Source organism: Danio aesculapii, chromosome 7 (genome assembly GCF_903798145.1).
Source record: "Danio aesculapii chromosome 7, fDanAes4.1, whole genome shotgun sequence".
In the NCBI taxonomy this organism is placed as follows: domain Eukaryota; kingdom Metazoa; phylum Chordata; class Actinopteri; order Cypriniformes; family Danionidae; genus Danio; species Danio aesculapii.
In genome coordinates, this window is record NC_079441.1 from 59,782,359 (window position 1) to 59,854,447 (window position 72,089).

The window sequence follows — 72,089 nt, forward strand, 5'->3', positions numbered from 1 at the left end:
ACCAACAAAAGCAAAAAATCAGAGGCAAATCGGTGCTTTTTCATGCAAGCGACAATCACACATTCCTAATTGCCAATAACACAATGAAAAACACTTGTGAAATATTTGGCATGCTAAATATCTAGACATAAGCTGCAGTCACACTGTACTTTTTGCCCCATAGACTTCCATTCATATGCACACAAATGCGTCAGACTGGAAACGCAAGCTCGTGCCACAAATTTCGCAGTTCGCTGTATTGCAAAGTTCAACCTAAGTGAACTCTGACCTTTGAAATTGCATCATGTGATTGTATGAGAACCATGCAAAATCAAAACATGACCTCTCTGGACAGAAATTTAAGTGACCAATCACTCGCTTTTTTAATGTCTAATCATCTTGCTTAATCCCACCCCTTTTCGCAGCGCCATACGACAGAATTTTGCATGCTCAAACTCTAGTGCAGGACTGTTTAACCCTGTTCCTGGAGATCTACCTTCCTGCAATGTTCAGCTCCAACCCTGATCAAACACACCTGAACCAATTAAACAGGACCTGAAAAGCACTTAATAATTCCATGCAGGTGTGTTTGATATGAGTTGCAACTGAAATCTGCAGGAAGGTACAGTTGATTTCCAGGAACAGGGTTGAGCACCCCTGCTCTAGTGTGACCGTGGCATTATTACAGGTTCAAACTCATGCTGTCTGAATGAGTACTGACTGAACAAAAAACACATCAGCGATGGCCCTCAGCCAATAATAGAGCAGAAAACAGGTCAGGGGAGAGTTTGGGGAGGAGTTATAGACCACAATATCAGAATAAATAAGTTTTACATTAACATTAAACAGATATGAAGAAACAATTGCTTGATCAGCCACAGCAGCAGCACATTGCAGAATTATTTTTGTACCTCCATGTATTTTGTTATTATTTTAAAAACAGATTATTTCAAATATTTATTGCATTTGTTGCACCATTTCTAGTCAAGCACGTGATCCTGAGTGATCTTATTACTTTCAATTCAATTCAATTTTCCTTTATTTGTGTTTATTTTGTTAATGTAGATTGTGTCAAAGCAGCTTCACATAAAAGGTCATAGTAAATTGGAACAGTGTAGTTCAGTTTTTAGTGTTTAAATTCAGTTCAGTTTAGCTCAGTTCAGTGTGATTTAAAAATCACTACTGAGAGTCCAAACACTGAAGAGCAAATCCAACGATGCGCAGCTCTACAGATCCCGAACCATGCAAGCCAGTGGCGACAGCAGAGAGAGAAAAAAACTGTGAAGAAAAAAAACCTTGAGAAAAACCAGACTCAGTTGGGCACAACCATTTTAATTTCTCCGCTGGCCAAACGTCTTGTGTAGAGCTGCAGTCTCAGTGGCGGAGGCTGGAAGCTGGCCTCAGCGAAGACTCGTCTGTCCCTGGAGCGTCACAAGAATCAGTCTCATGTTCTCCACTCCTCAATGACCACCATAGTAGCTGCTCAGGATACGGCCTGGTCCAGGATATGGAAACCTTGGGATTATCTCGTCGTTGGTCTTGGATCGAATCAGGGCCTGGGGAAGAGTATCCCCAGGTGGAAATGGAGAATAAAGAGAATAATTAGCACAGCTGCTGTTCATAGTGTATATAAACAAGATGCAGAAACCTGTGTGGAAACCCGCTAAGTGGTGCACTGAGTGTATGCTTTACTAAACAGATATGTCTTTAATCTAGTTTTGAATTGGGAGAGTGTGTCTGAGCCTTGGACGTTATCAGGAAGGCTATTCCAGAGTTATAAATGAGAATGAGGAGCTATAAATGAGAAGGCTCGACCTCCTTTACTTGACTTAGCTATTCTAGGTACTTCTCATGTGTATTTGTGAGATAGAGTTGTCTGCAATTGCTTAGTGTAGTCCAGGGGTTCCCAAACTTTTCAACCTGTGACCCCCAAAATAACAATGCCAGTGACTCACAACCCTCAATATCAATGACCACCCCCCCCCCCCCCTCCCCCCTTATGGTCCCACGAACCTCCGAAGGGTCCTGACCCCCACTTGGAAAACCACTGGTGTCGTTTTGTTTGCAGATTACACAGACCTGATCATCATAAGCTTTACTCTGCTTATATTGGCCACAATCATCAGAGACAAAAACACGGGTACAATCTGTAGTCTTTGATCCCTAGTTTGACAGGTTCAGTTAATTGAAGAACCAAAACCTGATGATGCAATTAACATGACAATTTTAAATCACCTCAGGGTAAGTGTTGAAGTGAGTCAGGTGCATGGTATAGCAAGGAGAGCATAGTATATTATAGAGGGAAATAAGTGTTTGTATGACAGGCTGTTGTATCATGGCAGCTAAAAGAAACTGGCCTGGAGATAACACAACTTTCAGGTACAATGCCATTTAAAACATGTGGGTAAAATGCATTGGGATTTGCTTAAATATGGTTTTTATTTTATTTTTTTTGCTTCTATTGACTTATTTAATTTTGACTGATGACGTTAAACTCCTGACAAGTCTTCTTGTGTTTTTGACATGTCTTGATTGTCACACAGTCTGACATTATAACAACTGAATTCTTACAGTGTGAAATGGGGATAATGTTTGTATAGTCTGACAAGCTGCAGTTGTAAAGGACTATTACTAATCGCACAGTGTGAGCCTGGCTTTAGTCATTACTTTAATTGAGCTGCACTAGAAATGATAAAAATGAGCTGACTCCCACTGTAGTATTAAATAACAATAGATGCAACTGTATGTCTATGCAGATTACAAACAATAAAGATAACTCAAAGACAACAAGATGCTGTCCAATGCTAAGTCCTTGAGAGGGATGAACTTTCAAATCATGTTATGAAGAGTTTAGTCTTTTGTTTACTTCCTTTTATCACACATTTGTTTACAAACAATGTACAATTTGATCCAGGATTTTCAGAAAGATGCAAATTAATAGAAGCTCAGTAAGATCCGTTGTATAAATGGGTTTTTATTTACAGCGGTTCGAACTGTAGTGCAGCCGAATGACTAAAATGTTCTCAGTATGAGTTATGTGTTGTATTGTATTGCAATATGGACCAATTAGGTGTTGAAATTAAATCTATAGTAATTCACAAATACTTGAAAATGAAATGATTTAATAAATCTCTGGTTACAACAGAGTTATTTACAAAATAACTATAAAATGATATAAACCATATGATATAAATTGTACCCAGCTTAAATGTAATCAATGTTACCTGAGAGAGAGACATCTGATCTTATCAGTATCTGCCTTTGGAATCTGTATAGACCTTTTTGGTAAAAAAATACATGTTTTGCCATATAAACAAATGTATATGATAATTTGCCTTTCTACACCTTAATTGTCACAACTTCACTCTCTCTACTAATGAGATGCATTGAATCGCAAGGGTTAACAAAAAAACACATATTTATTTACAAACTGAACACTAACAACTGGAACATGGAACACAGGAATCACATCATAGTTGACAATATAGAATGACGTTTAAGACCAGACAAAAAAACTAAACAAACACTGGGGTATGTATTCAAGGGACATAATGACTCATAACACGCAGGGGAGGAACACAGGTGAAACTCATGAAACTAGTGGCGGGAAAACAGAACAAAGGAGCACATGATCATAACAAAAGCACATGGAAGCACAAGGAATAACATATGAGGAAATTACATGACACAGGAGGAACAGAACGTGACATTACCCCCTCCCTTTGAAGGCGTGTCCTTGCCTGGAGTTGAGGAGGGAGGGAGGAAGCAGGAAGGACGCTAGAGCAGGAGACAATGACTGTTTCTCAATATGCGTTCTTCAGCGGTCTTGTGTCCTCATGTAACTTCATCATCAGCTGCCAAAGTTCAGTTCCAATACTCAAGACCGCAAAAACAGAGGACGCGTGAAACTTCCCGGATGTGTTCTTGATATCAAGGACGCACCGAAGAAGACTTGAGCACCGATCTTGCTCTAGAAGTCCCAGAAGTCATTGCAACTGGATGTGGGAAGTGCTGCATATTATATAGATTTATTATTAAAGTTATTAAAGCGTGAAGGTCACGTGACCATCAGGAAGAACGCAGCATCTCATTTCTCAGAGGACGTGTTCTCTGTTCTCGTGGTCTCTCGAGTTTGTTCTTCCGAGGACAACTGGCAAGACTGGTCTCCACAAGAACGCAAGTCCGTTTTCTGTGTTATTGGGAATTGAGAAACAGCCAGTGGACCCAGGACACAGCCAGGAGGATGGCCCAGGGCAGAGTCGAGGGAGGGAGGAGCCATGGAGGAGTAGTGGGTGCAGACTCTAGGGGGCTGACTGAGGGAAATGCTGCTGATGGAGGTGGAGCCCAAAGAGACTGAAAGCCGCATAGCAAGGGTGACAATCGCTCGCTCCCTCTATCTTCACCAAGACTCCCACATTTGGCGATGTTGCCGGCTCTCGCACCTGGTCAGATGAAAAGTTGAGCTTCTCCTGCTTGGTGGTATTCCGCTCTGTCACTCATGCACCGCGGGGGGCCAAAACAGACTATAAAAATAAAAGAGGGGAAAATAACACGCCACGCCCAACTGTTTAAATCTGGTCTTCTGTCACGACTTCACCCTCTCTACTAAAGAGACACACTGGAATCACAGGAGTTAACAAGACAACATGCATTTATTTACGAACTGAACACTCACAACTGGAACATGGAACACAGGAATCACATAAATGTTGGCAACATAGAATGACAATTAAGGACAGACAAGGAACTAAACAAACATTGGGGTATTTACACAAGGGACATAATGACTCTGATAACATACAGGGGAGGAACACAGGTCAAACTCATGAAACTAACTAGTGGCGGGAAAACAACAAAGGAGCACATGATCATAACAAAAGCGCATCGAACATGCAAGCTCAAGGAATAACACATGCACATGGGGAAGTCACATGACACAACAAATCCATCCGTTGTGACTACAGAGTAATGGCTTTAACTCTCCTGAGAAGGCTTTCCGCAAAGTTTAGGAGTATGTTTATGGGAATTGTTGCCCATTTTTCTAGAAGCAGATTAGTGAGGACAGGCATTGACTGTTGGATGAGAAGGTCTGGCTTGCAGTCTCTGCTCCAATGAAATCACAAAGGTGTGTTTTATTTGGATGATATCAGTTCCTCCACACCAAACTTTTTCATGTGTATCCTTATGAAACCTGCTTTGTGCACTGGTGTGCAGTCATGTTTATACAAGAAGGGGACATACCTAAAAAGCTGGTAGCATGAAATTGTCCAAAATCTCTTGAAATTCTGACAAACTAAGTGTCCATTCATAATCTGAAGGCTACATGAATTTTGGAGGTATGTTGCATTAAGTGGTAGCTTGCACGACCTGAGCCCAAGATGCTCGCACAAAGATGAAGACAGAAAATGAGTGCTCGACCCAAGAAAACTCGAGCCAAGCTCAACATACAAGACATGACAGGACTAGTGTCTGGACTCTGCCACCAAAACAAGAATTAACAAATCTGAAGTGGCAGAATCCTGACAGTTTGTACCTAATGTTTCTGCAGAAGTCAATAGGTACAATAGGTAATTCATTCTGTGAATTAGGTGTTTACTTTTGAGTCTTCAATCTGCCACACATATTTAAATGGAACTTTTGAAGTTGTTCTGTTGATGTAAAATCATATCACTATTATAAGCAGACCTTTAAGAACACTAGAACATAATAACAAAACAGTAGTTCATGAAACATTTAACACAATGCCGACACAGCAGACCTTTCACATTTTTTCTGAGCTGTGCACATACAGTAGTATGACAAGAAACAGAAGAAATAAGATGCTACTAAAAGTCCCCTCCTCCACTTTTAGTAATAGCACAGTTAAAATCTCTTAATCGCTTCAGTGAACTGCTTACATCCATGCACATCTCATGTTCCATTCACATAAAGGAGTTGCTCATTATAATTGCCCTTCGAGGACATGAGATTGTTGACAGAGGTCATCAAAGGTCTGACACACACACACACACATATGCTCCCTCACATTTTTGAACACATGCACTATCAGCAGTTACTCCCAAATTAGCTCGGCCTGTGATCTTTCTTATTTTACAAATAAAAAATGTGAAACCTTAACTCAAATCGCAACCTTAAGTAGTATAATGTTAAAAAGATCTCCATTCAACCTTTTTCCACTTCTACTTACTCTTCTTTGTTTTAATACATATCTTTGCCATGTTATGTCATGCATTCTCTTTGTTTCCCATTTTGTTATTCCACTGTGTCCACATTTTTTAGAATGTTGTTTTAGAGAAAAAAAAAAAACGATCTCAGTCTCATAGCCAAAGCTCATCTGTCCAATAACACATTTATTTTTCTGGACTGTCAACCTTTAAATCAATGAAGGGTCACTAAACATGCAATCTCTGGATGTAAATGTTATATTCACATAATATCACAGGAGAAAAAAAAGTATGATAGTTTTACTGAAATATCAGCAATATTGCAACTGTGATGCCGATTTTATGATTGATCTCATTGTCATAAACTGTAAATCATTTTTCCTATTCAATTTAATTCAATTCAACAGTAAACACTTTAAAGCATTTTTCTATTTGATGTGTCATGATCACCAGCGATCCAGCCTGTGAACTTCAAATCCGCCATTATATGGACAACAAGATTCACTCACGCACTGCACACACACACCGGTTCCTAATCCTGGCTGATTGCTAACTCACACAGCTGAAGAAAGACTGATTAGTTGGACTATTTATACAGCACACTAACACACAGACTTTGCTGAGTCTTGTTATACTGAACAGTGAACATTACAATGGGTTTTTCTTGCCTTACCTTGCTTTGTTTTGTTTGTTTTACGTTGTCTGTTGCCTGCCTTTTACCATCTGCCTGTTTATTGACCACGACTCTGGATTGCCCGTATACATCTGTTTGCGCCTGTGTTGACTGTTGCTTGCCTGACCAATATCTACATAATAAACCCTGCATTTGGATCCGGACTTCCTTGTGAGCGTCCCGCTTCACATTACAGGATGTTAAATGAATTTGTGATGAATTGTGCAGGTGAATATAGAACTTTTTCTTATGAAGAGAATACAGATCAAACCATGATAAACCAGTTCTCTGAAATGGCTCAAAGGTGCAAATGTATTTCATGACCCTTCAGTTAGAAAATACATATAGGCAGGGAGCAAGACAATAATTTCAAATTCTGACAATGTATGAAAACTCTGGTTTCATTTTATGAATCCGGATCAAAAACAGAGAGGAGGAGGAAGAGTAGTAAGGATGACTGGTGGAGCAGTGGAAAACAGCAGAGGCTAAGGACATAGTGGCGTATCAAAAGAAATGAGGTCCACTATAGTAGATAATGTTATCAATCATGGCCTTACAATGGCAGATGTTCTGATGTAGATAAGATGAGCATGACAGACTGGCATGTGAAGATGTGAAGACAGGCTTGCCAGACTTTTTTCTTTAGCATTTTCACCTTTGTGCCTATTGCCACATGCTGTTATGTAGTGCATGAGAAAACAAAGAAAGTGTGGATCAGAGTGCAGCCTTTAGTCAATTAATTACACAAATAAAAAAAAAGCAAAACAATTAACAACAGATATCCCGGAAGCAACAAAAATCAGACAAACACTTGTAGACCTATTTACACTTAGGATTTTCTATATATCATACAAGATGTATATATTTCCTAAAACTAACTGGATTGTAGATTTATCAGACCCCAGTACACATTCCCGATCACATTCTCCCCAAAACCCTTCTGCACAGAACTGATGTATAGCTTTCACCATGCAACAAACATTCAAGTGGCATTTCTTGATGCAGCAGCACACAATTATTCTAAGTGGTAGAGTTTTTCTGAAGCACTGCTGAGCTCATTTGGCTTTATTTAACAGCACAGCATGATCGTTCTTCGTACAGTGCCATCTGAGGACTCAAAGGTTAATTTCCTCTGGATTTGCTCAATCTTTTCACAATAATATGTGGTAGTTGGTGAAAGACCTAAACGGGTTGAAATGTTGTACTGAGCCCTCATGTGTTAACAGTTTACCTGCTTATTGAGGACTGCTTCAAAACAATTGTAGCAGCCATCAAAATAAACTATCTTGTCTCACATAAAATGTTCCCCAATATATATGTATGTATATATATATATATAAATATATATACCTGTATATAAATCTAAATCCGATGAGAGTGGTGCGGTGGTGCAGTGGGTAGCGATGTCACCTCACAGCAAGAAGGTTGCTGGTTCGAGCCTTGGCTGGGTCAGTTGGCATTTCTGTGTGGAGTTTGCATGTTCTCCCCATTGAAGTAACTCATGGGCATATCACAATGAACAGCACGAGTTGAATCTGAAATCTCAGAAACTGGGCGCCAAATTGTCTGTCATTGAACTGGCTTGAGGGATTATACCATCAAGATAACAGAGCACCGATTGACTTGAATAGCTGCATCAATACTTTGGCTGCAGATGTTCTGGTACCCTTCAGCTAACTAGTAAATGATTAATAAACTTAAACAATGGGGCTTTACAGGATTTTCAGCGGGAACGGCCTCACGAGATTTTTGAATGACTCCTCTACATGGTCATGTGTTTGCCTTGGGCACATCCTGCCAGATGTACAATTTCATAGAGACAAAGAGAAAATAATGCATACAAATGAAAGACAATCTCTTAAAATGTCAAAACTAAGGCAGATGTATCTTTGAATAATATGCCATGGTTTTCCTCATATGCTATGTTTAGTCCAACCAACCAGGTTAATTAATGTGTTGTTTTAACCCTTATAGCAGATTAAAATTATCTGTATGTGTCTGAAATGTATGATGTCTGGTATTGAACGAAAGCTAGTGACATTTGCAATACATTGGTGTAAATGAAAAACTAGTAGCACAAACAGTATTCGTCTTGTAACCTGTGATGTGATATAGTCACAAACTTACCACTTGAATACCACTTGAATTCTTGAAGTCTCTTGCTGATCTGGTGCAGATTGATCTTAAGCAGTTAAAGATAAGCCATATCTCTGCTTTTGTGGTTTCTCAGGTGTTATTCTAAGATCTTGTAAGAAGTATTAGAATTAGTTTGGGACGGTTGTTCAACTCATCTTACATCCTCTGAACTGCCTCTGTGTGAATGTGTGTGTGTTCGCGTTTGTTTGCTTATTACGTAGTTAGTTTCATGTATCATAGTGTAGCTCAATAAATTTTTGTTCTCATTTTGTAAGAACTGTGTTCTTGTTTATGTGCTTCTAAGTCATTGCCTCGAGCTGTAGATCTTGTTACCTTGCTAAAAGTTAACCCAATACTGTGTTTTGTTATTATCGTTGGCCATGTAAATAATATTAACAAGAAGGGAAGATACGATGTCTTCTATTTGCAGGACAAATGGTAGATAGACTGAATCAGATTAAAAGATTCACACTTTGACTCAATTGAGTCGAATCAATGATTTGAATCTTTAAGATCCGGTTCATTGAAATAATCTAATAAATCCCTGATCTATCTTAAAACTTAGGTTGATCCCCTACACCGTGTTCACGTGGGTCTCCTCCGGGTGCTCCGGTTTCCCCCACAGTCCAAAGACATACACTGTAGGTGAATTGGGTAAGCTAAATTGTCCGTAGTGTATGTGTGTGTGAATGACAGTGTGTGGGTGTTTCCCAGTGATGGGTTGCAGCTGGAAGGGCATCCACTGCGTAAAACATATGCTGGCTAAGTTCGCGGTGCATACCGCTATAGTGACCCCTGATTAATAAGGGGACTAAGCTGAAAAGAAAATGAATGAATGATAATCAGGGGACATTTTAAGTGAGACAATATAGTCTATATATTAAGTTTATGTTTTCATGGCAATAAGTCTTACACACTACAAACAAAAAACATGTATCAAAGCTACAAAGCAGAGGGTTAATCAGGCACCTGAGGAAAATGCAGTTATCTGCATGTATTTATGCAATCTGTTTTAATGACTGGCTGTAATAGGATGTACATTATAAATGAAACGATCAGTGTTCTGTCAGTTTGTGCCATTTTACAGTGGATCAATTGCCAGTGTTAGTCTGCTTTCAAATAATCGTGAACCTCTTTGACATGTTGAGATTAGAATTAGACTGAAACTGTGTCGGGAGCTAGCAGAGTACTACTGAATAGTTGTAAAAGAATCAAAGAGAAAATATACTAGAGTTGTTTATTATGTTTCAGAGGTTATTACTACCTAATGTTAAGACACCTTGTTGTTGCTTAGTGCATCAAGACCGTGATATTAGAGGATACCATATAGAAAACTATTATAAAGAAAATGCAGTAGAAACAATGGAAACTATATCTAAAGGAGTTTTGAATCTTTGTTAATTATTAAAAATCTAAATGTATGCTGTCTAACATAAGTTGGGCTTATAAAATGTGAAACCTCCTATTTCAGTTAATGTAAAAAATCCAACTTTATTGTGTGTGGAAGTTGTGAGCATAAAGTAGGGGAGTGGGCGTGACGTTGTAGATCAGAAGAAAAGAGGAGAGAGAGACACCCTGACCTACCCCACTGAATCTGAGGTAAAACATGAGGAAATGCTATATTTATTATATTTAAGGAGTGCTTACTTTAAAATGTAGAAACACACCTGCTTTAAAGGACATATGCTTTAAAGGAAGATATATGGATTCGCATTAGTTATTGATTTAAAAATGAACATGGTACCATTTCAAAATAAGTGTTCATTACTTAATGAACATTAATGTTAGTTTATGCTTTCACTAACATGAACTGTGGGTGAACAGTACTTCTACAGCATTTATTAGGCATTGTTCAACACCTTTAGTGAGACCAGTAGGGGGCACTCAACCTGAGATCTGTGTGGGTCCTAACGTCCCACCATATTGGTAGGGACTCTATACTGCCCAGTGAGCACCGTCTTACAAATTAAATGTTAAACCGAGGTCCTGACTCTCTGTGGTCATTAAAAATCCCAGGATGTCCTTCGAAAGAGAGTAGGGGTGTCCATCATAGCCTCCTCACCATCCCCATATCATAATTGGCATTATCAGTCTGTCTCCTTTCCACCAGTCAGACGGTGTGTGGTGTGCTGTCTGGCACAATATGGCTGTAGTTGCGTCATTCACTGGTGGTGATCAGGAAATTCCCCCCCAAAATGTATAAAGCGCTTTGAGTGTCCAGAAAAGCCCAATATAAATGTAAGGAATTATTATTATTATTAATTAATTATTGTGTATTAATGTACTAAGTTACTAAATCAAAATAATTGTTAGTATTATCATGCGAGTTATGTCACCTTACATAACAGTTGATTTAAAATGGTTTATAGTTTACATCAAAATTAACAGATCATGCCTTTTTTCAAATAACTACTTGCAGTGACCGATGTACACTAGCTAGGCATTACAGTACACATATTATATTACGGCTTATTATGGGATAGGATATAATGGAATGCGCAATTCCTTTTAATTGAAAGATATGAAATCCCCAACCACAGTCTCATACAAGCATAAAAGGTTTAGAGATAAGTTACTTATAAAATTTGGGTTAATTTTTAAGCAATTTCTAATAGTATCAATGCCAATAATGAGGTAATACAGTTTAATCTACATCCACTGTCTACTAATATGTGATCTACATGCCATCTCAGAATGAACACATATAATCCAGTCTTTAAACCCTCTTTTATCTTTATGAAAGCTGTGCCTCATTGTGTCATTGAAAGCTCTGTATAATACAAATACATCGTCCTCCCCGCCTCCTTTGCTCACTTTTTATTAAGTGCAGTATTCCACGAGGACCAATATTTTAAAGGCAGCTCAAGTAAGGGGCCATAAATAATACAACATTAATCATGAAAGGCCCTGTTCGACTTGTCAAATTTATCACCTATCTTAATACCACTGTGTTTTAAGAGCAGTTTTCACACCGTTATACCACCTCGGGAGGTTTAACGTCAGCTTCAGTTGGTGTGGTACTGGAGCATTTTCACAGAGGCCTTTCAAATAAACTGCAAATAAACAGTTTTATGCATCCTAAAATACACTTTTAACTTGTACTGAAGTTTTAATAGGGTGAAGAGAAGAAAAAAAACCAACAACATTTCCACATTTCTTTCAGAACAATCTGGAATAGTTTATTCTGTTTAATAAAAGGATACATTTTGGTCACACTTTATTCTGATAGTCTGTTTGTAGGGTTAGTGAAAGTTGACATGTACTTACAAAGTTTCTTATAGTCAGTTAAATGTCTGTTGAAGGAGCCGTATATCAACAGATATTAAGCAGACAGTCTACTAATACTCAAATGGACCATCAAAATAAAGTGTTACCTACATTTCTATGTTTTCTATGTTACAAACAGTGAGTTTCATTTATCAATAATTATAGTATTTTAACTTTGTTAATATAAATTAATTTGTTAATTTGTACAAAAATATCTGTATGTAAGCTTAATGAAAAAGACCCATTGTCTCTGCATGACAATCAAGTGCCAATATCCTTTTTATTACAGTATATTATATGGTCAATAATTGGGTTTCAGGCACAAGCAGGTTGGTGCAATATTCATGATATTTATGTAGCTGTTTATGTTGCCTACTGTACATCACAAACAGTAAATGTACTGTTATCTTTATTCACTTTAAATCTAAAGATTTGAAGAGACACTGTTGTTTCCTTTCAGTCAGTCACTATGAGTTGCAGATGGTGTTGAATCCTTATTTTCCCCACTGTATATAAAAAAGGGTCAATTAAAAAGTGAGAGGAATCTGCATGTGCATTCCCTCAAATATTGATATATCAGCACCCCATGCCAATCACTCTGCAGATTTTCACTTCAGAGCAAGCCTGGTCTGCAGTGCATAAAGATAAGTACATCTGAAGAAACACAGTTCTTGCCTGTCTGAAACAGTTCATCAGGTACTGGGCCTTTGTAACTTCAGGGGCCCTACCCACCTTGTGTATTTCACAAATAGGGTGGATTGGTACTGCATGGAGCCAATTGTCTGTCCATGAGATGACTCAGCTGATTTTAGAGCAATTTGGAGAAGTGCAGATTGACCTGTTTGCTTCTTTTGAGTTCATCCATTGCCAGTTGCTTTATTCCCTGTCTGATGCCCCCCTTGGCACAGATGCACTGGCCCACAGTATGCTTTCTCCCAGTCAGATTTCTCACGCCGACACTGTTCAAGGTAGGGGAGGATGAGAAGCAGGTCTTGCTGGTTTTGCCACACTGGCCTTCCTAGGTATGGTTCCCTGAACTCACACTCCTTGCAACAACCCCAACCTGGTGGATTTCCCAGAGGCAATGCCTACGTTTTCAGTGACAGGGCACCATCTGACACCCATGTTCAGATTTACAGAACCTCCACAAATGGCTCTTAGACAGGGTGTAGAAGACTTACGGGACCCACCGCCAGAGGTAATGGACATTATCATACAGGTTAGAGCTCCCTCTGTGAGATGAGCCTAAACATTGTAGTGCAGTTTGTTTGGTTAATGGTATTCCTTTTTTTAAGAACCCACTGAACTTGCACAATAAGCAATAAAAAAAATCTGCAGTTGGGCTGTCACTCTCCACACTGAAGGTTTACGTCATTGCCATCTCCACTCACCACGATGCAGTGGATGGCAGTACATTAAGGAAGCATAGCCTAATCATTTTCCTGACCAGTGTCAGGTGGTTAAATCACACCTTTTTGAAATCACCCTGTTTTCCTGGTGGGTCCACAGAGAGATCCATTTGAACTACTTAAGATGAACTCAAATTTCTGACTCTAAAGACAAGACTCCTTGTTGCATTGGCTTCATTCAGTAGGATTGAGGACCTGCAGGCATTTTCAATAAACGAGTTTTGCCTTGAAATCTGGCCGGGAAACTCGTTATCCTGAGCTCCAGCATCTGCCCAAGGTTACTACTACTCCATTTCAAGAACAGGTAGTAAGCTTACAAGTCTCAACCCTTTCACTGTTGTATCCTGTTTGTTCACTGTGCATTCACGTGGACCACACAGAATATCAGAAGCTTTAAACAGCTCTTCACTTTACTCACCATTCATTCAGAGGCACAAAATAGTGCACTGCACTCCCAATGAAATGGACAGGAAATACATGTTAAATGATATTCAAACATATACTAGTAACATTTAAGACTGAATAAAGTACATAATCAGTGTCATAGTAGTGTATGCTGTTGTTCCAGCCACAAATTTGCACATATAGAAACAAACAAATTTAAAATAGAAAATGCATGTCGCTATCAAAGATAGTTGGGACAAATGCTATTTTTAAAATTGAAAATGGTTGCATCATATGTAGTTTGGACATTGTGTAAGTTTCCGAACTGGGGAACCCTACAGAGTTTATTCAACACTCAAGTCAGTTGGGTTCTTGGAATATTGCATTGTGCTCTTGGTAGCCCCATATGTGTAGTCTTCCACATTGAGTTTCCCCCTGTGTAAACATGTGTTTTCTACCATGTTTCTCATTAGGTCAAGCCCATATGCGCACTGCCACAGCATCTCCCCTTTGGGAAACATGTGGTCTCCACAACAGTCTTTCCCTTTGGGACTAGAACCCTTTTAATTGTACTAATATTCAAAAACCCAGGCTCATTCTGTTTATGATTTGAGAGATCAAAAATACACCCCAGGAGCTACGTTTTTTTGCAGAGGCAGTGGTGTATGCTTTTTCAGATCTCAAATTTCTCTCATGAGTGCCATTCACGCCTGCTGTTCTCACATAAATCCACCAGAGGCCGCTGTCGACTGACTGACTGATTGATCGATCCCCCATGTCACACAGAGGTGTTGTTTTTGGGTAAAATGTTCGAAACAAGAAAAAAAATGATGGCTCAGCCAATGTAGCACTATGGTGCAAAGGTGCGCTAATTTACAGTGCAAATGTGTCCAATCCAAAAATCCCCAGAAATGAAGTAGACAAAATATATATACAAAAATAAACAAACAACATAACTAATACAAATAAAGACAATAAAATAACAAAATAAATATCCAAAGTGAAGGGACTCACTGGTGATTAGAACCAGTTCGAATCAGGCTTGGAAACTGAGCACCAAATTGTTATTGAACTAGCTTAAGGGCTTATACCATCACGATAACAGAGCGGCAATTGACTTGAATATCTACACCAATACTTTGGTCGCAGATGTTCGGATACCATTCAGCCAACTTAATAAATGATTTAATAACCTAACAATGAGGCTTTAAAGAATTTTAAGCGGGAACCTCACAAGACTTTTGAATGACTCCCGGGTCATGCGTTAGCCAAATGGGACATCCTGCCAGATGTACAATTTTGTAGAGACAAAGACATCTCATGAAATTAATGAAAACGAATGAAAGACAATCCCTTAAAATGTTAGGACTAAGGCAGATGTATCTTTGAATAATCAGCCATAGTTTTCCTCATACGCTGTGTTTATTCCAACCAACCAGGTTAATCAATGTGTTGTTTCAACCCTTATAGCTGATTAAAATTATCTGTATGTGTCTGAAATGTATGATGTCTAGTATTGAATGATAGCTAGTGACATTTGCAATACATTGGTGTAAATGAAAAACTAGAAGTAGAAACAGTATTCGTCTTGTAATATTTGATGAAAGATAGTTACAAACTTACAAGAGATTTGACCACGTGAAATCAACATGCTGTCTGTTAATGATTGACCCTTACTATGATGGTACGGGGCATGGCCCCGCCCTTCATGGCAACTGCTCATTGGAAGACAGTTGCATGGGGATAGACCAAACTATGTCATTTAAAAACACCCTGCAACAAAATAGCGTTGCCTTTTGCATTAGCTGGCTTGCGCTCGCTGTTGCTCTCTGCCCCCTTTCACCGCACCGCCACGCGATTGGGTCACCATGAACTTTCCATACAAACTTCTTAAGTGTCGGGACCACTGAAACCGCACGAACTTCCGCAAACTGACTCTCAGCAGTCTGTCACCTCGGTAACCCAGGACGACAGCCAGTCACGAGTGAGTGAACCTAAAGACGTCATCGAAGCGAGTCACCAACCAATCAGGACCACCGTGCTTCCCCAAGGTTAGCTGGCTGTAACGGTGAGTCTAAGACAGTATTTGAATTCATATGCAGAAGTTTATTTAAGGGTTTAGGCAGAGACATCAATGATTAAACTGGCTGAAAGTAGGCAACATGTAATCAGTCTAATACAATAACAAACACAGGGTTAATTCCAGGAGACATAGTAATAATTCAGGCAGAGGATCAGTGCAACAATAATCAGTCCAAAACAGATCAAGATCCAGAAGACATAGTGAGAAGGCAGGCAAAAGTTCAAGGCAACAATAAGCAGTCCAAAATAGAACAAGAGGGCAAAGACAGATAACGTACTTGATCAAAGCAGGCAAGGTCATACACAGGCAGGCAGTCATGAAAGTCTTGGTAAGACAGGTAAAGACAGGTAAGACAGGTAAACTGGCAATACTTTGCAAGGAAGCATGGCCTGAGCTCTTGCTGAAATACAGCACAAACAGGACGTGACTGCAGAATGGGGCTGCGGAGGGCCTGGAACATGGGGCTGTGGAGGGTCTGGAGCATGGAGCTGAGGTATGTCTGGAGGCTTTGGTTCAGTAGGCATAGACGTGTCATATACCCACAGTGGGTCAGTAGGCCTAGGTTCAGGAAGTACTGGCAGTTCATTAAAGCCCAGTGGGTCAGGAGGTTTAGGTTCAGGAGGCACTTGCCATGTATTCAACCCCAGTTGGTCAGAAGGCTTAGGTTCAAGATGCACTGGCAGTTCATTCAACCCCAGTGGGTCAGGAGGCTTGGGTTTAGGAGATACTGGTAGTTCATTCAATTCCAGGGGGTCAGGAGGCTTGGATTCAATTCAATCCCCAATTTTTCAGTCAAACATAACATTTCTATTTCTTCCATCAATAAATGAGGGTTACCTAAAGTAATTTCAGCCTCTCCAACTAACCCCTGATTGTCATGCAACTCACCAAATTCCCTTGCTATATAAAGATCTCCAGATAAATCAAGTGACCAGCAGGAGCGCTCATCCTGAAGTCTGTGTGAGACCTACTAAAAAGCACATAACAATAAGTGCACTCTATTGTAAAATTCATGTGTATTTGAATGGACAACAGTGGAAAACCTACTTAAAGAGGTGCTCTGGGTTTAGCTTCAATTAAAATGTGGCATAGTTTGTGACAATTTGAAAGTGGCTTGGACTCTGGTGCACACTTAACAGGGCATAAAGCAAACTGACCATGCATTATAGTTGAAAAAATATAATTAGTTCAGCAAAACACATACAATATATAGGGGAGGCCAGTTTGATGATTAACCTGGAAATAGGAGAAAGTCAGCATACATCACAATCACACATAGTGAGTGAGATCAGAGCAGCAAACAAACATCTTGCAATCATATTTCTCCTCAAAGAGTCTATTTGCAAGCAGCTGAAATGGCACCAAATTATTTCAGTACAAACCCCTCTTCTGAATCACCCTTGAAGTAATTGCACACTACGATACATATTTTTTGCACCACAGGGATAAATTAGACGAGTATAACATACTACTACAAATGTTTTTATGACAATAATTAAATAAAAGTTAAAATACAATAATACATATTCTGAATGTAATATGTATTCAGAAATGCAATTCAGTGTATTTTTTTACAGTACTGTATTTTTTTTCATACTTTGACCCTGTGTGTGTGAAGGAGATGTGTTGGAATTGGAATGTCCTTGTGTTCATTTTAGAACTTTAGAATGATCTGTAAGGGATTCATAAGTATACAGTTGCAATACATTTTTTTTTGGTCTCCATGAGGCAAATGTCTCATAAATTACACAGAATTTAATATTTTAAAACGTAAAAGTTTAAAATGTTTTCTGTGAAGGTTGGGTATAGGGGCAAGGGGACATAATATAAAGTCTGTAGAGTATAACAAATGATTATCTCTATGAGAAGTTGAGACAAAAAATGAAAACACAACATTAGTAATTGACATGACGATGTCTACGATAGTCTACAGAACAAACCATCTTTATACAATAACTTGCCTAATTTCCCTAACCTGCCTAGTTAACCTAATTAAGCCTTTAAATGTCACTTTAAGCTAGAAGTGTCTAGTAAAATATTATTTACTGTCATCATGGCAAAGATAAAATATATCAGTTATTAGAAATGAGTTATTAAAACTATTATGTTCAGAAATGGGTTAAAAATCTTCTCTCCGTTAAACAGAAATTGTGAAAAAAAATAAAGAGGGGGTTAATAATTCAGAGGCGCTAATATTTCTGAATTCAACTATATATATCACTTAAAATAATTTCAGGAAACAACTATATAGTAGCTTCAGATATTCACCAGTGCTAATTAAGCAATTGCTTAATGTTAAACATTTGATTTGAGTGCCAGAAAAGTGTTATATAAAGTAAAGAGTTATTATGACTGTGCTTGATAGTACAGCGTTAACAGATTGCATCTTGCAGGAGGTGTCAAACAGCTGTTTGCGCTAATAATAATAGGTACATCTGCTGGGGTGATTAAAAACAGTGTGATTGTCAGACGGAGCCACAGCATGGAAGAATCTCAACTAGGTGATAATGACCAGGTGCAGGTTTTGTAGAAGAAGACAGTATTGCTTGTCTACTCTTATCTCAGCCCGGTGCACCGTTCAGACTTCCCATTTTGTCCACTACTCCATTGTAGCTTTGGACGATATAGTTTGATTGAGCTGTCCTCCTACAATGGGGAATCAAATGAGAGCGGACAAGATAAAGAGTCAGGTCATGCACTCCATCCTCCCCTTTAAAAAAGGCATGAGGGCCTGTCACCTTTCAGTGTTGTTAGCATTCAAAGAACCATCGTTCAGACAGACATATTAGAGGGCAGGGAGTGCTTTCCTTCAATGCACCATTTATATCACTGGGATGCTGGAAGCAGATAACAATTACCCCCAGAAAAGAGCCATTTGCACTTAGCTGACACTTTACTAACTGCATCAAAATTGGGAGGAAAAGTTAACTTTTAATGTTTCATGTTTTTTTTTTTCCTCTCATTTCTGAGTCAAATAATTATCATGGTACCTGATCTTACTTGCATGATTATTCATGAGGTAATTATGATTATGAATTGTAAGCATTTCCCCAGCCCTGCCACGTCTGTCTGCACTTGTTAACACCTGGTTTATTCGCTCTGAACATCAAAAACAAATCACACTCCATGAACATTATTCCCCTCTTGGTCTCGTCACAGCTAAACAAGCTCTCAAAACAATGCAAAAGAACAAAAGATGTACAGATGAGAGTTAATTAGGTTTGACTGCATAATAATGATGGCATTATTATCAGCTTTGTTGTTGTTATTATTATTATTAGTAGTAGTAGTATCTGTTGTTAATAATAATAATTATAATAATAATCTAGCACATATCAACATTCCCTGGAGAAACTTTATATTAGGCTACAATTACACAAATCTGATGTAGTCAAAAATGGAGAAAAAAAAATCAGCTGCATTTCATAAATATTTTCATTAATTTTCATTAAAAAATAAAAATTTTACATTTTTTACACTTTTACACCTCTATGAAAATGGACAAAACTGCATATTGCATATGCCATAAAAAGAATAAGAAGGTATGTTAGTATACAGTACCTGTAAGAAAGTGACTGCATGCCTTTGCTGGCTCTGCACTGGTGTGCATGCAGAATTTGCCATGTGTGAATGACACATCGCAATCCTTTTGGTTGTAATGTGAAAAACATCCACACTGTTGACAAAGCTAGGAACCACTTGAGCAACAACACTATTACATACGCACCTTATATATATATATATATATATATATATATATATATATATATATATATATATATATATATATATATATATATATATATATATATATATATATATATATATTCAGTCAAGAGCAGAGTAATGTCGTTATGTTTTGTGGTTTGATTAATATTAAGAATCAATACAGCAGGAATAAGTTTTTTATTTTATTTGATTTTTTACTTTAAAGAGCACCTATGGTAAAAAAAATCTACTTTTCAAGCTGTTTGGACAGACATTTGTGTAGGTATGGTGTATAGACCATCATATTGGGATAATATAAGCACACCCAGTGCATTTTTTTTTCAATTTAACAACATAAAAAACGGTGGACCAATTGGAGCGGTTTGGTGCGGTCCCCCTGCCCACCAATATTGATTGACAGGACGTCATCATATCCTCAGTTTGTTGATTCACGTCCGCCATTTTTAGCATGAGTCGAAGTGATATCACTAAAGAAACACCCTTGCCCACTTTTTAGATGCAAGGCTCATTGGGCTCAACACAAGATCAATATTCTCCACATTATCGCTCTAATCGGAATTATTGGTTGTATCTTTAGGTAGGTTTGCAAACATGTGTACTTCTCATTGAGTCTACCTTATACTTCAGCCGTTTGCATATCTCGCGATCACAGAAGCTCCCTGTGATCTTAACTAGGTGCTGCTGTACCTGACGCAGCGCCATGCATTTTAGAATTCTAAACATAAGTTTCTATCAGGGTACACACAACGGCGCTTCAAGTCGGCGGCACTTCATGTTTCTGCCGCGCCACAGAGAGTGTTTGGTGTGCTGTGTCGCGGCTTCGAGCGACGCATCCTGTGCCTCAGTCAAAGTTAATTCAGTGTGCATGGTTATTAGTTTCTGTGTACAAGCTTGGTACTTGAAACTAGCACACAGTTGGCTGTAAAACTGTACAAAGACACATATGATTTTGTACTCTCTGCTTGGTCTGTGTCGACTGGTCGTATATGTACGACTGATTTGCTGATCCTCTCACTCCTGCTCCTTCTCTCAGTCTGCCTGTCTGACTCTGTTGCATACACAGAGCGGGTGAGCTCATAGCTCCACCCCCTTGTTATGTTGGGCGGGAAGTCGAAACTAATCTACATGTGAAGCAACACACCCCTAAATCAGCGAGCTGTGGACATGCCCCCAACATGACACTTTTTAACACATTATATTAAAAAAATCTGAATTGTGTTTTGAACTGAACCTTAACTGGCACACTCAGAACCATAATATTAATATTAAATCATAAAAAAGAGGTAAACTATGTGCCCTTTAAGAAACAGCACAGATGCAGCACAATGAGAAAATTACAAACCCATTTCCTTGAATGTTTTCATTTTAAGGCAAAACCGATTGAATGTTTGTCAAGTCAGAAAGGTGGTCATGAGTTTTACCGTTATTTGCACATCAAGTTTCATTCTGCTTTTCAGAATAGGAATTCTCAGATCTCCTACATGATTCTCACGTGCACTCATGCTCTGACATGCAACGTACGTAACTTTCATTTTCACATTTACTTTAGTGCTCACTGATAAGAAATTTACATGAGGGGACCCATGTTTCAGCGCATGGACATTCTAAAATACACAGAGACAGTAATTAAAGGAAGGGAGAAAATCCAGAATATGGCAGCATCTCTACTATCTTCATAATAAGTGAATAATAACACAATAATTTCAGCTAAACAGATAAAAATGGACCATTTAGAAAAAAGAATTGCTAGGGATATCTTTCCATCCCACGCTTTCTGTCTCCTTATTTTCTTTGCTCTTTCCATAACACTGATTAATTTAGGATGTTCTTTTTAATCTGTTTACATGTACACAGCAATTCTGACAGCCCTTAACAAAGATGTTTCTTTTAAAGCAGCTCCCCACATTTAAAAGAAGAGGGCATTGTAAGCAAAAATAGAGTAAACAGAAACCCACCCAACTCCCACAAAATGCAACACAGAATGAGGGAGATCACTTATTTTACTAGCCCACCTTCTATCTGCACACCTGCGGTCTAACATCCTCCTCGGTTCTCATAACAGCCCATCCCTGCATTAATTTGTTCTCCTCAATTTATGAAAACTTAATTGCTATGTTGTAAAATCACTCTGAAACCTAATGATTGTTTCTTTTTCCTCTGGGCATCGTCAGTGGGGGCAATTATGGCTTCATGCCTGAAGCAGCATCAGTATACCGCCCATTAGTAAGGCAATAATGTCTAATACTGTACTTTTGAACTCAACCAAATAGCTTATCAGTGGTAATGAGACAGCTTGGATACATCTATTGTGATAGGAAATGCATTAGGCCCTATGGAGTTTGTTCAAAAGAAATGCTATACTTTAAAAGCCGTTTCAGAGGTGAGTTTGAATTTGTTTGCTGCTAAAGGTGCAATGCTGTGATGTGGCAAATAAATAAATAAATAAATCTGTTAAAAGGCAACACGGTGACATGGTGTCTTTTGTTTTTTAACATCAGACGTTTTTGGCAGGTGTCACCTGATCAAAGCTATGACTGAGTGTCATGGAACAATGTGCCATGTTTCAGTGAGTTAAGAAAGGAGAATGCATTATTTTATCTTGGCAGAACTCAAGACAATGACGTATTGTGTAATTGTGTAAGGTACACAATTCATATCCTATTGAAAGGCACATAAATGCTTCGTTATTCCATAAAAGTGGCCAACCTGTGGCTCTCAGGTGTGCCATATTGTGAGCCGATAAAGCATTTATGTTACAACAAAACCCTCCCATTGGCAAGTTCATTTTCAGCTTCGGGATTGTAGCCAAACATCTACCCAAGGTCACTTTGCTCTAAGCTATCATCTGCCCGAAGCAGCAGGCAGTTCAACAGACATCAGTTATTAGACCCTGGTCTGCACTAACCACAGGCAAAAGCGGAGGCAATAGTGGTCTCTGCCCTGCATCTCACCCCTGCAAACTGACTATCACTCACCATTGCTTTTTCTGGGTCAAACTCTTCATCCTACATGAAGTCATCCAAATCATGTCTGAAAACCACTGACAAATCAGGGACACGTGTGATGGAAGAAGATTGCATGACAGTTTTGGATGAAACCGGCTATTCAAAAGCTTTACCTAGTGACAGGCTAGACACTCCTACATGATGTTGAACTTTGACTCTACTTATCAGTGTGTTTGGAGCTTATGCTACTGGACGTGGGTGGACCGGTCAGTTTAATTAACCTTTCGCTGTATAAGGGTTTCCACTGGAATGGGCAGCTGTCCAGCATCTGACAGCATGCTCAGTGCCTTTCTGTACGCAGTCAATTTAGATATTTATGGGAGTGACATGTGCATTTTCAATGCTATCTCACGGCAATTCGTAACTTTTTGATTTAGTGGCTAATTCGTATGAATTCGTACAATTTCATTTGTACAATTTAGTATGATTTGCTCATCCCCAATAATGGTTGGGTTTAGAGGTGGGGTTTGGTGTTCCACCCCTCCTTTTTAAAATTGAATGAATTTGCATGAATTAGCCACTAAGTAAAGTTTATTTATAAACAAATTTCGAGAGGATCACATGCTTATGGTTGTTCTCAGCTGTTCCAGCATCAGCTCATTATCAATTATTCAATCAGATTGAAACCAGAGTTTTCTTATCCCACCCCCCACTCCCACTTCCACAACCCTACTTTCCCGACACAGCGGCCAGTGATTAGCATTGTTGCCTCACAGCAAGAATGCCTCTGGTTTAAGTCCCTTCTAAACCAGAAGACATAACTGTGCGGAGTTTAGCTTGTTCTCCCCGTGCTCGTGTGGGTTTTCCCCGGGTTCTCTGGTTTCCTCCCACAGTCCAAATAACACGCACTCTAAGTAAATTGAACACACAAAATGTATACCATAGTCAAGCTCAAAGTAAGTACACCTCTTCTCAGCCATCCATATCCTTCACTTAGCTGCAAATAAGCCGGGGGGAGTCATCGAGATCTACCTGAGCTCAAACTCCCCTCTCGCCCTGCAAATGGAAGGGAGCCCAGGGCTCGAGGATCTCATAAGCTCAGGGCTCTTTCCCGGGACAACATGCCAAACAAGTTTTATTATCAATCATCAGCTAAGTGTGAACTCTTGAAACTGACAAAACGTAAAATGGTTACACTTCCTCATGAGATCAGGCTGGCGTCTTGGAATCAGAAAAAAACTCAATTCATTCATTTTCTTTTCGGCTTAGTCCCTTTATTAATCCAAGGTCGCCACAGCGGAATGAACCGCCAACTTATCCAGCACATTTTTTACACAGCGGATGCCCTTCCAGCCGCAACCCATCCCTGGGAAACATCCACACACTCCTGCATTCACACACATACACTTCGAACAATTTAGCCTACCCAATTCACCTGTACTGCATGTCTTTGGACTGTGGGGGAAACCGGAGCACCCAGAGGAAACCCACACGAACGCTGGAAGAACATGCAAACTCCACACAGAAACGCCAACTGACCCAGCCGAGGCTCGAACCAGCAACCTTCTTGCTGAGGTGACAGCACTACCTACTGCGCCACAGCGTCGCATCAGCACTAATATAATAATGATATAAGTATCAACAGATTGTTACTATTCATATTTAAACACAAACTGACCAAAGATGCTTATAATAACTGGACATGGCAACCTGGAAGTGAATTGTGTATATAAGGCTTTAAAAAAATAGCATCAACAAAATGGTCAGCTGTGATTTATGCTGCGTCGGAAATCACCTACTTCTCAGTAGGTACTGCATTTGAATTTAAACATACTACTCATTAGAAACGTTTGTCCTATACAGTATGAATTGAACTCTGACATGCTGCATCCACCATTTTGTCATCATCATGTGACCTACCCATGTCAGTTGCATCACTTTACTTCCATTCATAAATTATCTAGCGGTGAATCGTGGGATAGAGTAGTGTCCTTCCGATGCACACTTCAGAATTTCACTGCAAGTAGTAAGTCCTCCGGGTACTTCTCACATACAGGTTTTTGAATTCTATGAATTCTGACATATTATTCGGCTACTCACATACTGTTTTTAGTGTACTATATAGTATGGAAGCATGCAATTTCAGAGCAGCTTTAGACAGATTGTGCATTTTACAATTAGGTCTTAAGTGTCATCCTACATGAATTAATACACCCATTGATAATAATGACACCACAGCAATAGAAACCATATATATATCACTCAAAAATAATAATACAGTCTAACAGGACATTGCATTACAAGACAGATAACTTAAATAGTGAGAATAAATTCTATCGCTAGAAACCCAATATACAATCCAAGCTGTTGTAGCTGCACAACGCACATCATCATAGCTGAAGCATCTTAAGACAGTGAGAATATTATTGTCCAATATATAGTTATTCTTACCACGAGAGTCTCCCCACTGGTCTGCCTCTGCTAGCAGTGTTGTAGCTGGAGAAAGAGCCTGGTTAAAAGTGCCAGTGTATTGCTTTTCTTTCACTATCAAAAATCACATAAAGAGCTAAGTGATATGACACGATGCATAAACATATTTGTAGCGAATTAGCTAAAAGGGAATTGAAGATTCATTTGAACAGGGCTTCAAATGAATGGATTCTTTAAATCCTAACAAATTAATCGCCCAGTGATCGTTCGAACGGACAGATGACTTCAATTACGACTATTACTATCAAAAATAAAAACCCATTTATGTTTAAGCATGGCATGTAAACAGATAGCTGGTGGATAATTGCATTCCTTATGTAACTTTATGTGTTATGGCTGCCAAACTTCTGATGATTTGGTCTGATCAGGTCTGAAATGTGACCAAAAGTGCATGCATTTGTTGAGGGCGTACCATTTAATAGTCCTATTGTCACGGATTGGCCAGGCTCTTCCACCAACATCACGCACCGAGCACCTTCACCTGAGTATTAACCACGCACAGCTGCACCCAATCACTCCCATTCACTATATAAGCACACACCTCACTTCACTCAGTGTCCGGTCTCGTTCCTACGAAGCGGACTCTGAGTGAACCACTTCCTAGGTTTCACTCCCCTACGATCTCAGCAATTATACTTAACTTTATTCTGTTTCCTTCTAGTCTGTCCAGTGTTCCCGGTGTCCTGTCAGCGTTGTGTGTCTCGTCAGTCTGTCTTCCCCGCAAGTCCTCTGGTGTGTGCATTCGGTCATCCTTCAGTGTTTGTCATCCCACCTGACAAAGAGGATCATCAGTTCCACTAAACTCCGTTCATCGCTCCATCAATATTCATTAATACTCTACTGTTGGAATAAACATTGTTTATACTCACTCCCCTTGTTTGTCCGTCTGCTTCCGTAACAGAAGACCGGACCCTAAACTACCAACAGCATGAGCACTCACGATCCCCTTCAGGAGTTGGTGGATTCATTGAAGAGAGTGCTACTACCATCTGCTCCACTTCCCGAAGCACCACCAGCACCGAGCACTTCTTCACCGTCCATCCACTCATCCAGTCCCATGGCTCGACCAGCGCCCTACTCTGGCGGGGCGGAGGAGTGCAATGGATTTCTCCTGCAATGTTCTCTGGTATTCACTATGCAACCCGAGTTATACCCTACAGATCGGTCCAAAATCGCTTTCATCATCTCCCTCCTCTCTGGGTCGGCTCTTCGGTGGGCTGAAACCATCTGGCAACAGTCTGGGCCGGTAACAAATTCCATTCAGTCATTCACAAAGTACTTCAAGGAGGTTTTTGGTCGCGCGGATGCTGAAGTAGCAGCTGGAGAACAGCTATACCATCTCAAACAGGGAGCCATGTCCACTCAGGATTATGCTCTCAGGTTCCGAACTCTGGCTGCTGCTAGCGGCTGGAATGAGCGATCTCTCCTCACAACCTACCGGTTCGGACTAGAGCCCAGCCTCCGGTTACAGCTGGCCGCCCTCGACGATACGATGGGATTGGAGAAGTTCATCCAACACTCTCTGCGCTGTTCCGATCGTCTGAGGGTCTACCAGCATGATCCTCCACCAATATCCCAAGCACTCCTCCGTTCGCCAGAGCCAGCCGTCCCTCCAGAACCAGAACCCATGATCATCGAATCTGGTAGACTCACGATCACCGAGCGACAGAGGAGGCTGACCCGGGGTCTGTGCATGTACTGTGGCGCCAAAGGACATGTCAGGCTGGACTGTCCCATTCGTCCAGCACGCTCTGTGGTGAGTTTGTTCAGTTCTCCTATTGAAAAGATGCATCCTCTCACCACTAATGTCCAGTTAACTACCCCTTCTGTCTCAGTTTCAGTCACAGCCCTCATCGACTCCGGGTCAGCAGGAAATTTCATCTCGCACGCCCTCTGTCGCAGACTCCAGCTTAACACAGAAGCCTCGACGCACGTCTATCAGATTCAGCCCATAACCAAAGATATCCATTGTCAGGCACGTATCCATCGAAAATGTGAACCCGTCAATCTCCAAGTAGGACTGCTCCACAAAGAGGAGATTCAATTTCTGGTTCTGGAGGGTGCATCGATGGATATCATCTTAGGGCGCCCGTGGCTGGTGAAGCACGATCCCATCCTCTCTTGGGGCACAGGAGAAATTAAGAGATGGGGAGAAGAATGCCGATCCAGCTGTTTTCCTGATCTACCCTTACAAATTCGAAGACCCCTTACCGTCTACGTCACGTCTGTCGAAAGTCCAGTCGAGAAAATATCCATTCAGATCCCGAAGATCTACTCCTCATACGAGGATGTGTTTTGCCCCAAGAGAGCTTCCCAGCTACCTCCACATCGGCCATGGGACTGCGCCATAGACCTGCTTCCAGATGCTCCTATGCCCAGAGGTAGGATCTACCCGTTGTCCCTTCCGGAGACCAAGGCAATGGAGGAGTACATCCATGAGACTCTGAGTCAGGGGTATATCCGTCCATCCACGTCACCTGCTGCCTCAAGTTTCTTCTTCGTGGCTAAGAAGGATGGAGGGCTGCGGCCATGTATCGATTACAGAACCCTAAATCAAGGTACAGTCAAGTTCCGGTATCCCCTTCCTCTCGTCCCTGCGGCCCTGGAACAACTCAGATCCGCCAAAATTTTCACCAAGTTGGACCTCCGCAGCGCCTATAACCTGGTGAGAATACGTGAGGGGGACGAGTGGAAGACTGGGTTTGTGACCCCTACAGGACACTACGAGTACCTGGTCATGCCCTATGGTCTGGTTAACGCCCCCTCCGTATTCCAAAACTTCATCCACGAAGTCCTCCGGGAGTTCCTCCATCTCTTCGTCATTGTATACATAGATGATATCCTGATTTACTCCCGGAGTGAGGCCGAACATCGCCACCACGTTGCGGAGGTCCTGAAAACCCTCAGGAAACACCGCCTGTACCTCAAGGCTGAAAAATGCTCCTTCCATTCACCATCTGTTCAGTTCTTGGGGTACATCATCGATCAAAGAGGGGTTCGTATGGACGAGGGGAAGGTCACTTCCGTCATCTCCTGGCCCGAACCAAAAACCATAAAGGAACTCCAACGTTTCCTAGGATTTGCTAATTTCTACCGACGTTTCATCCAGAATTACAGTCTCATCACCGCTCCGCTCACCAACCTGTTGAAAAATAAACCCAAAGCACTACCCTGGCCTCCCGAAGCCGCCGCAGCCTTCCAAAACCTAAAAGAATCCTTCACTCAAGCCCCACTGCTGACTCATCCTGATCCTGACTTGCCGTTTGTGGTCGAAGTGGATGCATCGACCACCGGAGTGGGAGCCATCCTGTCCCAGTACCACGGTACTCCTTCATTACTCCATCCATGTGCCTATTTCTCCCGGAAGCTCAGCCCGGCGGAAAGGAACTATGACATTGGGAATCGAGAACTTCTGGCCATCAAGCTCGCCCTGGAGGAGTGGCGACACTGGTTGGAGGGGGCCAAACATTCGTTCCAGGTGATCACAGATCATAAAAATCTCCAATACCTAAAAGATGCTAAAAGACTCTGTCCTCGTCAGGCCCGTTGGTCATTGTTCTTCTCCAGATTTCAGTTCTCTATCTCATATCGACCAGGTTCAAAGAATATCCGAGCAGACGCACTTTCCAGAATTCACGACCAGCATGAAATTATTGAGACACCGGCCAAGATCCTTCCCGATCAGATCACTATCTGTCCCATCCAATGGTCCGCTCCTACAGTAATCGCCACTCCAGAATCCAGAACTCCGCCGGGCTGTCCCCCCAATCGACGCTTCATCCCTGAAAACCAACGGGTAGATCTCATTCATTCCAGCCATACATCTCTGGGCACAGGACATCCTGGGGCCAACAACACCCTCTCGCTGCTATCCCAACGCTTTTGGTGGCCGAACATGGCGAGGGATGTGAGAAGATACGTCCAGGGCTGCAGAGAATGCGCTATGGCAAAGAGTCCTCGCCATCTACCTGCTGGTAAACTCCATCCCTTGCCCATCCCAAACCGCCCCTGGTCACACCTAGGAGTTGACTTCATGACAGACCTCCCATTGTCTGAAGGTAACACCTGCATTCTAGTCATCATAGATCGATTCTCTAAATTCTGTCGTTTGATTCCTTTGAAAGGTATACCCACAGCCCTAGAGACCGCCGAAAACCTGTTCAACCACGTCTTTCGAAATTTTGGGTTACCAGAAGATATAGTCTCGGATCGAGGACCCCAATTTATCTCCAGACTATGGAGAGCATTCTTCAGACTCCTAGGTGTGACCGTAAGCCTCTCGTCTGGCTATCACCCCCAAACCAACGGCCAGACAGAGAGGAAAATTCAGGAAGTGGGGCGGTTCCTCCGGACCTTCTGTCACGGTCACCAAAACTCCTGGAGCCAGTTTCTGGGCTGGGCGGAATACGCCCAGAATTCCCTGCGGCAACCTACCACCGGACTCACGCCATTCCAGTGCATCCTAGGGTTCCAACCTCCACTCTTCCCCTGGGATGGCGCACCATCTGATGTCCCCGCAGTGGATTACTGGTTCCGGGAGAGCGAGAGAGTCTGGGACGATGCTCATCATCATCTCCAGAGGGCAGTACGCAGAACAAAGGAGGTATCGGATAAGAGGAGGATTCCAGGCCCCATCTATACTCCAGGACAAAAGGTCTGGCTCTCCACCAGAGATATCCGGTTGCGACTGCCCTCCCGAAAATTAAGTCCCAGATTTGTTGGTCCCTTCACCATTCTGGAACAGGTCAACCCCGTCACATACAAATTACAGTTACCACCACAGTACAGAATCCACCCCACATTCCACGTGTCCCTTCTAAAACCCTTTCACGATCCTCTGATTCCCTCCACAGAGCCTGGCCATGAAGAGGAACCTCCTCCCCCCCTGATGTTAGAAGAAGGGGCCATCTACCAAGTCAAGGACATCCTACGGTCCCGGCGTCGTGGTGGTCAGCTTGAATACCTCGTCGACTGGGAAGGATACGGTCCAGAAGAGAGGTCATGGGTCTCCAGATCCGATATACTAGATCCCGCACTTATGGAAGAGTTCCACTCCAATCACCCAGAATTTCCAGCACCTCGAGGACGAGGTAGACCACCACGACGTCGGAGGTTCAGGCCCTCAGGAGCGGGCCCTGGGGAGGGGGGTAATGTCACGGATTGGCCAGGCTCTTCCACCAACATCACGCACCGAGCACCTTCACCTGAGTATTAACCACGCACAGCTGCACCCAATCACTCCCATTCACTATATAAGCACACACCTCACTTCACTCAGTGTCCGGTCTCGTTCCTACGAAGCGGACTCTGAGTGAACCACTTCCTAGGTTTCACTCCCCTACGATCTCAGCAATTATACTTAACTTTATTCTGTTTCCTTCTAGTCTGTCCAGTGTTCCCGGTGTCCTGTCAGCGTTGTGTGTCTCGTCAGTCTGTCTTCCCCGCAAGTCCTCTGGTGTGTGCATTCGGTCATCCTTCAGTGTTTGTCATCCCACCTGACAAAGAGGATCATCAGTTCCACTAAACTCCGTTCATCGCTCCATCAATATTCATTAATACTCTACTGTTGGAATAAACATTGTTTATACTCACTCCCCTTGTTTGTCCGTCTGCTTCCGTAACACCTATGCATGGTGTAACAGTTTTTTTTTTTTTTTGTTTTTTTTTTGTATGTAATGGTGTATTTTGTTCTGATAGGCCTGTAATATTACCCATTAACTTGTATCCAACAATTCGTCACCTTGGAATTACAAGGTTCTATCTGTGTTCTGATTGATTTTGAGATATTGAGCTTCAAAGTTTTTGCATTCCATATAACAAACAGTATGTGTGTAACATTTGTTTTTTTTTGTTTTTTTTTATAAAAAGTTTTAAAATGTAAACAACTGATAAAAAACATCCCATAATGTAAATAAGTTTAATTTAATAAGAATATGTCAATAACTCAATTTTGACAAAAATATCAGATAGAACCTTATAAAAGTGATGAATTTTGTTTGATCCTCACGGTATGGTCATTTCCACGTACTGAAGAGAATTCAGTATATCCAAATTTTTACTATATGACACCTTTTATACAGTTTGACTCAGGAAACTTAAATATTGTTATGTAAAGCTAAACGTGACTTTACGTTTTACAAATATCAGAACACGATGCATACAGCTATTTGAAATGTCAAAAATTAAACCACACTCAAGTAGTTTTCACCTCCATAATGAGTCTTTCACAGTGCCACTGCCACAGTGCCAGTGCATGTGGCCATTTAGTAGGCTAACACTAAGTTAATTTACTACTGTTTTACATTTAAAGTTTGCATCGTTCATCATTCAATATTCATTATTATTATTATTTTCTCCAGAATGCGCTGATAATCCACAATAATAATAATGTGATGCTGATTGCTAGGTGTGAACATCCAGTCAAAGGATGAGAAAATGCTGACCTTGTAAAATGCCTGCTCGATGGCCCCATTGCACTGCTCTGTCATCTCTGTGAGAAACAGACCTCTAATTATGCCACCACCTTATAAATGGATGATATGAACATGATATGAACATATATTACTATTACCTACTATAATAGCAATATTACAAAATTTTTACCTTGTCTGGATGCTATATTGGTCCCCACTATAGGCATTAAGAATTTTTAAAATATAAGAATCCAGATTGTTTCCTGTGGGTGTTGGGTTTAGGGTTGGGGTGTTATATGTGTTTATCAGTATGTGTTTGTGTTGCGAGTGGTTTGTTGTGCAATACATTTATGAAATATGTATCCTTAATTTTTTTTAAATTAAAAACTGGCAGGAAATACGATTTTGAAAAAAATATATATGTGGATTGATTCTGTTTATTTTGTGTTTTATGCTGTAAATAACACACACATAATCCAGAACAGTTTGTAATTTGTAAAACCAATGTTAACTGCATTAAAGTCGGTTTAAAGAGGTATCTGTCCTGTGCCCAAGAGTCATTCACATTCAGAACACTTGATCTCTCTCTTGCTCTTAACTCTTCTATTCTTCCAGTTTTTTTGTCATTTGAATGTCGAGAGAATGACTAAGAAGGCTGACTGCCTCTACCTTCTGTAAATCTTGCTCTGTCACTCTCTCAGTATCTCTATAGCCCTGGTTTCATGTCAGATACACAGAACACAGTTCTTTCTTGTTTTTTTCCCTCTCCATTCTGCATAACCCAGAGCCCTTCTGGACGTCAGGTGGGAAGATCTTTTCCTCTTTCTGCCTCAGCAGGGTGCCTTACATTGCTATAATTGTATCACCTTCCCTTGTAGCATCTTTAGCACCATTGTCTTTTCTGCAGCATGTGTCATAGTCTTCTCCCAGCCTTTTTGAAGGGGGTTAGAGAAAAAGGGAAAGATAAAGGGGTGAAGGGAATGACATGAAGTTAAACGATGCCGAAGTGGGTTCTGAAAGAATGCAGGTGTCCGGCTTAACAAGCTCCATAAGACGTTTCGCTATGAGGTTAATTTTCTCTTCAATGCCACAACCCTACCAGACCTCTCTAGAGCCTTGACACAGAGCGAGAGAGAGGTAAAAAGAAAGATAGAGGTGTTTTATATTCCATTTTGGGAGCAGCGCTGAATAGAGGTGGAGGTTATAATGGGGACCTGTGAGCCAATGACCATTTCCCTCCATTCTTTCCCCCCTTGCTCTCTGCTCTAATGGTGTACTTAGGGATGGCTAATGATGCACTAAGTCAACATTTCTAGAAGAAATGTACAGGTCTAACTGGAGTATTACAGTGATTGTGTAAAATCTTGGGAAATGAAGCATGCATGTTAATGCTACATAATTTTGTAAATGTAATCTGTGTGTACTGTACAGTAGGTGGGTTTCTTCACCAACATTATAGAGATGCCATTTTTTTTATAGTATATGGGAATACTGCATGATTCTGTATACTGTTTCTACTATTGCTAACCAACCCTCAGTATGTTGCACTAAAAGTTTTTTTGAAAGATGTCTTGGTAGAGAGCATCCAATGTGTAAAACATATGCTGAATAAGTTGGAGGTTCACTCCACTGTGGCGACTGATTGAATGGACATACCATACCCACATAATGGGATTTTTAATGACCACAGAGAGTCAGGACCTTGGTTTAACGTCTCATCCAAAAGAGGGCACCCACTGAAAATATAGTGTCCCCTTCACTTTTACTGGGGCATTAGGTCTCACACAGATGGCAGGTTGAGCACCCCCTGCTGGCCTCACTAACACCATTTCCAACAGCAACTTGGTTTTCCAGCCTGATCTCACGAGAAAACGTAAGTATTTTACGATTTGTCAGTTTAGTAGCTAATTTGTACGAGTTCAGTCGTACGAAATTGTATGATTTTAAAAAGGTGTGGCACCTAACCCCACCCCTAAACCCAACCATCATTTGGGGATGAGCAAATCGTACAAATTAGATCATACGAATTGCTGTGAGATTGTGTTGGGTTTTCTCATGTGGTCTTCCTTCCAGGTACTGACCTGACAGGTAATTTTTACCAAGATTTTTTTTTTGAACACATTTTGTTTGCTTTATATATTTAAATTTGTATCTTAATTTGAATAAATTTTTGTTGGTCACTTTTTTTTTTAACAGTGTTTCTCAACCACGTTTCCGGAAGACCACTAAGTCTGCACATTTTCTATGTTTCCTCAACCAAACACACCTGACTCAGATCATCAGCTCATTAGCAGAGACTGAAAGACCTGTAATGGGTGTGACAGACAAAGGAAACATCTAAAACATGCAGTGTTGGTGGTCCTCCAGGAACATGGTTGAGAAACATTGATTTATCAAATAAACAAGTTGATTGAAAAAACAAGATTGAATGAAAAACAAAATGTGATTAGAGTGAAGTGCATTCAAAACAAAGCTTTTGCTGCCAGATCAAAATGCTACAAGCGTTTCATATACAGGCAAATATCTTTCTTCACAAGAAGTACCAAAACGCCCTTGTTTTCTATTTGTTGCGAACAGGCACGGAATGGTGCTGACGTTATCACAATGGACAAATGACAGCTCAATCTCAAAAGAACTTTGGCTAGATTTTGTTCGAAATTACATCATTTCAGTTCATTATTTGATTTCTTTTGAAGTACAGGGGCTTTTAATCTGCTTCACAGAAGTGAGTGGGCTTGACAAACCACCTGTAGATGACACACTCCCTGGCATATGCATTAGACACTTTCTTTTCAACACTCCATGTTTCTGGGAAAACAAAATATAAAATCATTGTTCAGTTCTTAGTGTGCTTCGCACAGGAGAGGGGGCTAACTTATTAAAATAATACATTCATTCATTCATTTATATTCTTTTCGGCTTAGTCCCTTTATTCATCAGAGGTCGCCACAGCAGAATGAAATGCCAATTTATCCAGCACGTTTTATGCAGCGGACACCTTTCTAGCTGCAACCCAACATTGGGAAACACCCATACACTCTTACATTCACACACATACACCATGGCCAATTTAGCTCATTCAGTTCACCTGTACCACATGTCTTTGGACTATGGGGGAAACCAGAGCACCCAAAGGAAACCCATACCAACATGGGGAGAACATGCAAACTCCACACAGAAATGCCAACCGACACAACCGGTACTCGATCCAGCGACCTTGTTGCTGTGAGGTGATCGTGCTATCCACTATGCCACCATGCTGCCTAAAATAATACATTAAAATAATAAATTAATTTAGACTGGTCATATTAAATATATACTGTACAGCTACTTTCTGATGATTTTTTATCCACATTTTCAAGTTGCTTCGGATACAAGTTTTAGCTAAATAAATCGTAAATGCCAATAAATTATGTACAACATAATTTTTGAGGGGCACATCCAAGACACTGTAGCCCTTATCCTCTTTCCTTTCTCAATATTTAATTACTGATATCCTTTTTCCATCTCACTGGCGTCGTCTATCCCTCATTTTCATGACCATATGACCATTGTTCTTTCCTGAAAAAATGTAACAGTGATTTTTAAGTCCACAATCAAGTGTTATCTATCTGGTCACTAATGCACCACATGCGAAGCTTGACACAATTCTCTTCTGTCCTGTTCTTTTCTCACCAACCTTCTCCAGATTTAGCAGCATTTTAGCTTACTGGCAAACCATGAGGGACAAAATTTAAATTAAGTAAGCTCACATATGTGAAGCACAGTTGACGTGACAGGTGTCTTAGGCGTACTAAATATATTACATGCTACAACATTACACTAGGCATAGGGCCAATGTCAGCAAAAACCTGCTCAAGATCATCCAAGTCATTACAAGTTTTCAAGAACAAAGCCTTAAGTACAATATTTAATGGCAGTGACTGCTTAGGATATACAATACACTGAGTTAGGTCTTTTTAATGGCTGGCTAACACATTACTGATAAAACATAATTCAAACATGATTAGAACTTACAATCAAAAGTAAATGATGGTTTATTTAAAGCAGTACTATCTATAGCACAATGGCCAACACATCCTCATAACCTTCAAATGCTATAATAATGTCACCTGAAGAATCCTGATTTGTTTTAATATTAAATATAGGCACTGGACGTGTGGATTAGAAACTTAATTCCAATGGAAGAACTCCTGAATATTTGATGTGACACATTTTTTATTTAACTATAGTAATATATAATTAATGCTTTTTTTGCAATGTCATAATTATCATGGCATTGAAGTGAAAGTCATGACATTTCTCTCTGTGACCTGTTATGCAGTTCAGCTTGGCTACCTAAGACTTCCTGAAGTGTGTTAAATATTACAAATGTGAGAAGACAACAGCACTTCATGTGCATCAAACAGCTGTCAGATGATGTTAAATGTTGAATAATGCAACCTGCTTCAGTGTCTGTTGTACACTTAATACCACAAAGCACTGTTGGATGCTCACATCAATTTTCTTGTAAGCGTTTTCACACTTGAAAATGAAAATGTGTGTGAGTGTGTGAACATGCAAATGCGCATATGGACACACCCACACATGCATACACACTTTCTCATTTATGTATTCTCCATGTGGTCGTGTTACAAAGGAACCATGGCTATGCATATGGGTGTACATATGGCTTTATGATCTCCTTCACTCTCTTTTCCTTCTCTCTCTTTTTCAAATACACACGCTGACATTATAGGGGCCTGACTAAAATTACCTGCTGCTCTAAAAGAACATTAAAGTTCATTTTAAATTGTAATGACTCCCTTCAGCCACTGAGGCTGAAATGCTACAGTTCTTCATACATCACTACCCACAGCCTTTGATTTAATCATTCAAATAACTTTCCCGAACACCTGCCTCCACATGCACCCCAAAGGGCCTTAGCCTGAAATATGCTTTTTAGTGTTAAGAGTATTTAAAGTTGGGCCTTTTCTCAATCCACTGGGAGCAACACAGAAAGCTGAATGGCAGGGCGTCAATCTAAAGAGATAAAAGATACAGAGCACCTGACTTTGTTAACATTCCCAAAGCAGAATATGTCAATGAACAGATTTGTGGCTTCCAAATGAGCTGATTTATAACTTTTATTAATAATTAAAGAAGCTGAAATGTATGAACAAGGCCCACTGCTGAAGCAGTGGAGGAGTTGAACAGGATGGTGTTCATTGTTTAAAGGGCCTTGAAACCCCTCTGTCTCAGTAGGTCATTTTCACACCTCTAGTTAGAAAAACGTCAGGAAAGTGGGTAAGACCAGCTTTTTTTGAATGTTTTTGAGACTTGAGCAAACAGTCCATGTGGCGCCACATTTGATTAGTTTAATATGAAACACTTTGAATAGATTTTGTATAAAACAGGTACGACTGTACAGAGATCTTTATTATCCGTCCATGCGTGATCATAGGGATAACCTGATGACCAATAATTTTTGGCCATGGCAAAAGTGGAGACCCAGGTGGTTCTAATACACAATTAAAGAATATGTTTCCACCATTTATAGTTTTTACACTGATGTATATATTACAATTTTGAATTTAAAACAATAAAATTTTTACTAAACTAAAATGAAGTCACAAAAAAATTCTTTGATAACTGGAAAACAATATTTGATTCGGTTTACAATATACTAATGCCTTTTTTATAGGCTTTAATGGTGATAATGGTCAGGAATGTAAGACCATTACAGCCTTTTTAGCATATCAGTAGAGGACAAACTAGCCAGACAGTAATGTGTGCATTGTTGAGTAGGTTAAAAAGTCTTTAGTTTTTAGATTTTTAATAAGTGTACTTTTTTTTTTTTGCTTTTATTCATGCATAATATTTATAGCAACCTATGTTCTGTTGTCATTAATATTTTTTATAAACTTTAATAGGTAGATCTGTCCGAGATATGAACAAAAGCAAGTGATGCTTCAAAGTTTGAATAAAAAAAAATCTTGAATGGTTATAAAAATCTTTATAATCATTACAATAAATTATAAAAATTTGTTTAAAAATCTTGAATGATATTAGTGAAATTCCAAAAACTTCCTAATTCTATGGTTATCAGTCTGACTTTATGGTCAGTTTCTTTTGAACGCCCCTGTCATTTTAAAGAATACCCAAACAGCGAATGTGCAAACTATAAAAGCCTTGTCCATTTTGTTAGGTGCGTGCAGTCAGTGGGGGTCTGCGACACGGCGCCAGGCAAAAGTATAAATCAAGCTTTACAGATCTGAGAGCGGTCCAAAAAAATGCATGATTTCTCTCCACCAGATTCCTCTCAGTCACATTATCTGGTTGATGATATGCTGTTTAACCTTTCAACACAAACACACTCGTGAATGCAGGAGAAAGTGAAGATGCTCCTGACAAGGTGAATTTTGAACTCTTGCAATGGTAATTATCATTGCCAACTGTATTTGATGAAATAAAAAAAGAACTAATAAACACACCATTGTGCCTGCCACAAATAATGCACTGCATGCAAAAAGAGGACTGTTGTAATTTTAATAGTCTCTGTTGCAATCTTAACATGCTGTTGTATAACCAATTAAAAAGACATAGAATAAAGCATTTTCATTTTATAATATTGTAGTAATATTACTGTAAACTACTGTGTAAAATACTACTGTAATGTCTTCAAACGCTGAAAGAGTACTGCTGACGATATTAACTAACTTTGCCATGTGAATAAAAATAAACAACGAACACTGATTACACACTTATCAAATCCGTAGAGACATGACAATCAACATGAACTGGAACCGCGTCTTTTTTTTAAAAAAAGACAAGTGGCAAATCCGGATTTCACCATTTCCAGATTCAAAAAGCTCTTGGGTAAAAAAGTTCCCTACAAACGTATTATTGTCACGTGCTAGCAGACCACTGTAATCCACATATGGGTCCACACGCGAGATGTGCTCTCATGGCAGTGAAATGGATGCATGAACAGCAGCTTTGGACAATGACGTTATTTTCTGTTCATTTAAGTAGAAAACCACACGTTCAGGCAGACCATTTTAAATTCTTCAAGCAGAATTAACTCTCGTAGAGTACTATAATCAGCTGTTTTAGTAGCACTATACCAATTGTCAGACAAAATGCTTTTTCCTGTGCAAATTCTACAAATGTTTGCTGTGGAGTTTTCTAGTGTTTGCGGAACCTTTGTCGATTTGCTTCTGGTACTCTGGTACTAGCTCTTAAGCACATAAAATTGTGGATTTTACAACATATTTCAAACTCTCTTCTACAGAAGGTGTTGCAAAGACTTCCTGGGCTTTGCCACTCAGCTTACACTGCAGAAGTCTAGTCTAGACATCAAGACATCAAGTCTAGATGTCTCTGGGTCGATTAAGTGTAGTTGAAATACGTTCGAATGCAGTAAAGTAAGAGTCAACCTCATCTTCACGGAAATTAGGAACAAGTGAAATTTGTTTACTTACGTCAATTTGGTTGAAAGAAGTTTTAACGTCTGGGTTGATCACCTGACCAGTCATGAGTACATCAGTACTGACCACAGGAGAAGTCATAGCAGCCTCGTCCAGCTCCAACTGGCGCAACCTAACTTGCTTGTCAGCTTCAATCTCGAGACGCCGTAGCTCAAGCTTAAGATCTAAGTCAATTCTTTATTTCTATAGCGCTTTTACAATGTAGATTGTGTCATAGCAGCTTCACAAAGAAGATTATAGTAAATTGAAACAGTGTCAGTCCAGTTTTCAGTGTTTAAATTTAATTCAGTTCAGTGTGGTTTAATATTCACTGCTGAGAGTTCAAACACTGAGGAGCAAATCCATTGATGTACAGCTCCAAGGGTTCCGAACCATGAAAGCCAGTGGCGACAGCTGCGAGGAAAAAACTTCACCAATTGGGGAAAGTGAATAATTAAAAAGCCTCGAGAGAAACCAGGGTCAGTTGCGCACGTCCATTTCTCCTATGGCCAAACATCTTGTACAGAGCTGCATACTGTACATTGCTGGAGGCTGGAGAACGCTGGACGTCCATCTCCAGGTGGGAGAAGTCACCGGCTGGTGTACAGGCAAAAACTCGTCTGTCACTGGGGTCTTACGGGGATCGATCTCATGCTCTCCACTCCTCTATAACCACCACAGCAGCTGCTCAGGATACGGCCCGGTCCTGAATTCTGGAAGCCTTTGAAATAATAAAAAAAAAGACTAACATAAGCGCAGATGCCTTTCAAACTATAATGTCTTTTTGGGAAGTGTTCCTGGCTCCGGTTGACCTAAATAATGCAGACCAACAATCCTTTAGAGGATGTTAACAGCATTTGTGTTTTATGTGTGTGCTAATACAAAGAGATGTGTTTAATCTAGTTTTAAACTGACAGTGTGTCTGCTTCCCGAACTGTGCTAGGAAGGCTGTTCCAGAGTTTAGGCATCAGATATGAGAAAGATCTACCGCCTACAGTTGAATTTGATATTCTGGGAATTATCAATTGTCCAGAATTAATTGAGCATAGAGGACGTGATGGGCTATAATACACCAGAAGCTCCCCCAAATACTGGGGAGCTAAGCCATACAGGGCTTTGTAGGTAGTCAATAACATTTTTAGGGAGCCAATGCAATGATGTAAGAACTGGAGTGATATGATCATATTTATTTGTTCTACAAAGTACTCTAGCAGCTGCATTTTGAACTAACTGAATTTTGTTAATTAGGCCAACAGGGCAACCGCCAAGTAATGCATTACAATAACCTAATCAAAAGGTCATGAAAGCATGAATAAACTTTTCCGCATCAGACATTGATAGCATATGTCTAAGTTTGGCAACATTTTTAAGATGAAAAAATGCAGTTTTACAGATGCTTAAAATCTGGCCATTGAATGACAGGTTGCTATCAAAAAAAGAGGCCCACTCCCAATTCTACCCCTTAGCCCTTTCCGTTATCCCTACCCCTCGTTTTGTGCGTGCACGCCAAGGAGTAGTGGTGTCCCAATTCTCTTTAGCTTGAAAGCGTAGGGCTAAGGGCAATGGATGAATACCCCTTAGAATGAAGATTTTTCAGGACCACACTCGAAACCAAGGGGTAAGAACAGTTCCCAGAATACTCCAGCCAGAACGGCAGTATTGCTGAACCCGGAAGAAAGGAGATCCACAAATTTGTATTTTTTGTCACTATTACAAATTTTATGACAAACAAACATGTTTTATTATATTCATAACCGTGTTCATGTTTTACCATCATGCTTTAAAAAAAACACGCAAAAAAACAAAACAAAAAAAAACCGCTAAATTTCGTGATTTATAATCCCTATTAATAACTCCTGTACAGCAGTTCCACAATATTCTGTCACTCAATGACACTGGAATACCCTGTCAGTAAAGTCTAGTGGCTGTTAATGGGCTTTTTACAGTGTCTGCTATAATGTTAATGTTGTGTTTGTGTGTTTACATAGATGAATATGGCCACTGTGTAAATGCACAGTACAATTACGATCTTATTGCCACATTAGATCATTATGATAACATAAAATATGCCTTCAGTGATTTCCTGAAGATAAATACCAAAAAAATAGCACAACTGTAATAACTACAGCAGTCACGATCGTCTGATCTCACATGAAGCAAGAGATCACGATGACATATGATGACGTGTGCAGGTGCTGTAGTGCTGTCCCAATTCTTAGGGGGATAAATTTTGAAGCCCTTCTCCTTAACCCTCGGTTGTAAGGGCTAAGGGGAAGGGGTAGGGGTACAAAAATAAAATTGGGATTGGGCCTAAGTCTGTCATCTGCCTTTGAGTCAGTAGAGAGAGATTTTGATGGATCAAAGGGCGGCAACACAGCTTTAGCCTCAACCTTCGCTTCAACTTCAGTTACATTACTACTATGCCCTGCATCTGCACTTTAGGACTTTTTCAGAAACTGTCGACTGACCGAAATTTGGAAATGCTCTGCAATTTTGAAGACATCGTCCTTGCGGCATTTATCAAACTAAGAAATTACTAAGAATTACTAAGAAAATTACTAAGAAAAGCTTCCACATTAGACAATGCCATTTTTGAATCACAAGCTAGTCAGAAGCAAATAGACTAACCATTAACTCACTTCTCTAATACTAGCTCTAGTATAGCCCACAAAATTACTTTGGGTACAAAAAGAAATGACTATCCGTAGAACCAAAATCCTCAGAAATAAATGTTGAGACGTAAATTATGCCGGACGAGCCCCCAAAAATGTTACAACCCCTGGGCAGTCTAGGGGAGTGGGGTTGCACACCTGACCAAGGATCTGGTTTAAACAAACACTGAAAGAAAATTGTACTCAACCTAACAGCCACAAACAAGAATTGCTTTACAAATAATGTGATTATTTACAGGTGGTGATTAGTGAAGCAGTGAGTGAGCTATTTACAAAATTTACAATCAACAACCAAAACAAAACTTAAATTAGAAAGACTGGCTATGGGTAGTGCTAAAGCAAAGACACAATCAAATCCAAACAGTCTTATATCAAATCCCCTCTAATCTAGTCTAATAAACAAATCTGAAAAAAAAAAAAAAACGCCCAAAGACGTCGTACCTAAACTACACTAACTATCCACTTAAATAAATAAAAATACACGTGTTGGCACTCATCCCCTTTCCTAGTGTATCTCTAGACAGTTGAACTCCTATGTGTTAAAATGTATGTCACGTGACCGACTTGCCTACCAGTCTTTCTACCAAACCTCTGTAGGGAAACATGAGGAAAGGGAATGAATGACTACACACTTATAAGAACAGACAGTGACTAAACCAAAATGACAACACAGTGTAAAAAAAGGTAAGGACAGACAGTATATCACAGCAAAACTGAACAAAAGGGGATACAACCACAGAATCAAGCAAGCAAACAAGCACAGAAACGCTACGGTTACTAAAGTAACCCTTCGTTCCCCGAGGGGGGGAACGGAAATGCTATGTGGAAACTTCCACTATGGGGATTTCGTCAGAATCCAATCATCTGAAAGAGTATAAAAACGGGCCAATGAAATGCCAATGAGTTGGCAGCATCAGCGTGCACAGCTGGCGTCAATGACAATCAGTCATGCTATAAAGACGCAGCCAGTGCCATGCTCGACATCCTTTTCTAGCTGAAGAGACTTTCACGCTCAACAGCTAAGGGACATTCGTTGTGGCGAAGGAACATAGCATTTCCGTTCCCCCCCTCGGGGAACGAAGGGTTACTTTAGTAACCGTAGCGTTCCCCTTTGGATGGGGAACTCCAATGCTATGTGGAAACTTCCACTATGGGGAAATCTATGGAAAACGCCACAACGAAAGAACCTTACTGCGTCCCTGGCGAAGGGTGTGCCACGCAGTAGAGCGAGCGCACCTACAACGCCCCGAGACACAGTCTTCCAACGTGTCCCCTGGCCCTCACTTACCTGTTCAGAACAGTTATGTTTTTCGGGGAGTCGCAATAACCCAGTAAAATAGGTTTTGATACGACAGTACGTTGGGAAAGCGTTCAGTCCCGATAGGGAGGACGCTGCGGAGCTCACCTGTTACCCAGAGGGGAGACCTGGTGACAACCTATGGACTAGCCCAGAGATGGGGAGTCCTTGCATAAGGATGGTTAGCGGGGAGGGAAGACACGAGCCTGCCCTAGAAGGGGGGACTATACCGTGGCTGAGTGAACGTATGGGATCGCCAGCGAGGATCAAACATAGCAGGCACCTATACCCAGAACGCGGGCTGACCAGCGGGCATGCCGACAACGTAACGGGCCAACACCTGACTCCTCCGCTGAGTCAGGTGCTGGGGGCCTCGGAGGAACTCTGCAGGGTTCGCCAAAGAAATGGGGAACTAAACTGACAAAGCTGAAAAAGCGCACGTATCTCCGGGTTAGGGAGAGTGGCGCAGCAAGCATGTTTCGACACCTCAACCGAATCATTTCCTCAATCACCAAGGGTTGCCTAATACCCTTGAGGAAACCGGCTCCACTCGCAGATTGTAACCTTGCAAATGTATTGGGTGTCACCCAACCCGTAGCTCTACAAATGTCTGTCAGAGAGGCGCCGCGTGCTAACGCCCAGGAGGATGCGATGCTCCGTAGTGGAGTGCGCTCTCACCCCCGGGGGACACAGCTCACCCTGGCCCAAAGGCGAGGGAGATGGCATCCACTATCCAGTGGGCCAACCTCTGTTTAGATACGGCACTTCCCATCTGCCGACCACTGTAATGGACAAAGAGCTGGTCAGAGGATCTAAGGCTCTGAGTGTGGTCCACATATATTCGCAAAGAGCGAACAGGACACAACAATGAAAGGGCTGGGTCTGCCTCCTCCGCGGGCAGCGCTTGCAGGCTCACTACCTGATTGTTAAACGGCGTGGTAGGAACCTTGGGCACATAGCCGGGCCGGGGTCTCAGGACAACGTGAGAGTAGGCCGGCCTGAATTCTAGGCACGAGTCACTGACCGAAAATGCCTCCAGGTACCTAACCCTCTTAACCGATGCCAACACGACCAGCAGAGCTGTCTTCAAGGACAGAAATAGTAGGTCCTCTCTCAAAGGGACTCGCCAAGGGGGGGGCGTCGCGAGGAGGGAGAGTTCTGATATCCAGGTCCGGTTGGGCCAGGGGCGCAACTAGCAAGACCTGCCCCTCGTCCTCCCTGACCTTGCACAGAAACTGTGCGAGTAGGCTCACTGGGGGGAGTGCATACTTACGCATGACTCAGGGTGGAGTCGCCATTCTCCCGGGGAAGGAGCTGCCGTGAGAGCCAGTTGGCCGCACGGTTGAGCCCATCCGGGGTGTGAATAGCAAGCAGCGACCTCAGCCGCGTATGACTCCAGAGGAGCAGACGGCGAGCGAGCTGAGACATGCAGCGGGAGCGTATACCCCCATCCGGATGGAATACGCTACCGCGGCCGTGCTGTCCGTCCTGACCAGCACGTGTTGCTCCCTCAGCACCGGTAAAAAGCGGCGCAGAGCGAGAAACACTGCCAACAGCTCTAAGTAGTTGATATGCCAATGCAGCTGGGTTCCCCTCCACAGGTCTGCAGCAGCATGCCAGCTGCACACGGCCCCCCCACCCCATACTGGAGGCATCTGCCGAAACGACAGCCTGCCTGGACGCCTGACCTGGGGCACACTGGGGACCCGATCGTGAAGCCAATGCTGTAGTGGTCTCATATGGAGCAATCCGAGCGGCGTGGCCGCGGCTACGGATGCCATATGCCCCAGGAGCCTCTGAAATAATTTCAGGGGGACCACTTCTTTTCCTGTCGAACTCTCTCAGACAGTTCAGCATTACCTCGGCGCGCTCTCGTGAGAGGCGCGCCTCCATAGTGATCGAGTCCAGCTCCAACCCGAGAAAGGAGATGCTCTGCACGGAGGCGAGCTTATTCTTTTCTCGGTTGACCTGAAACCCCAACGGGCGGAGGTGCCGGAGCACCTTGTCTCTGTGCATAATCAATTGCTCCCGAGAGTGGGCTAAAAATCAGCCAGTCATCGAAATAATTGAGCGTGCGGATGCCGGCGAGCCGAAGGGGCGCGAGGGCACCCTCCGCGAGCTTGGTGAAAACTCGCGGAGACAGAGAGAGCCCGAAGGGGAGGACCTTGTATTGCCACGCTCGACCTTCAAACGCAAACCGCCGAAACTGCTGGTGGCATGGAAGTGTGGAGATATGAAATACGCGTCCTTCAGATCTATTGCTGCAAACCAATCCTGAGGACGAACGCATCGCGTGATGCGCATCTGCGTAAGCATTTCGGAGCGCAGCCAGTGAAGGCAGCGGTTCAAAATGTGCAGATATAGGATTGGCCATAGCCCACCGCTTTTTTTTTTTTTTTTTTTTTTTTTTTTTGGGCACGATGAAGTGTGGGCTGTAAAACCCGCGCTCCATCTCGGCTGGAGGGCCGGCTCGATTGCATCCTTCGCCAGGAGGACAGCAATCTCCTCTCGCAAGACAGGGGCGGACGCAGGACTGACCCTGGTCGCCCGTGAACCTGGGAGGCCGTTTCGCGAACTGAATCGCATAGCCGAGTCTGGTCGTATGGATGAGCCATTGCGATGGGCTGGCCCGCGCTAACCAGGCAGGCAGAGCCCCCGCAAATGGTCCCACCCGCACGATCGCTGACGTGCCAGCGTCAACATCTCAAAAAATGTGTTTGGTGTTTCGTGACCCTTTCAAGAACCTTTTTTTTCACCCTGAGACAAGGGCGTAGGTTTGCACTTGACATTGGTGGGGACGGGTGAATCAAACAATATATATATATATATATATATATATATATATATATATATATATATATATATATATATAAATATACAGCTATTATTTATTTTACTGCTATTAAAATGTATTAAAAATGTATCCTCTCTTTGTACAAATTATTAAGTTTTAGACCTGTTTCCAAGGGGTGTTCGGGTGGTTCGAAACACCAAAAGTTGGATTATTATTATTATTTTTGAATTTTCCTTATTATTCAAATTGCCAAATTCTGACTAAGGAAAGTTGAATGTACTGGCCAGTTTGTTATTATTATGTTAAATGCACACACATGTATGAGTATGGTTAACAATTTGACAAAATAGTTGGAAATATAGTTGGTACATCAATAAGCGGGGTTATGATAACCATCCGACAAGCTAATCCAGCAAAAATTTGTTCTTAAAATGTCACTAAAATGCAATATTTATTCCTCATAATTAAATAGAAAATCAGGCAAATAGCTGCAAAAAGGTTAAGTTTATTAGAAAAAAAATAGCCACCCCTTTCAATAAGCTTGCTACAGGCCTGATAGTGTAATGTTGAAATAATGTTTATTAACTGATAAATAGAGAGTTTAAAAAAGACTTCCGTTTATTTTAGCCATAGTGCAAATGAAACATATCATCAATATTAAGCCTATACAACATAAGCCTATGTTTTTTTTTCTGACAAATTGTTTCAACTGAAATTGGACATGCTACTCTGAGAGATTAGGAGAACTGGCCAGGATCATACTTTAGCTGTTTATTCTGCAGTTAGTTTTTAGGGCATATTATTCACAGACTATATCAGACTGCGATATAGCGATAGACTGCATCACGAGCATTAACGGCATTATCTGGATGGACTGCGTTTACAGTATGTGACTTACACTTTTGTTGAAAAAAAAAAACACCTTATGTTCACCTTTTTTGCTGCCGCCATCCTTACTTGTGTGTCACCCAACACACCATACTCTAGCACAGAAAAAAACAATCCACCGCGTTTGGCGCTGCTTTTATCTGAAGGCAGCCACAGCCTGATAGCAGGGAAAGGCACAGCCAATCAAAATGTCCATATGCGTTTTGAGGGTGGGAGGACTTAAGGAGAGAACATGATTTAACCATTTCTGCGTGTCTAGGTCTCTATGGTGTAGGTTAATGTTGAAAGCGTGATTTATTATTTTATTTATTTTATTTTTTTAAGTGGATTAAAATATTGCTGGGGACATTTCTATGGTCGGTGAATATTGGTGGGGAAGCGTCACCTCTGTCCACCCTAAATCAATGCCCTTGCCCTGAGAGTGTAATGATTTTGTTAGAACCTCACTGGCAAACTGAGAAAACCCAGTCAAATCCACTAACAAACTGTTGCTCTTATCATTAGAAATTAATAAAATGCAGTAACAACCAATATCCTAGAAGGAAAGAAAGGAAAAATAAACCTCCTTCTAGTTGCTTTTGAAATATCTTAATAGCTATTTCTAATCCCTGGGGTTTTTCAGTTGGTCTCCTGCTTGTCTAGTCAATGGGAATTGGCAGTTTTAATTGATTTCTGTAGGAAAGAAGGCCATCTTCATCTTTCTAAAGACGTCTCTTCCATCCTCTTAATGAGCTTTATGTAGGAACTCATTGTAAGCTTAATACTATTGAAAAGCATGTCCGTATGTGCTCATATTGTATAATATAATGATTATTTGTATTTACTTATTCAATTTTAAAACTGAATCAGTGTCTTTGAGTCTATGTATTATAACACAGGCATTAGAATTCCCAGGTTTTATATCCTTATTCATAATGAACATTAAAGGAGATATAGTGTCTATTATTGCTTCTTATTACAGCAGATGCTCCCAAAGCCACTCACCACATGTTTTCGCTTCCATCATAAACACATTCCCTCCTGCTCTCTGTGCTTCTAAAATGTAAATATTAAGCAGCTATAATCAAATTGCTTTGTAAAAGAATCCAAATGAATAAATGAGAAAGAGAGAGAGAGAAAGGAGAAAAAAAAACACTATTATAGCTATTTATTTATTTTTTATCAGGGCTTAGGAAGCCGACTTAATTTAAGAAAAAAAAAACATTTAATTCGCTTTCAATTTGTGGCTTTTGCCACAATCATAAAATGGTTTTATTATTTTGCAATTCTAGAGGTATGTGCCCTTAACTTAAATAAGAGGGATGTATTATACATTGGACTACTAAGGGAAATATTATTATTATTAAACTTTTCAGATTATATGCGAGGGGATGACAAAAAGGGATTTGTGTTGTTTTGTATTATTTAGCAAGCATTATCTGCTTAGCATTTAATATGCCTGCCTGTCACCTTTGACATTGTCACATTAGACAAAGTGGCTTGGTATTATGAGAGCATCATTTAAAAAAAAAAAAGGGTTATGCATTTTGCTAGGGTTGTGTGAGCCATTTGATACAGGACATATATCCTATGGCATACCTAGCAAGTGCGATTATGCCCAAGACATAAATATTCAGATGCAAACTGCTTTTAATACAAATTGCTTCAGACGCTGACTCATAACTGTGCAAGTTCACAGACACTGAATGCTGTGATTATATTTATCAGAATTAATTTTCTGTTGAGTTGTTGTCAGACCTTTGCCTCCCTGAAAATCATGTATATAATTGTAACTTTTGGAAGAAACTTTTTTTTTTTTATCCTTAAAAGCTTACTTCGGTGTCACTGGCGCAGTGGGTAGCACAATCGCCTCACAGCGAGAAAGTTGCTGGTTTGAGCCTCAGCTGGGTCAGTTGGGATTTCTATGTGGAGTTTGCATGTTCTCCCTGTGTTTGCGTTGTTTCCTCCGGGTGTTCCGGTTTCCCCTACAAGTCCAAAGACATGCGCTGTGGGTGAATTGGGTAGGCTAAATTGTCCGTAGTGTGAATGAGAGTGTATGGGTCTTTCCCAGTGATGGGATGCAGCATCCTCTGCATAAAACATTTGCTGGATAAGTTGGCAGTTCATTCCGCTATGGTGACCCCTGATTAATAAAGGGACAAAGCCGAAATGGGAAAAAAAATGAATAAATGAAAAGCCTATTTCAATGTAGATCGTAGAAAAAGACAGCTTAAAAATATTCTCCTTCTCACAAGGAAGACAAAGTTTATCTATTAGGTTCAAGATATGATAACATACTATAATAATCACAGATGAGAAACACGTGACTGGAGATTGAGTTGATGATGATTGAGAATTATTCTTTGTTTTTTGTTTTTTTGCATAACATTTGCTCAATCAGTCAGTCAGTCAAACAAACCAACCAACCAATCATTCAAAACAAACAAACAAATAACTGTGTGTTTATTAATTTATAGTTTTTTTGTTGAATGTTTAACTGAGTGTTACATCGCATCTCTCTTTAATACATTGTTTTATAAGTTCACACTTATGCCTCATTCACACTAGCAGCAACTTTGTAGCTGCTCGTCGCTCTGGATGGCAACTTTCTGTAAACACAAGGATGTGTAAGTCTATAGCACAAAGAACACAACCAGCTTCCGAGTGAGCTGAGAGAGGATCAAGCGAGCTCTACTGGTGTTTCTATTGGCTTTTGCTCAAAAAAGTCACTCTTCGTTTGCATAAAGTTGAAAAATTCTTGCGTCGCTCGACACGCCCACGTGGTTGACAATGGTCGCTGTTGCTTGCGTAGACAGAGGTCCCCAGAAGTCGCTCACTCTTTATTGAAATCGCTTGTCGCTTTGCCTCTGCAAGTGGCTTGTAGTGTGAATGAGGCTGTAGCTGATGATTAATTATAAGCTAGTTTGGCATGCTGTCCCAGGAGAGAGCCCTGAGCTCAAAAGATCCTCGAACATCCCTCCTGTTTGTAGTGCGAGATGGAAGATTTACCTCAGGTAGGTCTCAAGAACTCCCCACTTATTTGTGGCTAATAACGAATTGCTTTATGAGGAAAAATACTGTTAGCTGGGAACTTGACTATTGTGCCAATTCGGTTTAGTCAGTTTACTTATGATGTCTTTGGACAGTGGGAGGAACCCGGGGGAAACCCACATGAGCATATGGAGAACATGCAAACTCCGCACAGAAATGCCAACCGGCCTGGTAAAGACAATCTAGGAAAACCCAATCTAGGAAGACCCAATCTAGGAAATCCGCGGGAGAAATAGGGGAGGACGGGGGGATTCTTTAAAATGAAGAAGACTATGGTTATATATAGTGACTTAGGAATCATCTGATTGGAGAAGTGTGTATTCGCTAATGCGGGGCCAGCCGTGATCAATCAAAAGCACGTGATCCTTTCAAAATCAGTTTATAAATAAACTTCCCTTAGTTGGACGAATCCATTATTTATGTAATTAAAATAAAACAAACAGAAAATAAAACTGCAGGTACCATATGTATAATTAGGTGAAAAGAAAATGACCACTATTCATCTATGCACAATTCTAATTTGTGAGGATTCAAAACAAGCACTCTTGCATTTACTGAATGAGTAGACATCCCATATACCACATACCATAACAGTCAAAATCCCTTTGTTCAGACAGGGCCTTCTTGACAGCTCTTTCCCTTCTTCAGCCACTGATCTAGAAACAACTTCAAAGCATCATGGGGGAAGATATTACAACACAGTTTGACAGGTCTGTGGATTGTGGTATTCAAACGCACTCCTGTGCATTTTATTTTTTAGTCTTCAAATATTCTAATAATATCTTGGATGGATTTCCAGGTGACTATTACTGCACACACTGCTTGGTCAAGTGCTTTTTCTCTGGAGCAGCAGCACCTCAAGCTTTAGTTTGGGCCTTTTGATTGTATCAGATCTTTTGAGACCTCTTCATAATGCCATCCTTTCAGTTACTCGATTTTTACCACAGAGGTGACAGTGCTCTGAGTCTGTTGGGTTCTCTCGATGTTCTCTCAGTAAGTCCAGAGGGCTTCTCGCCTGTCAAGTGTAAAACAGTTCAAAGCGGAAGAAGCCGGCTGATGACTGGGGGATCGCCCGTTGTGTGAAAAACAACCAGAGAAGCTGCTGATCCCAGTCAACAGTGGTCTGGCAGAAAAGAAGGTGATAGCAGAGGACAATCAAGACTGAAACCTAATTCTCTCTGACGTTTGAGCTGTACCCCAGGCTTCCGCAAGGCTAAGCCTCTTTGAACAATTGTTTGGGAGAAAGCTACAGGGGCTCCTGAATGTTGCTACAGTGGCTTGGGAGTGACAGCCCTCTCCCTATTGGTCAGTGATCAAGCACATGTGGGACATGAGGGAGCATTGATGTTGATGCCCTTGGCTAAAGAACACAAGCTGGAAGCTCAGTGCTCCCAGCTGAGCACATATAACAAACCTGTGTGTTTATGTGACTTACATTCCGGTGATAAATCATTGGTTTGTATTCCCTGTGCTATATCAACATTTTTGGCTTCTTGACAGGGGGGGAATGCTCTCACTTAAAGTGTGGGACACATAATTTTACTAAAGTCCTGAGGGTTCTGAGATAGCAAACTGTTTCTGATGTTGTATTATAAGCATATGTTTGACAGAAAAGTCTAGTGGCTGGGAATGAGCTTTTTTACAGTGTCTGCTATAATGTTAATGTTGTTTCTGTGTGTTTACATAGATGAATATGGCCACGGTGTAAATACACAGTACACTTAGGAGCTTATTGCCACATTATATCATTATGATACCATAATATCGTTGCCTTCTGTGATTTCCTGAAGAAAAATACCAAAAAAATAACGCAACTGGAATAACTACAGCAGTTGCGATCGTCAATCTCACACGAAGCAAGAGATTGATATGATATGGGACATATTCTATTCACAGCCCTTCCCCTTCACACTCGGTTTCAAGGGCAAAGTGGGGGGGTTAGGGATCAGTGTTGCCAGTTGTAGCTGACTGATTCCAGCCCAAAAACTATCCAAAACCCACCGAAATGAATGCAAAAAGACCAGGCCAGTCATCTGGAAATCATGCTTAAGTTGGGGAGAGGGTGGGAGATGGGGGGGTGGGGGGGCAACACTGAATGGGATGAATGCCCAGCACTGAATGCCCAATATGGCAACACTGGTAGGGATACAACTCAGGGGCGTTGCATTTTGCTTTATACATCAAAAAATCTATCAGGAGGCATGCTTAGTAAGATCATGCTTTGTCGACTTGCAAAACAAAAAAAGCTGTTACGCCGGTTTTACAACGCATGAGTGGCACGTGAGCAGCAAATAGCCTGCTTTTTTGGTGCGCATGTTAACTACCGGGACCATCAGAAGAGCAGCACGTGCGAGAGGCGCGCGGGTTTTCTGCGCACACACAGAGATGCGTCAGTTTGCTTTTTGTTTAAACACATCTCAATGCATTTGCTGGGGCACTAGAGTTTTTTACTGGGGCACATGCCCCAGTAAATTGGGTCTAGCGACGCCCCTGATACAACTATAGAATTGCGATTGGGCCTTACTTTAAGTCTTTACTAAACTGTTGACTATGGCCAGTGCATGAACTTTATTTCGATGGTATCATTTACCCAGCCTACATTGGCCATCTGTTTCTGTGTTTTGCACTAGTCAAACTGATGTCTGAGGTGTTTTTGGCTGAATACAGAGTATTGATACCTGCTGATATAACCAGTAATTTCCTTGCACTCAGGCACGGACCATACTTGCTAGTTGGCTGTTGGCTGTGTGCATGTGGTGTGTAAAGCTAAACCTTTTTGCTCAGAAGTGGAGCAATGACAACCTAGCCGTTCTGTGTTTCATTGACATCTATACATAGAGATATTGGCTAACACAAGGGTAAAGTAGTCATTAATTTTTGGACTATTGTTAGATGTTTATTAGATTTTCTGTGACAGCCCAAATTTTGCATTGTTTTAGCCAAGATATCTATTAAGAAATACATGGGAGATAGCTGTTTTACTAGCTATTTTACTGCATGCTAACTTATTTAGTTATTTACATCTTAACACTATTTCAGTATCTGTGATTTATTGGTAAAAACCAGTTAATCCATACACACTAGTTGTATAGGGCATTCATCATTATACCTAGTACAGATCTTACTACCCACATGGACTGAAGCAGAATATACAAACTCCACGAAGAAATACCTAATGTCATTGCCAGGGCTTGAACCGGGGATCTTCTTTTCTGTGAGACCTAGCCACCAAGCCACCCCTACATGCTAAAATTTTGTTTCTAAATGACATTTTCAGGGCTCACAGCCAAACTCTACGAGCAAGTTCAGTTGATGTGCTTCATGAAAATGTCTGTAGTCAAAAACAGTACAAATGTCATAATCATCAGCATGTGAATAGTATCAAATGGGTTGTAGATTATTCTTTGCTGTCAGTCACCAGCATATCTTTGAGCTGTCAACCGGTCAACTGGTTATGAAACATGGCAAGACACATGGGCGTCGCTAGACCTATTTTAAGGGGGCTGTAGCCCCCCTATATTTCTACTCAGCCCCCCTAAAACATTTCAGATTAGCTCATAAACTGTAGACAAAATTATCGTCTCCGTCCCCTTTAAATTTGATATGAAGATGGCGACTGAATTCGGCTCCTCCCCAACTTTCGTTTTTCAAGCTGTGCAGAGCGAGAGAACAAGGTGTGTATTTGTCAATAAATTGTTGCAGTTCTTTGCTATAGATACACTTGTATAACTTCTACCCCAATGAGTTACTGACAGAGATAGAAACCTCATGTGTTGTCTTGTATTCAAAATATTTCCTATTTTAATATTATGGTTCAGTTCGTGAAATATGTGAATTAGTTAAAAAAATATATATTTACATATATGTGTGCCATTTAATTAGAAAAGTGGAATATAAAATACAATAAAGTGATATTTATATATATATATATATATATATATATATATATATATATATATATATATATATATATATATATATATATATATATATATATAATTTATTTGTATTTTTTTCTTCTCATAAGGAGCTGAGCCCCCCTAAAATGAAAAGGGGCATAAGGGTATAAGTTTATTTGGGTTTGGAAATTAAGACAAAACTAGGTGTTTCAACAAAATATACCGGATGAGTGTCTTTGTCTTGTTTTTGTCTTGAGTGAAAACAGCAAGGTGCATCTAAGATAGTTCTGAATAAGTATTATAGACTAAACCACTACAATGCCTTAATACTTGATGTTTCTGTCTGTCAATATGGTTACAGCAATTACTAACAAATTATAGAAGGGGACTGATTATATGTTCTTTCAGACATTATTGATCCAGAAATGTTGATATGTTATTTTCAATACCATGAATCTATGACATTGACAAGCATGTTTATACTCTCGGGCAGTTCGAATGAAAAGCCCCCTTGCATTAAAAAAAAAAAAAAAAAAGAAGAAGCTATAACAAACAAACCAAAAAAAATAACAATAATGTAAAAACTATAAAAAAAAAAATAAAAAAGTTAATAAACTAGTTTATTATGACCATATTAATTCAACAGATACTGATATTGACTCCAACAGGATGGATGTTGTTGGATCTGAAGGAGCTGGAATGACCGGAGGATGGATGCGGAGACACAGGAATGCAGGTAACCAGAAACAGGAGGATTGACATCAACCAGACAGAGAACCAGGTTAGATCACACTAGGAGGAAGAGATGCAGACACTGGAGATTACAAGGAAACACAGGAGGTACCTTTCATTACGTAATGCTAACACTAAATCTGTGGTCACACTGCACTTTTCTCCCCATAGACTTCCATTCATAAGCACACGAATGCATCAGACCGAAAACACAAGCTCGTGCGACAAGTTTCACAGTTCTCTGCGTTGGTAAGTTCAAGCTTGATGAACTCTGACCTGCAAAATCACATCACATGATTGCGTGAGACTAATCGATGATCAAAACATGACCTCTCTGGACAGAAATTTAAAACATGGACCAATCGCTCGTTTTATTTTTTTAATGTCTAATCATCTTGTTTAATCCCACCCCATAATAAGTGACTGTGATTGGTGAGATGATTGTGGATGGAGAGAACCTGGCCTGGCTGTGACTTTATGAAAATATAGAAATTTTGTAGGACTGGTTTTATCAACAGTGTTTAGCTTAAGCCAAGCATAGGCCTTCACTAAATCAGGTAATTAAGCAGCTTTTATAAAAATGACCTTACTTTAAATATTGTATGGCACTGACATTTTTATTTAATGTCACTGCAAGTTATTTTAGTTAAATGAGCTCATACATGCCTTTTCTCTGAAACTGAATGAGAGTATATATGCAAAATTGTCTTTGCAGTAATTGAGTGAGTGAGCTAGTGAGGCACAATCCCAATTCTATTTTTGTACCTCTACCCCTACCCCTTTCCTTTGGTCCTTGAAACAGAGTGTGAAGGGGAAGGGCTTCAAATTTTACTCCTAAAGCTGTGGTCATACTGGACTTTTCTCCCCATAAACTTCCATTCATACGCACGCACGTGAATGCGTCAGACTGGAAACGCAAGTACGTGCATCAAGTTTGCTGTTCACTGAGTAGCGAAGTTCAAGCTCGGTGAACTGCGAAATCACATGACTTGACTGCGTAAGACCAATCGAGGATCAAAACATGACCTCTCTGGACAGAAATTTAAAACATGGGCCAATCGCAGTCTTTTTTAATGTCTAATCATCTTGTTTAATCCCGCCCCTTTTCGCAGCTCCGTACTACAGAATTTTGCAAGCTCAAACGTTAGTGTGAACACAGCTTAAGAAATAGGAAACCTCTACAACACCTGCACACGTCATCATATGTCATCGTAATCTCTTACTTCATATGAGATCGACAATGGACACTGCTGTAGTTGCGTTACTGTTTTACCAGTTGCGTTATTTTTTGGTTTTCATCTTCAGGAAATCATTGAAAGGCAACGATATCATGTTATCATAATGATATAATGTGGCAATTAGATTGTAAATGTAATGTGTATTTACAGCCTGGTCATATTCAAACAAACGAAAACAACATTAACATTATAAAAAGGCCATTCCCAGTCCCTCAAGGGGAAGGGCTGAGGGGAAGAATTGGGATTGGGCCTGAGTGAGTTAGTAAGTTTTTAATTTCCTCACCATAACACCCTCTAATTAAATCACAATTTTCAAGTGTGTTTGAATTTCACTAAATGGTGTAAAAATCATTTCCAGCTTTTGACAGATGAACAGAGCTCCTCTTCACCAAATGGAACTATTAATCCAGCATACTGTTACATATACTACATTTGCACTTGTAATTATGTGCAGATGCCCTGAAGACATAAAAAAAGCAATTACAAATACCAATACTGCCCATTCACAAAAAATATAATTTTTCAACACATACATACTCATTTTAAACACATACATATTTGTTATTGTATATAGTAAGCTATATATATATATATATATATATATATATATATATATATATATATATATATATATATATATATATATATATAATTTTTTTTTTTAAATAAAATATGAGAAATTAAATCAGTATTGCTTAGCACATTATGAACATTTTTTTAATTATGGTTATTTTTCCACCTGACAAATGTCCCTTATTAAAACAACACAATTTTAATGCGACTCTCTAAACTAGTCCAAATTAGAAATGACCATACCTTGAAATGATGAGATGTTAATGTTGTTATCGAGCTCCTGCTGATACTTAATTTAAGAAGGGAATGTCATAAGAAATCAGAATTTAATAAATGAGAAATAAGGCACATTTCTTTTAAATTAATTGTATTATAATGGTTGGTGATGTTGCTGAACACAAATTCATATGTTATTAATTAAACAGTAACGCATACAAAGCATACACAAATACATACAATACTTTTACTTAATTTTAATTTTACTTGATTTTTTGCTTTGTTTTTTATCTTGTTTCACCATAAATCGATGGCCTGGAACCCAGCATTTTTTACAGCGTAATATCAACTAAACTATTAAGTTAACACAGAGGTATGCATAATTAAAAAACTAGGTCTCTATGACTGTTACTTATTTCTAATCTCTGTGCTGTTTCTGAAACATACTACACACCATGCAGCAACAGTGCCCACAGTGTCTAAATTCCTAGCTTAAGTTTGTTTATTTTGTGCTGAAATAATGCAATTGCAACTGCAGTGCAATATATAAAGCTTACAGAATAGGTGAAAGAGCGAGCAGTCTCAGACACAGCAATACAGACAGTCGACAGCAGTCAATTCCTGTGCTGGAGCTGAAACAGATCTAAGGTTACTGTATATGAGGAATCAGAAGAATCAACTCTATTCAACAGAATAAGTTTCATGGTTTACATCATTCTTTATAGCTTCATCCTCGGAGGTCACACAGAGTGCTTTTCCACCATCCGTAATGACTCCTCTTGGTAAATGGAGATCATTTCCCTTTAATTATTGTTGATTACTGTCATTAGATCTCAGCTAACTATTTCACACACCCTGTTGGTGGCATAAATTAATGACACTACCAGGATGAACGTTTCTTAAAGCTAATTGGATGCAATTCTTTATTTAGATTAGAACAAAAAATGCTGTCACATAATCAGAAAAAAAGCTTGATATTCAATCCTATAAGGTAAAACCTTTCTTTGTTATTTTATTTGTTTGTTATTTTTCACTTTTAATGGATAGGAAAAGTGAGGGGGACAGAGAGAGTGGAAGGATAGGCAAAGGTATATTTTACATTTTTATTTACATTATTCCCTGCCGTTAATTGTATAATACTTATCCACTCATGCAATAATTATATGCTGCAATGAATACATTTGACTTTTTCTTTAACAGGGTTTTACATGGCACTTAAAACACTCTGTGCAATGACCTTGTACATAAAATCTTCTGAAACAAAACCTAAAACATTGTGTTGCTATCTACACAATGCAGCAGTCTGGTACAACATAAAACAATGAGTCTGCACCATAAGCCATTTGGATATCAAAGAGCTTAAAGAATCTCAAATCATGAGGCATAACAACTGCTATTGGTGGCAACAAGTTTAAGCCTTTCAAAATCTCCTCATTTAAATTCATATTTTCTGTAGGATGCTTTACAATATTATATTTGCACATATACAGTTAAAGTCAAAATTATTAAGCCTCCTCCTATTTTATTAAAAAAAAAATTCTTCTTCAAATATTTCCCAGATGATGTTTAACAAAGCAAGAACATTTTTCACAGTATTTCCTATAAAATATTTTTTTTTCTTTGGGAGAAGGTCTCGTTTTTTTAATTTCAGCTAGAATAAAAGTATTTTTATTAAAAAAGTTCAAGGTCAAACTTATTAGCTCCTTTAGGCAATATGTTTTTTTGATTGTCTACAGAACAAACTGCTGCTGTACAACAACTTACCTAATTATCCAAACACGCCTAGTTAACTAGTTAAATGTGTTGAAAAATATTATCTGTTAAACAGAAATTGGAGAAAAAATATACAGGGGCTAATAATTCAGGAGTGCAAATAACTAATAATAAATAATTTTAACTGTACATTAGTTTAGAAACAATTCAAACTGTACAAACTAGAAACAGTTCTAGAATCAGGTAATACAAAAGCCAATAAATAAAATAAACAAGTAAATAACAGGGTGAGACTGTGGTAAAATCTGAAAATGTGGTAAAAAATCAGACAAGGGCTTTTCCTTTTCTGGATTGCTTTTGAAAATTGTTGGTTCGGTTTAGGGAAGTAGGTGGGCAGGTCAATCGATAACATTGGTTGGGTTTAGGGAAGGAGGAGGGTGGGTCGGTCGATTGGTCAGTCAGTCAAACAGTCAACAGCGGCCAACAGCAGTCAACAATCATCTGGTGGGTTTATGCAAGAACAGTGGCCTCTCATGGATTTGCGAAAACAAAAACTACAAAACAAAAAAAAAAAGTACCTCCTACAATGTATTTCGTGGTCTCCAGAAATGTATATAGAGGTACATTTTCAGAATGAGCCTGGGTTGAAAGTAATTCACAAATACTTGAAAATGAAATTATTTAATGACAATAACTTGCGATGGTTACAACTGAATTAGTTACAAAATAACAGTATAAAAAGATTAAACATAAAATGATAAAAGCATATGATATAAATTGTACCCAGCTTAAACATAGAACAAAGTTACCTGAGAGAGAAGGAGAGAGACAGAGCAGGAAAAGCGCAGAGCAGGAAAAAAGACCAGATTAAAGTTTACCACCTATTTTTTTATCTTTCTTAACCAATGCCCAAAAACTGAGCCATACAAACTGACCAATCAACATGTGACCACATCATAAAAACTTTCAAAGTCCATAGACCAGTGCCTGATCTTATCAGTATCTGCCTTTGGAGTCAATATGGACCTTCTTGGTGAAAAATTCATGTTTTGCCATATAAACAAATGCATATGCTGATTTGCCATTCTACTAACATTTAAATTTATAAAAAAAGTGAAAGAAATACTCTTTTACAAGTAAGGATGTATTTAAAAACTCAAAGAATATGTTTAAAGGCACATTAATACTTGTTCAAATATGCTACACATACAAATTTAAAAAAGAAAATCCCAGTAAAAAATATTCACAAGCTATTTTAAGAGTGATCCACGATCTGTACTTCTCATCTATTCTGTAACAACTGAAGATGTATTTGGAGGTGGGCTTTGAAGTCAGTGTTTGGTGCACACAGCATCATTATCAATCTTGTTTCTCTCTCCTGCTCTAGGCTCTCTTCTGGCCCGCATTCAATCGGTGAGAGTTCAGAACAGTTCTCATCAGTGAGCCAGGTTGGGCCGCCCGCCTCCTCCACTTACTGAATGCCATCTATCTTTAGAGTTCATGCAAACTCAGCACTCTTTCTGTGAGTACCTTTTAAAACATCAAATGCTAGCCTTCCGGGCTGCTTTCAACTCCGGGAAAACAAAAGAGTGAAAAGGAAAAGGGGGAGGTAGAAGAGGCAGAAGAAGAAGGGGATCTGAAAAGTACTAATGGATTTTCGTTTTCTATTTTAACTATATTTTATACTAATAAAGTTTGTTGGAGTGTCCAGAAGACAGTGCTTTACAACACAATTCTTTTAGGACATTTAGAAGAATATTGTATTTACAGATTAATATTTGAAGAGATTGAAAATCTATCCGTCCATTCGTCCGTCCGTCCGTCATTCTATCTATCTGTCCATTCATCCATCTGTCATTCTATCTATCTGTCCATCCATCCATCTGTCATTCTATCTATCTGTCCATCCATCCATCTGTCATTCTATCTATCTGTCCATCCATCCATCTGTCATTGTATATATCTGTCCATCCATTCATCCATCTTTTCATCATTCATTCTATCTATCTGTCGATCCATTCATTTATCTGTCATTCTATCTATCTGTCCACCCATCCATCTGTCATTCTATATTTCTGTTCATCCATCCATCCATCCATCCATCCATCCATCCATCCATCCATCATTATATCTGTCTGTCGATCCATCCATTCATCCATCTGTCATTCTATCTATCTGTTGATCCATCCATCCATCTTTCGTTCTATCTATCTGTTGATCCATCCATCCTTCCTGGAAGTTCTAGTGTATCTTATCGCTTAGGTTTTGTTTATGGTGATAGTATAAACGTTGGGGGAAAAATGTGCATTTAAACAGTATAATATATAATTTTGTACAGCTTTTTTTTGAGTTATTATATATAAAATTAAGATGACATATGATAATAAAGACAATGATGTGATAAAATCATAACCTGGCTTTTTTTTTATCAATTTCATGTACCGTCATGATGTGTTTATATAGTATAATAAAAAGAGAACTTAAATACATTATATTATATATTTCATATACAGTGAAAGAGTAAGAAAAGCTGTTATAGGTCAAGCTGTGAGGTTTCTTTGTAGACTTTTCAGGAAAAAAAAAAAAGATCTCCTGTGAAATTTTTTCAACTAAGTACTGTTTTCAATATTTCTATTACAGTGCTTTAATCTTCTTAGAGTAAAATCTAACTGCATTATGGAATTGGCTTTTGCTGATAACACACAGTGCTACAAAAAGGTCTGCACGAGGCAGACCTAGGAATCCTCAACAATCATTTTGGACATAATTCAATAACCTTTTTTTCCTGCCCTGGAAATTCTCCTCCTTAATCATATTGACCTAAATATAGAGGCTCCAGTATGTGTCTTCATCTGTGCCATCTGGTACTGAACAAATATAATAACCAGGCTCCTTTCTGGGTCCCTTAAGGTCTGACACCTTCTGAGTAGGCCTGAATCACACATCATAATTATCATTAGTCAACTTCTCCTATTTCAGATGGATTCTAATGTGGAGAAAGTGCAGGATCATGAACCTGGACAAGCAGTCTAAATGTCACTGTACCTGGTTGCAGTCAATTAGGGGAAGGGGAGGGCGGGAGGTAATAAATGAGTGGGAACCAAAAGGTTAGGTGTAAAATCTGGGGATAATTACAGGGGCGGATCAGTGCAGAGGCGATGTAATGAGATGCAGGGTGGTCTCCAAGATAAGATGATGAAGGTGTAGATGGAGGTCATTCTGGGTGGGAAGACTGGAACAGGTATTTATTGGGGAGTTTTTTCCAGAAAATCTTTGCAGACATAAACAATTTTCTTACTGTAAGAATTAAGATTAAGTTAGACAAGGTCAATGTATCAGTGCTATCATTGTATCATAGGTATCAATTTAAAAATAAATTATACTCTATGTGTAGCCTCTAAAAATAAAGGTTAGGTTATGGGAAATAAAACACATTTTTTAATCCCTATTTTCCCCAAAGTGATATCATATGAGACTATTGCATAGTGCAGACATAGAACTTACTGGGATGGTCCCCCCAAAACTAAAATGTTCACTATAGGGCCATGTTCCTAGTTGTATTAGTACCACCGGTAAGAACTCTCAAAGGGATAGTTCACTCAAAAATGAAAATGTACTTACTTTTTTGCTCACCCTAAAGTTGTTCAAACCTTAAAGAGTTTTCACTTCTGTCGAGCACATCAGAAGATATTTTGAAGAAAGCTTCAATAGTAGGAAACATGAACACTGTTAAAGTCCATGAGTCAATTAAAAGTTTCCAGCTTCTTCAAAATACCCACCTTTTTAATAATAAAAGAAACTTATAAACCTTAGAAAGTAAATGACGAGAACGTTTTTTTTTTTTTTTTTTTGGGTGAACTATCCATAAGTTAAGACTTTTGTGATAGCAGAAATGAAATTTAAACATGTGATTGAAAGAGTAATATATAGAGAGCGGTAATTAATACATCGAACTGAATCCATTTTAGTTTCTAATAGAACAACAATTTTCCTCCAATTACCTATTTGTGAAATTATTTTATGCAAAGCACTTTGCACTTGCTATATGTAGTAGTAATAATAATAATAATAACAATAATAATCTGTTTGCTTGAGTTGTGTTTGTTCCTCTGTAATGTTATTTTCACACCTCAGTGTTTTTCCTTTACACTGTCTTAGTAATATATGCCTTATAAGAATTTTCTTAATGAACCTTTTGTAATTACTGCTCATTCATATCGTGCTTAAATACTGGCAAAATCTAATAAAGAGTATCCATCTACTCAGATGTACAAGGATCTGTTTTTTTTTATGGGAGACATTTCAAATTAAAATATTTGTAAAAAGGAAACAGACATTAGCTGATACTCTGGTGGAAAAGTTACTCTGTCTTGAACATCAAAGGTAATTACTTTATGTCCTGCAGTGTATTTTAAGGGGTTCGCAAAAGTGGCCAAATTCAAGTATGTCATCAGGTTCTTTTAAAGCCAATTTAGTGCATCAAAGTAAGCATCATTTGATACCATGGTGACACAAGAAGAAAAGCTACCTGCCACCCCAGGCCCTAAAAAGCTTATGTGCTTCTGAATGTATTTACTCTATTACCACTACAACAACTGAAACCTGTTTGTACTTATGTTTTTTTCTGATCTTTCTTTTCCTGATAATAATCTATATATTGAATGTCAAAATAAGCTCTATTGACATAAAGTACTTTTACTGTATGTATTTTTAAGTCCCAAACTCTCTAACTCTTCCTCAGCAATTTCCTAACTTTGAATTACTTAAAAAGACTGAACTTTTAATTCTCAAACATCAGGTACTGTAGATGATCACCTTAAACACTCTATATTTACACAAATCCAACAATGTGAAATACTTTCAAGCTGAAATACGATGATCGTGGGATAGATATTACAGGTATTCATTTAAACTCCAATAAATACTAACACAATAATCTGTGCATATCAGTTGTTTTTAATACATTCAACTCAACTCAATTGTACTTCCTAGAGCACTTTCAACCAACCACAATGGGTAGCAAAGTGCTGTACATAAAAACACATAATACACGAAAACAAGCAAGGACCAAAATACATAAACTCACAACACATGATTAAAAGTATAAGTGTGTTTTCAGTGACCTCTGAAATGACTTCAAAGTAGGAGATTTTTTTAAGGAGACTGGAAGATCGTTCCAAAGTCTTAGAGCTTCTACTGAAAAAGCTGTATCACTTCGACATTTTAAGCGTGATTGCGGAACTGTCAAACAGAGTTGATCCTCAGTGCGAAGAGATCTCATGGGTTGATGTATATTCAAATTAATTTGAATTTGACATTAGATGTTAATAATCTAAAGGTCAACGTGCATCATATGGAAAATAGAAATACCCCATTTCTAGTACAGCTTCAGTGTTTATTTCGATTTGATGGTAAGCAGAATGCAGAATGATGTCATCAAGATCAGTGATCATTATGAGCTGAAATGTGGGATTGTAATTTTCAAATGTTTTGGAGCATAGTAGTTAAAAGGTTACAGTAAGGCTAATATATCCATAATAAAATAAAAAAAAAATACAAAAAAGATTTTAGTTTAGAGTTTTGATTTTCTCTAATCATATAAACTGCTTCAAAATCTATTTTCATGACATCCAAAACATAACCCATCAATATTATTTTGTTTTCAACTACATACAAACTCCATCTCATTTCGAAACAGTACTTCACTAATTCCAAGCTAGTATTTCTTCAAGCAAAAGCATACATTCAACACTAGGAGGCTGTGATTTCGCTAAGTAGAATGCAACCCTGGAATAACATCTATGTTGATCCTGGAACATCATTCCTCTTTGTACCTAACCATTACCCCTAACCCTAACTGTAAATTATTCACAAAATCAGAGAGCATAGGATAGCGATGATGTAAATGGACATAACCCTAGCTGAAAGCCTGAAACATAAACTGTAAACGTATATCCCTTAAATCTGACTGACTGATTGGAATATTGATCCAGGATCATGTCCTACTTGGTAATATTACACTAAACTTCAACACATTTGTACAAAAGACCAGTTTTAACAAGACAAAGCTAATGATACAGCTTAAGCAGAACTGTTCATCTGTCAGAAACATGCTTGCAGCCATTGGAAAGCTCAAATTAAGCTTTGTACTTTTGATGTGTGTCCCAGTGCTTTGAAAGGGTTAGCTGAAATGCATCATAGAGATGGTCAAGCTCTTTCCTTCCGCTGTTGGATCCTCATCTGTCTTTGTCTCATGATCTGAACTGACATCAAAACCACTTGACAGAAAGGGCCTGCACTTCTACTCCTACTGTACATGAAGTGGAGACTGGCTGGGTTGTTTCCTCTAGCAAAAGTAACTCTTTCTATATACTGACATGCTCTGCATTGTACTTAACTGCCTCAAACCAGCTTTGGGGAGAGACTAGGCCTGCAGACTCTTCCTCAAAAACCAAGACACTCATTTGTCTTTTTCTACCAGGCTTTCTCAAGAAAACAAATCTTAGATTGGAGAATTTGGAGATTTGGTCAGTCATAGCAGAAAAGGGAGAATCATTCACCTTTAGGACATCCATGCATTCTTTCAGAACATATTATTTTTTGTCAGAGTAGTTTACATACATACACATATATATATATTTGGCAAAACTACTCTGAAGCAAAATCATATATATATATATATATATATATATATATATATATATATATATATATATATATATATATATATATACATTCATTGATTCATTTTCTTTTCGGCTTAGTCCCTTTATTAATCTGGGGTTGCCACAGCGGAATGAACCACCAACTTCTTATACCTTGTAATTATGAGGTATTGATAGTAGAAATTTGAGGCAAACAGTAAATGAATACATTTTGCAAAAGGATCTAACATAACAAAATGTGGTAAAAGTGAAGCACTGTAAATATATTTTTTGGGATGCTCAGTATATACAGTATGTTGGTGACAGACTGCTTTTAGTCTCACTCAGCACTCAACCACATTTGCAGTGCTTTTAGACTATGCTCACAAAATCCTCAACAAACTCACGTTTTGCATTTGACAGTGTGCATGTATGCTGTAATTTATAAATTCAATACATAGTGTGTAAGCATATTTAAAGTGGAGTTTAAGTAATCATTTCAGGAATTCTTTTCAGTGTGCTGACTGAATGTGTTGTCTTGAGATCTGTCAATTGAGAAGTTTGTGGCAATTTTCTGAGTTATTTCACCAATTTAGTCATCTCGGATTGCCACTCTAATTTAATCAGATTTTTTTTCTTTTTCATGTTGCCACACAACTCAACCCATGCAAAACCACAAGTTGGAGAAAAATAGAAAAACATTTCTCATTCTGCATTCTCGTCATTTTATCCAACAATAACATGAAGCCATAGCAGAGAACTGCAAATTACAAGTGATACATTCAGTAGGCTGGACTCTTGCACCAACCACAAGAATCCAAACGTAATCATTTTCTCTAAGTAATTGTATCTGCTTAGACAGCGTACCATCAAAAATGGAAATCCAATCTCGTGCTAGCCCGAAAAATGCACTCTGTTTACAGCCGAGCAGGGTTTGCGCAGCCTTTGCAGCATAAACAGAGACATTGCCAGAGCTCTATATTTTTCATCGAACTTTTGGCACTGATTGGGCGGCTCTCCGAAAATGGTGCAACTGGGGGCTGTATTAGAGCAAGCTGGTGTAACAGGCACACACATGAATAATTGAACATTGTGGGCCTTCTCTGATAGTGCTTGATTCATCTGCTGCCTTAGACCAGGATGAGGTAGTGCCAATTATTTTAAAACCCTTGACCATTCTTTCGCTGAGAAGAGTCCCCCCCAACCTCTCCCTCCACTATCATCTCTGTTCTGTTTTTACTGCTCCACGCTCGGCCTCTCTCTGGGCTCACTGCAGTATTGATCAGGCCACGAAAGCCTTGCTAACAGACCCTAGGCCCGGTGTTAGGGCTAACAAGGTGAGAAATGATAATGGAAGAGAACGGAGGCACGATGCGTGAGGGGGTCCGCTCTGACCTCAGCCCGCTATTAGTATTCTCTCTACAAGATCATCCAATTTATTGTTCTTCTGGGGATTCGGGAGAAAGGTCTTTCTCTCGCTCTCTCTCTCTCTCCCTCTCTCTTTCCATCCCTCCTCAACTTCAGTGTTTTTCTCATCCTTTTACCTAGCAATGGCATGTCCTTTGCAGAAATAAAAGCAGAGTGAGATGAAGAAAATACGTAACCGTTCAGTAATCCCTTCCATTTGACTGGGAGGGTTAAAGACAATAGAAGGAATATGGGTAGCATCAGGAGATTTGCGGATAGGCCGATTTGCAGGAATGCAAAGCTTTATATTCAGGCTTTCTTCGAGCACATATTTATTCACTTGGCATTTGTAGAGCTGATCCAGCCCACTATCTTAAAGGGATTAGATCTGCGCCAAGGTGAGTAAGAGGTCGCTTATTGTTGACACCTAATCAAGAGCAAAGCGATCAAACATACCCCAGGTGTATCAACAAATATGACAGTAGACCAATCAATTCTTGGCAACTTTTTTTATTATATTACTATTGGACAAGGTTTCATTTTGCTCTCATTTTGAATAAGCACATGTCTGCATCCCCCTTTTTCATCAGAAGGGTTAATGAATAATATATTAAAAGAATGTTCCTTCTTTTATGTAAAAATCTTACTGTGAACAAAATAAGTTCTCAAAAACAAAGAAAATAAACAAACATAAAAGATAGCAAACAGATATATTTTTTTAATCAACCTCAATTTTAGATGATAAATGCAAGACTTTGGGACTTGCAAGGGCTGATGTATCTCATTGGGTGGATTAAACAGATGCATTTTCTGCAGGGCTGTTGTTGGCTACTCATCTGAAAAGACTTAAGGCCAAAAAGACAGTACATAGCACTTAGATTTAAACTTGCTTGGTTTTACTTTCAGAATAGTGAATTTAAATTTGGTGAGTTACTTTAGTTTTATCTAAAATTGAAGCTGTCTTGTCTAGTCAAAAATCGCGCTGGACACAGTCAGTTGCTGACATGGCAAGTTCAAAATCAAGCCTTAAATCTAACTTAAAAGCAATTGGTTTTGCAGAAATAGCCTATTCATTTTGAGTTACATCATAGAAATCAAATTTCACACAGTTGTACGTAGATTCCATATGTATACTGTGAAGAATATATATTTTTTAACTACAGCAGTTCGACCTGTAGTTCTGCCGAATGATTAAAAAGTTATCAGTATGATGGTAAAAAACTGTACATTTCTCGTCAAACCATTCTTCTGCAATCTTATACAAAAAACGGAAATAATGGCAGTTAAAATAGCTAAAAATGTGGGAGAGCATTGCTATTATGTGATTGTATTGTAATGCAATATGGAGCAATTAAGTGTTGATGTTAAATAAAAAGTAATTCACTTGAAACACTTGAAAATAAAATCTTTTAATGACAATAATTCTCTATGGTTACACATGAATTAGTTACAAATAACTGTATAAAATGCTAAATCATGAAATGATAAAACATATGTTGTTAATTATACCCAGCTTAAATTTAGTAAGTAGGACTCGGAGATAGCCTGGTAGCAGTAGAGTCAGAGACGATAGTCTCCAGAGCTGGAGAGGAGCAAAGTTTACCAACTATTTTGTATCTTTCTTGACCATGTGACCAAAGCCCAAATACTGAGACACACGAACTGATCAATCAACATGTTACCACATCGTAAAACCCCCAATCTCCACACAGCAGTCTCCGATCTAATCAGTATCTGCCTTTGGAATCAGTATGGACCTTCTTGGTGAAAAAGACATGTTTTGCCATATAAACAAATGCATATAATTTATAACAGATAATTTTAATTCCTACAATATTTTTTTATACCCATTAGAGTTTGAACACTACATTATAAAACTAATTAGGTAAATAAAAATACTTGTTTGTCAAAGGACAGAATCTGATCATCATCAGCTCAATAAAACATGCACACACCTTACCTTCTTTTGCTTGTCTTGCACTCTCAGAAATAATAGTACAGGAGCTGTCACCGGGGCAGTACATTTTCAAAAAGTACACATTTGTAACAAAATAAATAATGTTCCTAAAATGCATCTTTGAGGCACCATTATTGTCCATTTAGGTAAAAATATGTACATTTGAGTGAAATGATGCATGCTTTATTTCGATTCAGTCCAGTAGTTAGCAAAGCCACTCTGTAAAGGAGCAGCTGAATGCACTTAAGCACACAATGCTGTGATCCACCTTTGTTGTTTTGGTAGTCAAGTGCTCAAATCTACCAGTAGATCATGTGCATGCACATGGCAATGCTGTTTTCGCAAAATTTAGTTCTTGTAGTTTACATATATTAATTTTCTTTTCGGCTTAGTCCCTTTATTAATCCGGGGTCGCCACAGCGGAATGAACCACCAACTTATCCAGCACAAGTTTTACGCAGCGGATGCCCTTCCAGCTGCAACCCATCTCTGGGAAACATCCATACACACTCATACACTACGGACAATTTAGCCTACCTAATTTACCTGTACCACATGTCTTTGGACTCCGCGGCACCCGGAGGAAACCCACGCGAATGCAGGGAGAACATGCAAACTCCACACATAAACGCCAACTGAATGGTAAAATAATACAAATAATAAAATTAATTGAAAGTTAGCATTTCCATGTGTTTAAAACACTGCAGTTGTGTGAATAAAAAGTGAATGTGAATGTCCCACAAGTGTATATCATATCTGTAAATATTATTAGATTTTCTATGCCTTTGATAGATCCATAAATAAAAAATTTACAACAGCTAATTATTAAAAGTATCACTGTAGCGTTACTTATAGTTATAAACTATATTTGAAGTGCTAAACTATGTGACACATTTTTGTGATATATATTAAGATGTTCATATTATCTGATATTCTATCATGATTATATGTTTATCAGCCTTTATGAGTAACAGCTTGAGTGCCCATAAGACTCACTCCAAACATTACTCTTTCACCTGAACTACACATACCATAATGCATTGCGCCTCACACCTGAGACCGTTTGCCCCTTTTTGCAACACCGTACAACAGAATTTTGCATGTTCAAACTATACAATGACCACGGCTTTGCACACACACACTCAGTTGCAGGTATAAAAACCACACTTAGGCCGTTTACACTTATACGTTTTAGTTTTAAAACAGCGTTTTAAAATGAAAACAATCGATGTCCACACTATCGTTACATCTAGCGTTTCTGACAATTTCTCTGTCCACAATATACCACTAAAAACGCACATCACCTGACCACACACACACACACACTTAAAGCACTCAGCGGGTGCTTTAAGCACACCTCCAGGTGTGAGAACAGCGCAGGTCGGACAGTTCATCTAGGATCCGCTGAAACCACTGTAGTTGTCAAACGTGAAATTTAATTCACTTTGCCTTTATCTAATGACTCTTTGGTCTTTCGAATCTATTACTTGTTCTCAGGTAATGGGTTTTGGCTGAGCACAAAGACAAGTTAATATATTAATGTAACCGCATACACTGATTCTGCGAATTGACTAATTGTTTGCCTTTAGTTCTGTTATAGGCTCAGTTTTGTTATAAATATGCATACGGTGAAGATCACAGTCATTTAAATATGTAGCTACAAGATGCCACAACATTTTAGTGTCTTTTATGTTAATATCAAAATGAAAATAGGCAGTTCCTTATATCATGTTTGCATTTTATTGTTAAGATAGTGAAACAACGCAGCCAGGGTGATGCAAATGATATAATAAAGTACTCTGTTTTTACCCGACGTGTCCTCGGGAGTTTGTTTTCCATATCAATATTGCAAAGTCTGACACTTAAGAAAAGGGTGCAAGACGGAACTTTGTGCACTTCATATTGAGGAAAAAGCCCCAATCGAATGTCTGCAGCCATGCCTCCATTTTCAGATGTCTCCTTTTTCCCCCATCCACACTGACACAGAGCAACAGTGTTTTCAAATAAAAGTGTCCTCGTCAACGTTTTCAAAGGTTTTTATTTTCGTTTTCAGGGCTTGAACACTCCGGGCTAGTGTGGACGGAAGGCCTAACCATAGCAAAACTTATGCGTTTTAAAACCAAAACCTATTAGTGTAGACGGTGCCTTCAACACCTATGTTGGTGGGTTTGTATTGAGATATGGACTTCTGGTGTTTCTTGTTTTTCTCCCTGTTTTGATTTTGGACTGTTACTTGGTTTATGATTGTTTGCAACCTACCCTGACCTTCTATTGTTTTACCCCATATGGTACTGCTCTGCTCATGTTTTGAACCCTGCCTGTTTCTACCATCCTTTCAATAAAGCTGAACTTGGAACATCACCACCATTGCCACTCCATCATTGTTAAAGCAGCTCTGCTGTCATACGAAAACCAAAAGGAAATGGTGTGGAGTCATTGAGATTGGCGATTGAGAATATGGAATAGAAGCTATATGAGAAATGTGATGGAGTATTTTTCATTTGAAGATATTTACAGTACTCCAGTTGACAATGAACCCATTTTTATGACAGATTAAGCACATAAAGGAGCAGACCAGAAGGGTCTGTCAATAATCAATCCAGACATCTAATGAATAAACGAGTACAATGAGTTCCTTCTTACTCTCTCAGAGAAGGACATTTTTCAAAAGACTGAACAGTTCCATCCAATGGCTTTTTTGGCCTCACCCCACTAGAGGAGATGAACTCATTGTGTATTTTTATGAAGCATTAATTAGTTAGGTATCCAGGTAAAGAGATTAATATCATGAGGGAGATGTTCTTTATTGCAGAAACAAAAAGAGATGGAACAATTGCCGTCATTACAATATGACAACATGTTAAGGGAACTTGTTTTTTAACAATCATTAGAAACAAAAGTGAATGAAAAAAGTGAAATGCATTTACTGATGGACCTAAAGAACACCTGGGTATTGGAGCTAGTATTGGACTATTTGGTATTGGAGACGTTTAAATGGCTTTAAACCTGCTTAAAAGTTGTCCTAAACAATCAGTCCCAAACCACTGAATTTATATTCTACAAACATCCACAATAAAAACAAGATTGTAAACTCAGGTTAGTAAATAAGGTTAAACCTACAGCTGGTTTATTAAATGAGATCATGAGACTAGACTACAAAAGACCTATCTTGACAACACAAATAAATGTGACTTTGATTGTTGGTCATATCTCACCTGACTGGACTAAAGTGGCATGAAAAGTTGAGGTGAGAAATAAGGTGTCTTGTGAAAATGGACATACACGCATTTCACAGCCAGATTACAATTGATTTTTACCTCTCGTAAAATTCAATTATCAGAGTTTACGATCGATATGGGTATAATTGTTCCTGTCCCTAGTACCAGCATATCAAGGGCCAGTTCATTGTGTTTCTCTCTTCCATCTTATTTGATGGTGTGATAATTGGTGCTCTAATAGAATTTAATTTTAGACCCAAACAGTGCTGATCTCAAGGTAGTGAGTGATCCATATGCAATTAGGGGATAACCGGATTTTATCAATTATTGTCCCAAAATTGTTAATGGCAATGGTATGATTGCAAATTAGATTTTAGCATAATTACAATTTAATCAAGATTAGGTGATCTAAAACAAGTATGCAGATCTAAAAGTGCGAGCGATGTAAACACCCTTCAAATTATAAAGTAAGGTGCTGCTTTGTGGAATAAACAAGAGCAGATCAATCACTACACTGGACACTCAGAATTAAAAAAGAACTTTAAACTTGAATAATGATCTTTCTGAACACCTAATATATGATTAACACAGAAAGTTTCCGTTTATATGTGCAGATAAGGGATTTCCATGGGTGTGTTTAAGTAAGTAAATAAATTCAAATCCTGACTGGCAATTGTATCCTCTTCTGTGA